A 72,089-nucleotide genomic window follows, 5' to 3' on the forward strand; every position below is an offset into this window, starting at 1 on the left:
AAGGGGAAAGTGGGTGCTGGGTATACAGAAACTGTAACTTTGCAATTTCTCTGTAAACTGAAAACTATTTTAAAATAAAAGGTTTGGGGCATCAAAAAAAAAAGTGACTTAAATGAATCAGACTCTAAATGCAGAGACATTTTAAGAATAGTTTAATTAATTAATTTTTGCCTTATTCTTAAAGAGCTCCTTCAGTAGGAACAAAGTAAGGATTTTATATTAGAAGGTAAGAAAGAAGCTTCTGAACAACAATAATACCTCCTCAACCTAAAAAGCAGGAAAGGATAATAAATTGAAAAAAATCAGATAAAAGTACGTCCTTTATATTAGACACCATATTGTAAGTGCATTTAAAATTAGCTATGCATAACATTTATTCCCTTGACATTTGTCTTCCAAAGAGTTCACCGTGTTTGAGTGTCAATTAAAAAATGATTCATGTGAAATTTTTATTAAACCAAATTTACTGTGAAATTACTGCCCAGATAATACTTTATTCCAATTTTATTGAGTTCCTTCTTAATCACTGAGCCTTTTAGTTAGAGCTCTCAAGTATAGCAAATGCCTTAGAAAGCTGATTTTTAAGTTGCGATTACAATCCCCTAATGGAATCTCAGATCATTTTCCTTCGCTCAGATATGGCGCACAGTAGGCACCTGGTGAAAGACTGAATGGACAAAATTGCTTTCATCATTTCATTTGGCAATTTCATTCTTCTCTTTGTCCATTTCATGCACTGATGTTTATCAACATCAACCCAAGGAAGTTGGGGATGGATTAATTTATTAAATATTTGGTGCAGACCAAGTGTGTACAAGGTGCTAGGAATGCCATTCCAGCCAGACATAGAGGCAGCCCCTGTCCTTTCTGGTGGGAGAGATAGAAACTTTGTGTCAAATAGCGACATAAAGACACCTGAACAAGATTATGGTCACCACGACAAAGGTTAACACACAGCTTATTTCAAGTCTATATACAAGAAAGCTCAGCCTACAGGGACCTCAGGGAAGATGACCAGAAGAAGCAACACTGATATTGAGACTTAGAGAAAGGAGAAGGTAAGTAGTAGAAGGAGAATATTATGAGGGGAAGGAACATTTCTCCCTGGGAATAGTAGGGCTTTGGGTAATTCCGTTGGGCTTAAGCTCTGTATCTACTTCCTTCTCTGCCCAGTGGGGACAGTAGTAGTGCCTGTGTCATAGACTTCGAATGAGCAATGAGCACTTTATTTATAAAGTGCTTAGCCCAGTACCTAGGACATTAGTAAGTGCTTAATAAATATTTTCTGGTGACCGTAACAGCCCAGAGCCACACTTCCCAAGTTTGAATCCTGGCTTGGCCACTTAACTAGCTGTGTGACCTTGTACAGGACCTTCCCTTCCTGTCCTTCTGTTTGTTTATCATGATACTACTATGTACCTGCCTGTAGGGTTGTTGGAGGATCCCATGAGTTCTTATGTGAAGCATGACACAATTCTTGGTACAGAATATGGTACATGTACTAAGCTACATGAATGTTAGCTTCTATTAGGAATAAAGAAATCTCACAGCAGTCCAATGAGGCATTTAAGAAATTATTTTATGGCTTTTAGAGAGATTGAGACTCAAAAAAAGGTAAGTACAGGCCAAGGTTTACTTAGCTAACCAATTTCATGAACAAACTCAAGCACACAATTTTTTATTTTAACCTCACTCCATGAGGCCTCCCCAAGCCTGAGCAAAAAATCGCCTTTTTGGAATCTCAAGGAAGAACCCTTGACATAATAATATGACTATTGGTAATAATGTCCTTTGGTTCTTTCCAAATCCACAAAGATGCATTTCCTGACAAGTGTCTGAGCCGTGAAGAAACAGATGGGAATTCTCGTCCCTCTGAATGACTTGTGTCAGGATATTTTAACGATAGCACTAATGAAAGTATCCTTATTAACAGAAAATACAGTCTCAGATTTGAATCCGAGCAGTAAGATGCGCGGAGGAAAAACACTTTGACCCCCTCTTCACCTCATAAAGACAGACAAGAGCTTTTCTAGTCAAAAAATTAGTTGTCACAATCGCCCTATGGAATATGAATCTCCAGGGTCGAAATGCTGCTGGGAAAACACCAGCGCCCAGAGGGGACGCGCACACCCCAGGTCTGTCTGATTCCAAATCCCCTGGCCTGTTGGTCACGCCACTCCCGCCAAAACGTGCAGCCACCAGAGGTCATTTGCCATCGCTCTTTGATGAGAAAGGGGGCAAAGAGGTATAGGAGTGACTGGTGGAAGACGCTAAAATCTCAGGAACTTATTAGGGATGCCTTTAGTATTCATTTAGTCTATCTCGGAAAGGGACCTGTGTGGTTTATGTTTTCATAGATCGAACAATTTCAGATCTGGGGGAGAAAAAGTCACTGAGGCCAAACAAATCCTTAATATTCAGCCTCATCTTTCTATTCTCTTTTGGCTCGGTTTCCATGACAACTCATATTTATTGGGCAATTCTGTGTGTATTCGCTGAAGGCAGGTGATTGCTTTTGCTCAGCCCAGGGGTTGGGGAAGGCAATCTAGAGAGAGGTCTTTTAGGAGAATGTATCTTGTTTTATTTTGTGGGAACTCTCAGGCTAAATTCTTTAAAAATGACTTGAATAAATTTCTTAAAACTTTGTGGTAGATTATCTGAAAGATGAATTAAACTAAAACCAAATCAATTATAAGTGGAGGAGGAGGAGGAGGAGAGAGATGAGAGGGGTGGGGAAGGGAAGGAGGAAGGGAATAAACACAAGCATGGTGCGTGGACTTCCTCTGATAACACCGGCTCAATTATTTCTTCTTCTTATTATTTTATTTATGTATTTGAGAGAGAGAGAGAAAGCACGAGCAGGGGGAGAAACGGGAAGTGGCAAGGGGAGAGGCAGGCTCCCTGCTGCGTGGAAAGTTCCATGTGGGACTCGAACCCGGGATCCTGAGATCATGACCTGAGCTGAAGGCAAACACTTAACCTGACTGAGCCACCCAGGTGCCCCAACACCAGGTCCATTCTGGCCAGTTTCATGCTTGCCTTCATACTCCCTGGGCATTTTGCCAACATCCACACCTCTTTCATCTTTCTGCATTTGGATTTCTGCTCCTGTCGCTGCAGCAAAGCAGAAGAGAGAGGCTGGATGACTTAATAGGGAAGCCAGGTGCTGACACGGCCACGGCCACTGGACAGCAGGGCCACGGATTTAGAAACACTACCTTCCCCTTCCTTGGAGCTTCCAAATCTCTGCTTCTTGGCCCGAGGGCTTTCTCTATCCTAAGCGAGGGTTTCTCTACTTCTCTGCCCAAAAGTACAGAGGATGTAATGCCATTTCCAGAGGGGACCTTCTGTCAGTGGAGGACCACTGACTGTGGATAAGAGATTCTATCTTGACCCAAATCCTGGTGGAACCCTTCTGAGGGGCATTCTATGGCGTTCTTCAAATGGACACAAGTAGGGTTAAGCTCAGCTGTCTACAGCAATAATTCCCTCACTGACATGCCCTTCTGGAGCTTCTCTCAATTCCTGCCTCAGCTGCCTCACTTCTGCACTTGTGTATCCTGAAGCTAGTTCCCAAGTAGACAGGTGCTCCCAAGCTCTCCTGTGAAAGTCTGCTTTTAGGTGAGTTGGACCTAAGGTGCTCAGGTATCCCCTTCTTGGAATCAATGTATCTGGGAAGTAATAGCACTAATTTAAATTATTATTAGTATTCATAATTAAAGCAAAAGGAAGTTGAAGCTCTTTCTTTGGTTCCATCAGAGAAATAGAACCTCCCCCGGGGTTTCACACAGAGAGTTTCACTGTAGGGAATTAGAGGCCTACACAGCCATCGAAGAGCTGGGGAGTCAGAGGCCAGGAAAGCTATGACTAGAAGCATGTGATTCCCAAGAATACACCTGAAAAACTATGCAAAGCGTATATCTGTCATCTAGCCAGACATTGGCTTACAACCGCCACCAGAGAAAGGCAGCTTTTCTTTTCTTGCACCTTGCAAATCTTGTGCGGGTCGGAAGAGTCTCATCTGGGACTGTAAGAAGAGAGGGCTCCTGGAAAACAGGATCCCAGGTCTCTGGCCTGCAATGCAGAGCGGAGTGTAGAAAAGGAGGTGGGAAAGCTGAGATTACAGCAGAAAAATCCAGCACACACAGGTAGAACACCCCGCAAGCCCCACCTCGGGCAGGGCCAGATAAACACTGACCAATTCTTGCTCTTCATTTTTTCTTTCCCGGACTCCACGAGGATCACCCCATCTCATATCATTTGATATCATCTAATCATGCAGAGAGGTGCCATGTCAACCAGTTACCTCAGAGGCTTCTGTAACAAGAAGCCTGTACTAAACCTACATACCCCATTGCCTTGACTTATCTGATGCCCCAAGCTGGGCTTGCAGCCAAGTATTGATAAAGCATCTTAGCCTTTACAAAGCCTCTTCTGGAATCAGCAATCATGTTCACCACCTTACCCCACAATGGCCTCCATGACCACTAATACCTGAACCCAGCTCATGTTCCCAGATTCTTTATTTGAGTCCGATCACTGTGTTGAGTATACAGTTGGGTGAAGACCCTCAGTCATCTACTAAGAGCTGACTCTTCCAAACGTTACTCTGAATGGGTTCCCTGCATGTGGGTTGGAAAGGCAACTTCCTATATCGTGTAGGGTAGAGATTATTGCTCTGACTGCTTGAAACATGACTTTTTCTTAGCTTTATTTGCCACTGGTCACCCACTCCTGATTATGCCCTCTCTCTTTCCCCTTGGGTTTCTTTACAATGCACTTTCTTTGTTCTCCTCCAATCTCTGGTCACCTGCCTCAGAGTTCAGCCTCTGAGACCAGCAGAACACACAGGACAGGAGGATGCCCCCCAGACAACATGGGCAACCTTCCAAAACAATCCAAGGACCCACATGAGGCTGAAGTCCTGTTCCTCACCACCTGCCCACCATCTAAGTGAGAGAAACAGGAGGAGATAGAGGGCCTCTGAGAGCCTGATCTTTGTATTCTGAGGGGCCCAGGAAATTTCTGGATGGAGCTCCTTACCTTACTCATCTGGGCTAAATTTAAGCCAGATTGGACATTTAATTAGTTTGTTTTCTCACTTACTAGCATATAAGCATTCAGGAGAGAAAAACTAATTAGTAATGAACCAAATTAATTTATTGGATTTTTTTTTTCCTACACAACCAATCTGGAGCGTGAGTAGCATTTTTTTCTACTAAAACACTCAAATTTGCATTTCTTTTCAAGGATTTCATAGCACCTTGGAGAGCTAAGACTGTCACTCCACATTCATAGCTTCAGAAATACCAATCACTTGTGATTTTACATCTTGGCAAAATCTGTAAGTTCAATCCTTGTGTATAATTTATATATTGCACCCACTAGCAAGACACTTTAGCTGAGATGTCCGGTAAACAATCTGAAACTCAGTGAATGCACGGCAGAGCCTGTCTTCTCTCCCTAACCTCAGCACTGGTCTCACTTTGCCCTTGCAATCGTGAGCGGGGCATTTCCACAGCCCAATCTCCCTTGCTCTCCCTTGCTCACAGAATCAAAGGCACCTCTGTCTCCTCTCTCTCTCTCATTGGTCCCCAACTGCTTCTAAGGCCAGATCTAATGCCAAGTAGATCTCTCTATCCCCTTGTTGACATTATTACAGCACCCCAAGCTACTGGACATCAACATGCAGGATTCTCTTCATGACCCCAGCATCTTCAGTCCGTCTCCAACATTCTTGGATGATACCTCCTGAACCTATTATTTCATGATGGTTTTCTCCTGCTTCAGGCTCGTCTTTTTCTTGACATGGACTTGCTTTGAACTTCGGGTCTACTTTATTTGCTAGCTCCTCTACAAAGATGTTCCCAGAATCCTCAATCTATTTTTTTTTAAACGGAAGCTGCCATCTCAACTGCTTTTTCCCCCAAGCCTCCACCCCTGCCCGCTCCTTCTCCTTGATCCAGATTTCAACTAATCACATCAAGAGCCACCCCATCATTGTTGTGGAGCTCTCAGTCCTCTGCCTCTTCCTACGCTCACATCCCCCAATTCAAAGATCACGAGATCATGTTGATTCTCTTACCAAAATGCCCTCAGTATATCACAGCCTTAATATTTATACCTCCCCAATCCAGCGCCTGTCATTTCTCCTGTCCTTCTGTTCTCAGCTTTCCAGTGTACCCTTGACGATGCCTGCAGAATCATCTTCCTAAATGACATATCTTACCTTGTCACTTGCTTGCCCAGAATGTGTTATCCTTCCTGTCCAGCAAAGTTCACAAATTCTTAGCATGTCATGGAAGGTGCAGTATTATCTTGTACCGTCCCTACCCAACAGCCTCCTCTTTACGTGTACTCCCCTCAACACCCCATGCTCCACTCTCCCATGCTAGGGTTGTCAGACTTAGCAAGTAAATACAAAATGCCCACATTGATAGCATGTTCGGAAATCCTTACACAAAAATGTTATTTTTTTTGGTTACCTGAAATTCAGATTTGTCTTTCGCTTATACCTCAACATTGTCCCATACAGCCTTCTCCAAATGCGCCCCCACTCACAAACCTGTGGGATCTTGTCATAACGGTTGTTCTCCTCAAGTGGAATTCTCTGCTCAACTCTCTCACTTACTAATTTCCATCCAATCTAGAGCTCTCTAACCCATAGAGGACATCCAGCTCTTCTCCTTCCTGGGGCATAGACCTCATCTGCAGTGAGTTAAACGCAAGACCTCCCTCTCCTTTCCCCTAAAGTGCTATTTTTTTTTTAAAGATTTATTTATTTATTTGAGAGAAAGAGAGAGTGTGTGTGCATATGCATGCAGAGTAGAGGGGATGGGCAGAGGGAGAGAGAATCTTAAGCAGACCCCTTGCTGAGCACAGATTCTGATTCTGGGCTCGATCTCACCACCCTGAGATCACCATAAAGTGCTCTCTTTATTAAAGAGAGAAAGCTTTGTGATGTAACTCGAGTAATACATGTGGAAGACAGAAGGGCTTGTCTAGCATAACAATGCCAAGTTGTTCATTTTCAAAAATAGTGTAAAAATTTCATATTAAAAGGAACTCATTTCTTTGGGAGGGGCATGATAGAGAACAAATTCTCTTAGTGGCAAGGTTTGTTTATTTAGATACTTAATAAGGAAATATTGGAAATCCTCCCTCTCTCTCCACCTTACCTAAGGAGAGGGTAGGAAAGAGCCAGCCAACCCTGGGACAAAGCCCATCCTTTCTTATGAAAAAACACAGACATTTTATGGCTAAGCTTCTAAGCTTGTGAGACCCCAGAAGGACCTGAGGAGACTGAGATCTGATCAAGGAGGAACAGAATCCAGGGGAAGTAGAAAAGAAGCCCTTAAGTACTGGAAAACCTCTGAAGTCCTGGGATGGCCCTGAATGAGGCCAACTTCCTCCCTACCAGTTCTTAGCTTGAACAGTCTGAGGACAACTGCCAAAATCTCTTCAGCGATGGAATGGGTCTGCAATATAGTACACATTTGCTTTCAGGCAAAGTAGGCAAGTGTCCCACTCTCCTGGTCACAGGCTGGCCAGCCATCTCTTCAAGGTGGGCTGCTGAGCTTACTCGGAGCATCTCCATACAGGCAGTGACCCAGCCAGAAAAGGGTTAGTTTGGTCTCAGCTTGAACTTTCCTTTAGAAATGTCTTCTTGCCTACACTTGCTACCACATCCCACTCAACCTTGCAGGCCGAGATAAAGGTCATCTTTCCTGAGTCTTCCCTAACCACTATAATCCCTAGTACAAACTACAAAGATATTCTTTGTACATGTAAAATTCTTATCCTCTCTACTAGAGAACAAAATTCATGGGAAAATGGACTAAGTCTAGTCCAGTCACCCTTTACCCTGAGCACTTGTCACTATGCTATGCATATAGTCAATGTTGACTATTCCGAATGAATGAATTTATTCTGATTTTTCTTATAGCTACTTGTGTGTAAGTCTTTTCTCCTACTTGAAAAATATGCTCTCTTTTGTTCTGTGTGTGTGCCCATCGTCAGCTTTTGGTAATATTTAATTAATTGAATTAGGATCTGAAGGTTAGTTTACAAAAATGATGAGTTTGATTTTAAACACATAACTGATGTCACAGGAGGTGATGATATTACCATGAAAAAAAAAAATACAAGATGCTGGGGTGCCTGGGTGGCTCAGTGGTTAAAGCCTCTGCCTTCAGCTCAGGTCATGATCTCAGGGTCCTGGGATCGAGTCCCGCTGAGCAGAGAGCCTGTCTTCTCCTCCTCTCTCTCTCTCTCTACCTGCCTCTCTGCCTACTTGTGATCTGTCAAATAAATTAAAGAAAAAAATCTTTAAAAAAAAAATCTTTAAAAAAAATATAAGATGCTGCTGTATAAGTATAATGTTCAATGTACTGGAAAAGCTTATAACACTGAAACCTCCTCTACGGTTTCTACAAAATGCTATTTCTTACTTCTCATGAAGGTAAACATCTGCCTAGCCCATGCCTGAATTGTCCCAAATTTTGGATTGGTGAGGTTTAAACTGATGAAGTTCCATTGAATTCAAGAGACTTAGGCAATGTGGAATTAATTTTAGTTATCAAAAAGAAATCTTAAATTTACATCAGTTTTTACAAACTTTACTAATTATAAAAGCTTTAGAAACAGCCATATACTTCCCAGGCTGTTTATCTCTTCATATCGTTCATATCTTTTGTGGTTTGAAAGATTATTTTGGCCCCACCAAATTAAATACTCTCCACTAAGATCACGATATGCCTATGTTAAGTTTGTGTGCATACCATATCGCTCAATCTTCATGTGTTTACTCAAAGTCCTTTTCTCCATTTTCAGATATTTTAACTTAAGGAAAAATAACTAAGGCTGGTAAACTTGGCTGAAGTCTGAGTTTTAAAAACAAACAAATAAACAAATCAGCTAGTTGCTACAGAATCTTCTCATTTGTCTTCTGGTTCGGTTGTTTACTTTTTAAAATGTTTCAAAGATTTGTCAACCATAGTCTTAATAATCATTTATTTAGCCAGTGGGTAGAGTCTAGAACAACATGTTTCTGTCTCTTTCCGTTTGAAATAGGCAATTTCATTGTACTTTTCTTTCAAGATCTGAGATGCCAAGGTTAAGAGGCAGGTGACAAGGATTTACCGGTAGTATGATTTGGCAGGAAACTCTAGCTTCCTGAGCCTTAGGTTTATCATCAAGGAAATGGGTATAATAATTATTACTGTGCAAACACACTGTGAACAGCAGTCCTGAGAGGCTACACCCAGTCCCCGACCCAAGTTATTTTTACAACTTCCAGTGATGGCAGTATGTGAGGAATGAAGTCCAACTCCCTCTCCAAAAATAACGGACTTATCTCAGCACCATTTAAAAGTATTAGACCTTGAAGTATTTTCACCAGCATTGTAATAATTCTTCTTTAATTTTTCTCATTGGGTACTTTCAAGGAGGGAGAGAGAAAGAATCTAGGGAGAGAAACAAGGCAGTTTCATAGGGCCAGTCCCTGAGTTGGAATTCTTCACCCTAACGACTCATGGCTCATTCAGACAAGAGTAGAAAGATACACCTTTCCAGAGGGATTGTGAATCCTGAAAAATATAGAAGACTTCAGTGTATCAAGGCAGTGACTTAACTTCAGAAAAAGTCTTCCTTGTCTTCCGTAACAGTATTTTGAGAACATCATCACCATAGTCACTACTATTATTGATCATAGGAATAATAACTAAAATTAAGTGGGCCCAGACCCAGAGAGTGTTTAAAATATTTTAGGTGCTGAGCTAAGTATTTTGCATGTGTTGCCTCATCGAATCCTTACAGTCCACTCTATTTATTGTTTATTTTTTTGTACTGATGAGAACGTTCATAGGGTGAAGCAACTGGCAAGGGCCTCACTATATGTGAGATACCAAAGAGTGAGGCCCAGATTTGTCTGAACGAAGACCTTGTGTTTGAAACCTGTGCATTTTAACAGTTCGAAAGCAAGTTTCCCACATCTCTGTGCTGTTGAGAGAATGATCAGGAGCATTGGTTTGGTTAAGAGTTCAGATATTTTGAAGTTCAGAGTTAGGAAGCAGAAGGGTAGAGATCCAATACCCAAGACTAGATTCTCTTTAAGAATAAAATAAACAAAACATGGGCACCTGGGTGGCTCAGTGGGTTAAAGCCTCTGCCTTCCGCTCAGGTCATGATCTCAGGGTCCTGGGATCGAGCCCCGCATCAGGCTCTCTGCTCAGCAGGGAGCCTGCTTTCCCCCTACACCCCTGTCTGCCTCTCTGCCAACTTGTAATCTCTGTCTGTCAAATAAATAAAATCTTTAAAAAAAAAAAGAGTAAAATAAACAAAACCAACCAACCAACAAAAAAACACTGTGTACATGATTTTTTTTTTTAAGAATTGATAGTTCTGTTTCATTAAGTAAACAAATGTTTTTAGGTGTTAAAAAAGAATAATGCTAGAAACAGGTTTATCAAAATTAGTTTACACATTTCAGTATTTCAAAAATCATTTTACAGGGTAAGTCAAAGAAAGGTTCTTTCTCACTTATTACTAAAACCCAGCACATGAAAAATCGTCAGCCCCAGCTTGGCTCATAGAGTTTTGGAATATTTTATTATTCTGCACACATCTTACAAAAATAATTATACTTGCTGCAGTGAGTGATATTAAGGAGATCTGTGTTTGTGAAGAATTTTGTTTGTTTGACTTCTTTTAAATAGACCAAAAGAGAAGAAAAAAGGAGACTGCTCTTGAGGTACCTCTGTTGCACATTTACTTTTGTGTAACTTAAGCTTGAGAAAGCGAAGTAAAACACGGAGAAAGTCTTTAAAAAATGTCTGGTTACCATTGTTTTTATAATACAAGTTCTGACAGGAACTGTTGACTAAACATACCTGGAGATCCACGCTGAAATTTCCAATAGCAGAAACATTCCTTCTAATTTAGCTCCCCAAAATAATTGCTGACATAGTTTTTGAAGTTGTACAGTTTATTTAGTTTCCTAATACAGAATTTCAGACGACTTCAAACACCAATAGCTAAAAGGCCCTGGGGGAGAATTGGTTTACAGAAGTGCCAACTAGATGTTATTATAAGATACACATTCCCAGGACTTAGTAACGTTAGCAAACAGGCAAGAATAAAGTACTTGCACGTTATGTTCGGCATTAACGTTCAGCTTGCCAAAGATGATCACATGGGAACAGGTTCTTTTTCAGGAAGATTATTTGAAGCATAGATGATTCTTTGAAGAAGAACAGATGCCCAGATGTAGCACCTTATTCATTAACCATGACAAAAAAAAAAAAAGCATAAACCAAGATTTTCATACCAAAGAAACATGGTTATACTTTTTTGCTCTTAATAGTCACTACTAAAATAGGTAAATTATTTGGAGATCAAGGGAAATCTGCTAATCCTTTCAAATAATGAGTTCTTCTGTGAGTCCTCCTCTTGCATTTTATGCTCCAAGCCTGTGGCATAGATTACAATTCTAATTAATGGTAACACCCTCTGGATATCATAACTTCTTGGGTATGCCTTGTTTTAAACTCCATGCTGTGAAAGATTATACTCACTGGAATATAAGCTTCATGAGGTCACAGATTGTTTTTAACCATATTCTTCACTGATAAAAGCCCAACACTAAGACACTTGGTACTTAGTAGGCACTTACTAAATATTTTTGAATGAATGACAAATAAGTGAAACCATATGATAATTGACTCTCTCTGCTTGATTTATTTCACTTAGCATAATCTCTTCCAGTCCTGTCCATGTTGCTACAAAAGTTGGGTATTCATCCTTTCTGATGGAGGCATCGTACTCCATAGTGTATATGGACCACATCTTCCTTATCCATTTGTCTGTTGAAGGGCATCTTGGTTCTTTCCACAGTTTGGCGGACCGTGGTCATTGCTGCTATAAACATTGGGGTATATATGGCCCTTCTTTTCACTACATCTGTATTTTGGGGGTAAGTACCCAGTAGTGCAATTGCAGGGTCATAGGGAAGCTCTATTTTTAATTTCTTGAGGAATCTCCACACTGTTTTCCAAAGTGGCTGCACCAACTTGCATTCCCACCAACAGTGTAGGAGAGTTCCCCTTTCTCCCCATTCTCTCCAACACATGTTGTTTCCTGTCTTGCCAATTTTGGCCATTCTAACTGGTGTAAGGTGGTATCTCAGTGTGGTTTTAATTTGAATATCCCTGATGGCTAGTGATAATGAACATTTTTTCATGTGCCTGATAGCCATTTGTATGTCTTCATTGGAGAAGTGTCTGTTCATATCTTCTGCCCATTTTTTAATCTGATTGAATGAATGACAGCAATGCCCCAATGTGTTTAGGCTCTCATAACAAAATATATACAGAATATACTCAAATGAAGGTCTCATTGAGGCATCAGCTTGGTTTTAAATCCATGACACTGAAATGTGTCCTGGACTTCCTTCACAAAATTTTGCACTAACCAGAGCCTTGTCCAAATAGCAAGATAATGTGACCCAGAGCATTTTACCCCATTCTCTGTGTAGCTCGCCTACTCCATAGGCAATGATATGAAGTGGGAAATGTGAGAGACCCACATAATCCTCTTCAGGAAGGAGATCCCATTCACTTAATAATATAATATCATTGGAACCAGGAACATCTCACCTGCCAACTCATATGTTCATGTACTTGATCGTATCATGCCCAGAGCATTCTGGAATGAAGCAGAGAGCATTGATTTGTTCTTTTCTCTTAGTCTCTGCTCCTCCACTGCTAGAGCTTCCCAAGAAATTCTATAGAATTTAACAAAGATCCAAGAACTATCCAGCCTGCCCCAGGGGTAGAGACCTTTATTTCTCAAGAACAGTCATCAGTTCAGATGTAATATCCTTCAGGAGCATTCTGCAATGCCTTCTAAGCTGGTTTAGTCATCCTCTTCTCGTATCTTATTTACCTGCAACCTCTCCCAGAGCAAGAAATTGAACTGAAATGATCAGTGAGTAGTTGCTTTTCCCACCAAACTGCAAGCTTCCTTGGGTCCATGTCTCATTCCTGACTAGCATTTGTCATGGTGGGTGGCACAGTGCCTAGAACAGTAGGTATGCAGACAATGCTTGCTGAATTCCATGTTCCCTGCAACCATCCTTTAGAATGGCCATATGGTGAAGATAGAATACAGTTGATAGAAGTGTTCCTCTCCTACAATGGTAGACACTATTTGAAAAACATAACTTGACATTCTGTTTCATAGAAGATGTCATTTCTGATTTTAAAAACTCCAAGGATACCTGGATGGCTCAGTCTGTTGAGCATCTGCCAGGGTCCTGGGATCGAGCCCCACATCAGGCTCCCTCCTTAGTGGGGAGCCTGCCTCCGCCTATTCCTCTGCCCCTCCGCCTTCCTGTTCCCTGCTTATGCTCTCTCTCTCTCAAATAAATAAAATCTTAAAAGAGAGAGAGAGAGAGAAGAAACTTCTCCACAATCTCATGATGCACCAGAGTTGGTCAGGACCTTTGTTCCAGGTTCCAGAAAATCCAAATAGAACTAGCTTAAGCCAGATGAAGTATTTAATGTAATGATAATATGTCTCATAGAGCCCACAGACAGGAATAGAATGAAGCTAGTACTAGAATTACACGTAACAGGGACTCAGACTGTCAGAAAACTTGAGTCTTGTCTCTGTTCTCCTCTGACCAGCTTCTTTTGCTTTTCTGGGACACGTGAAGCAAAACATGGCCACAATAGCTTCAAAATCCACATTTTTATGTCCTAAGAACCCAGAAAGATTAACTTCTGTTCAGGTTCACAGTCCCCTTGGGAATGATTCCAATTAACCCGACTTCATGAAGTACTCCCCTTAGACGAACCAAATGCTATAGGTGGGGGTCCAAAAATAGGGCCATGCTGTTGGGCAGTCTTTTTTTTCTTAATTTTTTTATTAAATAAAATATATTATTTGCTGCAGGGGAACAGGTATGTGAGTTGTCAGGCTTACACACTTCACAGCACTCACCATAGCACATACCCTCCCCAGCTGTGCAGACAATCCTACAGGTGTCCACCACACTTCCAAATTCATTAGTTTCTAAGAAAAACCTATAACCAAAATAGATTATTTCAAATGCATGAATTGTAATCTCTATAAAATATAAAAGTGTTTTAAACAATAATCTGAAAATTTATTTCTCTTAATAATTCATGGTACTGGGGCGCCTGGCTAATAATTCATGATCTCAGGTACTGGGATCGAGCCCCGCATCGGGCTCTTTGCTCAAAAAATCTCTCTCTCTGTCAAATAAGTAAATAAAATCTTTAAAAAAAAAAAAAAAAATAATTCATGGTACTGATAAAAAAACTTCCAAATAAATATGCTCACTTTGTTTTAAAAATAAATTTACTTTATTATATGATAATGTTGACAGTTTACATAAACAGCATCATTTAGAATATACAAAACAATTATAAAATACATTTTTTAAAAAATATGAAAATCTTTGAAGTTCTTTGTTGATATCAGACCTACCAAATTTTAAGAAACGCCATTTACATTTTAGGATCAAAACAAAATTCCCAAGCCTGACTTGGTTTGAGAGATTCCACTGGTCAACCAACATCAGTTCCGGGAAGGAGAAACATTTTCAGGATTTTGTTTTGTTTTAAAATGCTGTTACAACCATTTGTTTCAAGCACTTTGGTATCAAAGTACACCGAGAAAAAGCAAGGGCATAGATTAGCCCAGAAGACGACTTTTGGAAACAAAGCATATGCAGCAGGAATCCGATGGATATAGTCCTGTTTCAAGGATGGTTATTAAGTCAGAAGGAAAAACAGATTTAGAAGATAACTAGTTGTTTGGCTTAGCGCTTTATATATTTGAGCTATTTCTGTGAAGATAACCTCATTCTCACTCAAAACAGGATATGTGCTAGAAAGTGACATCCAACTTCATCTTCAGTCTGAATTCCCCTCTTCACTTTGTGTATGAAGTCTATGCTGCAGAGTAAAATCTGTTAGGATTCTGGAATAAAACCTGCTTAGCTAGCTTCACAACAGCGTAAGTACAGCAAGTGGGGGACACCTTCCATCGGTTTTCATAAATCACCCACCCAGTCAGTGTAGACATTTTCATATTCTGTGGAATACTGGCTAAATATAGATTTAGCTTTTTTATTTTTAAGAGTCTTTATTAAATATATTATGGAGTTGAAGGAACATTTGGCAAGATGGTCCCAAGTAACAGATGCTCACGGTCATGATTTCATTGCATCAACAGTCACTTGAGAGCAATCAAAGGTACTGTTTTTTGGAAGAACAAAAATGAGGCTATGGTCACAGACAGTGTGTGCCTGGGCTCTGCTGTGGTGTCACTGACCATTGCCCAGGAATAAACAACCTCTTCTTCCAGTGCTATAATTTATCCCTTAGTTAGCGTGAACACTTACCTGGGCTTAAAGATGCTCAGGCATTTACTTTCCATCTTTATTCATTACCCTAGCTATGGGGGCAATATCTGTTTGCTTTACTAATGTAAGAATTTATTCATGCCGCAGAGAATTTATAAAGGAGCAAAGGAATATAAAAGAAGTCAGTGCTGCAGAAAACATGATGGTAATATTAACATATACAGCCAGGACTCTCCAACCTGAGTTTCTCCAGGAAAATATCCCCAGCATTTCAGTATCATGGCAAAACATAATGTAGTATAAAGTCTTGGATTATATCAGTGAGTTGGGTTGTACCCACTCTGATCTACAAAAATCATAGTTAAGAACCCAAACTGAAGTTGGGTAACTCTTGGTACCAATTTCAGCTCTACCAATTCCTACCTCTGTAAATCTGGGTTGCGTTATTTAACTTCTTTGTGTCTTTTCCCATATATGGGAAATGAGGTTCATAGGAGATATTCATAGGTTCTTAAAAGGATTAAAGGAAATGATATACTTTAAACTCTTGGTCCACAGTATATGCTGGATAAATGGCAGCTTTATTTTTAATGCAGTTCCTAAAATCTAAACTCCTTCTCACTCTCCTTTTTTGTTTGACTGGTAATACTGGTAACAAAACTTTAAGTGGACGTTTATTAACATTTCTTAACTGAGTGCTTTTCCCAATTACGAACAATAATAAAATTACTTATTATTATAAAAATAGTAAAAAACACAGATTAACATTACAGACAAAAAGTAAATACATCATTTAAAATTCATTTCTCCTGGCTCTTTTCCTGAGACACATTCTGTCCATTTTCTAATGAGCAAGGCATCTTGAAGCTTGCCACCAGCCTGGAGGTAACTTCATAGCCTGCAGGAATAAGGGAAAAGACAGCAAGCTGGTTAAGAGAAATGTACTATAGAAATTAAAAAAGAAAAATCTAGAGCCAGCATTTTTGTCTTCAGTTCATTAATGATTACTGTCATCCTGTAATAAGCTAAGAGAACATTATGATTTCTCGACAAGCAGTTGCTGTACCCCATGCATCTGCTGGGGTTTCTGGGAAAAGAGATTCTTTCTACTGCTACCTGAGCTATGGAGAGTCACTGCTCTCTCTTGCTGGAGGTGATCAAGGAAGCACGTGGCTCAGTGCTACCACTATGACTTAAGAGGAACTAGCCAAGGATGAAGCCAACTCTTTGATATGTGAGCAGAAAAAGAGAAATAATGGTTCCTGGTGTGAGGGCCTCTTGTTCATCCAAGTGTGCAGACTATCTTCCCTCTGGACTGCCAGTTCATGTGAGCCAAAACATGTCCTTCATTTTAAATCAGTCAGATTGGATTTGCCTCTATCACAGCCAAACTATCCCAGCTCACCAATGTTATTAGCCCTCTACCTTTTGTACCCTAGGAGCCTTTCTCTGCCCACCTCCCTCCCCAACTCTGCACTCCAAGGGGAGGGGCCTGACACATCCCAAGGGCTCCCATGCCTCCACCTGGGTGCTGCTTGGGTTTGGCTAATGGGAGGTACTTTACGGAGACCTGAAGGCAGGAGGTGAGAAAGTTCTGCCTTTCCTCCTCTTCCTTGTTTTGGTTCCAGCAGTGGCTACTTCCATCCTCAGATGTAGCTCCTACAGAGCATAGGCCCTCTGGTGGCCAGCCTCTGAGTGCCAAAGTAACCTTCCCCAGCCCTTCCAGGCATGGGAGGGAGCAGCCTCCTGCCAGTGTTAAAATTCCAGGAGCCTTGAAGTTCCTGTGGTTTCCCCAACCCTGCCCTCCCAGTCCCTCACCAAAATCTCCTTCTTGGATCCAGGTGGGATCCTAATTGATGTAACATTTAAAGAGCTTAGAACAGTGTCCGGCATAGCATAAATGCTCAGTAAATGTGGTTATTATTAAAACACAGTTATTAATTTTTAATGTGAGATTATTAAACCAAAATACCTCTTCCTCGCACCCAAAAACGAGGAAGAAAAAGTATAAACTAAGTACCACAACCATGCAGAATTAGAAAAGAGGATGATCTCAGAACACCAGAAAAAGTGTAGGAAAGTCCTCATACCACATGCCCCTCAGTGCGGTAACATGCAAAAGAGAGACATGAGAAGGTCTTTTATTCAGCTTCGGAGTCTATGAGAAAAATCAATTTAATTTTAGCTGTTTCTAAGCACAATCAAATTCCAATGATTGATTTATTAAACAAATTAAGCCCCGTTTCACCAGGTAACAGTTACCTGAAGAGCACCCCATCTACAAAACTCATCACACTTACCATTAAGCAATACTAGTCTCTTGAGTATCTTCATTTATTGGAGTTATATCTTTACCCAGAGTTTCCATTTCTTCTTCCTTCTTCCTTCTTTTACGACGCTTCCGAAGAGGACTTGGAAAACAAAGTGTCAGACATTAGCACAAGCCTGTTAGTTCATGGGAACATATAATCAACCATCAAGAGGGCCTTTGATCTTATTTCTAGATGGCTAAAAATTTGTAGGTTCATTTTTTCTTAAATATGTTAAGTTCTCTCTCAACCTATCTCTCTCCAGGCCCAAATGATAGCCACAGTTGGCCAACATGTGAATAGAGTAGAGTTACCTAAATAGAAATACTATGGTACCTAGTTGTTGATGAAGCTTGGTTAGCACAAGCAAAATTTCCGGGACCAGTTATTTTACTAATAAGCACTATTTAGTGCATGAGTAAGAAATAGTACAAATTGTAAAGAGACATAAGAAAACCAAGAGAGTGAGAGTGGCCTCTGGATATGTTAATTACACTTACCGATACATTAAGGAAAAAAAAGTGTGAGATACTCTGGTCTGCAGTCCAGTTTCTTAAAGCATAATTCCACATCGATGTGCTAAAATAGGTCATTTCTCAGCTCTGCCCCAAAACTGGTGTTATAAAAATTCCTTTTTGCCATCAGGCAAGTAAAAGAAATTTTTTAAATAACTTTCCATTTTATAGCTAAAAGGAATCATACAGATTATCTGGTTTAATCATCCTGTTTTACAGAAAATAAAATGCCAGATTAAATATGTTCAGAAGGGGTTCCTGGGTAGCTCAGTCTGTTGAATGTCTGCCTTACATACACAATGGAGTATTGTTAATGACAGCTGCTATACCATACTGACATCCCAGGGACTTCTTTATCTTACAACCGGAAGTATATACCTTTGATCACCTTCACACTTTTGGTCCACCTTTTTTTATTTTTTCAATCAAGAAATTTAAACACACTTTATTTATAATTAAAATACTTATGCTCAGTAACATGACAAAAACTATGCATTGTGTGTTTTATCATAAGTAGATACTTCAACAAAAATAATGGCAAACCTCAAAATGTGATTTATTTAAATCATAGAAAAATGGAAAGAAGAAAGAAGAAGGAAGGAAAGAACACAGAGCAACATACAATTTCTCAGATTTACTTAAAAGTAAATTTAAAAAATACTTACTGACAGCATGCGCAGACACCGACCACCAAAATGATAAAAATGACCATAACTGCTATCAAACAAATCACCAAAATCTGCCCTCTATCTCCTCTGAGGTAAAACAAGTCAACTCTCTCACATCTCGCCCCAGTGTAGCCTTCATCGCAGCTGGAAAAACCACACAACAAGGTAAACAGTGCAAGACTTTGAAGAATCTCTACCATTTCTTATTTGAAGAAACTAATACTGTTGTCATTAACTGGAATTAAAAGGCGCAGTTCCTTTAATTTTTTTTTTTTTCAAATTAAGCTGTATCCCGCTGTGTTCACAAGTAATTTCACTTTCTTTGCTTGGCTGAAAACCTGTCATCACTTGAATATTAACAATATGGCTAATATAAATAAACAGAGATGACAGCAATTACCAAAACTTAGTTTAAAGATTTAGATTCCGAGCTTGAAAGAGGGGCTGGTAAAATGCCCTTTGTAGCCTTCCCAAGCACTTAAATAATACTATGACAAGGAATTCAAAATCCCCAGGACTTCCCATTCCATTGTAGGGCCCTCAACATGTCCCAGTTCTCTTGCAAATTATTTAAAAATTACACTATTTAATATGATCCAACATGGTAATGGGTGTGAAATTTCATAGACCAATGCCTAACACGTAGAAGCTCGATAAATGTGATTCAACAGGATTCCTCTCTCTCTCTCTCTAACGTCCATCCACCAGTTGTGATTCTGCTACTCAACGTGGCCACAGATGAGGTGAGGCTACACATCACCTCTCCAACCACATCCTTCCAAAACACAGTGAGTCTTATCCTCTCCAGCTCCTTTATCTGATGCTCGAGGGATGCCAAGTCCTCCACTGTCCTGTAAGTGGCCCCTTTCTCTGTGGTTGTCATAAAGTGCAGTGACCAGACAGCAACAAATCTCCTAGGGGGATGTTCACTTTCCTCAGTCTGTCAACTCTTTATCAACATAGACTTAGGATATACCCCAATAGAGCAGTTTCCCTTTGACCAACCCAAGACTTGTCTGAGCAACGCTCAAGAAGCTAAAGGCTCAGTGATTTGGGGACTGTCTAAAGTATTCTCTGAATCACATTAGATGCTTCAAATGTGCATAAGAAGTTTGTTGGAAGACTATTCCCAACTGAAAATATATGTTGTGAAATTTAGTCCCTTAGCATTAACAATGCAAATTCAACCTTTCAGACTCATTCAAAACAAAAGAGATGGTGGTGGCATATACAATCATATAAACCTCAAAAAGATGAAATTCTGCTTCTTAAACAGATTTCTCTGTAACCTAGGTTGGTTTTCTTGGCTTTGTTTATTTTGTTCTGTTTTTATCCTTTAAACAAAGGATCTATTTGCCAGGCCATTCTATAGGTTATGTTTGATAGGAGCAAGGTAGTTAATTCCCACAAAGCCTATCTTGCACAAGTTAGGAGATCCTTTAACGCCAACATTATAACTGATATAATGCTTGAAACAACTACAACAAAAACTAGCTCAGCCACGGCCATCAATTGAAAGGTGAGGCTCAATGCAAGCAAAAGAGAAAAGATATCTAATGGCATCTATTGCAAAAGGACCCCAAGGATGTATGAGGGAAAATTGCTTCCTGCAAGATAGCCAGGCATCTTTGTCACAAGGTCAAAATCACAGGAAGAGAGCTTAGAAATATCTGAAATATCAAAAGTCTCTTACACATAGGAAAGGCACTGGAGGGGAAAATCACATTTAATTACATGTGTGAGAGGGATATTTTTTAAAGAGGTTTTTTTTTTTTTAAGGTCATAATTAAGATCTTACAAATATAGTCTCTTCCAATTAGCTTGTTTCTCTAACAAATTTACTGAATATGGCATTTTTAAACAATAACTTGCCCATAAAATACACAGCAATTACTTGCTGCTCTTTCAGAATGTTTTTCTAATGATAAGTTCTGGGTTCAGTGGCTTAACCAAGCTTTAATTGAATTTCTCAGTAAGCAGTACTACCTGCAAGCTATAACCTGATAAGGTCATGCAAGAAGGTCAAACATGTCCATAGCCAAGTTATATAGTGGCTCTTATGCTAGTCCCTTCTCAGCAAACCAGTAACATATCAGCTAATGGTGATTTTAGTGGAAGAGAATCAAGAGGGCCAGATCCTAGTAGATGTTTATTAAATGCTGAATAACTGAATACATGAGTTTGTATTTAATAAGCATCTTACAAAATGTAAAATAATTTTTAAAGATTCCCATGACCCTTCAGGATTCTGGCAAACCAGATTTAAGATCACTGTTGTGAAATAATCACAGACACTATTGTAAGAGACTTGTTAACTATTACATCAGTTGATCCTTATAACATCTTTTGAGATAGCTGCCATTTATTAATAACAGAGATATAGAGAAATTACATGAGTGGGACTGGGATTCAAACTCAGGAAGTTTGACTCGAGTTTTTGCCCCAAGCACATGCAACCCTGCTTAAATGAACTGTGCTGCATAAATAAATAAAAGGTATGTGTCTGGAAACAAATCATCCCCATTCTAAGAAAATACTGAGAAGACTCAAGGGATTTGAGTTATTGGAAACACACCATTTTTTTTTTTTAATGTAAAAACAGGAGTCCACAATTCCTGTAATTCCAAGCAAAAGGAGGTACCTCTGGTTTTTCAGGATAGCAGAGTCCCCTATGGCAAGAGGGTTTTGTCTAAACCTATACTATGTCAAGTCACTCAAAAGGTCAAGTCACATCAAATATGTTCCACTCATCTCAGTGGTACAATTTATGGAACGTCTACTCTGTGCTGGGTACTATAATAAGGATTTTTTTTTTAACAGATTGCTTTATTTTCAACACCTGAGAGGGCAATATTACTACATCCTTTTGTAGTAGATAAACTGAGGCCCAGGAAAGGTAACAGACCCACTATTAACAGTGCTTATAATTGGTGCAGACAAAAATCTTAACTTAGGTCTACCTGAATCAAAAATCCGTGTCCTGACTCCTATGTTCTTCAGCTTCCCATTGATTCTATAGCTTTTTACCACTAAGAAGCTGTTCTTGGCCCAGAGGAAGTTGTTCTTAGTTTTGACAGCATAACTTTAGACGGACCATGCTAGAGGGACTTATTTACTTATTCACTGGTCATTTCCTGAACACCTATTAAATTCTGGCGCTGTGCTTGGCCCTGGAACACAAAAAATGAATAAGCCACAAGACCCACCTTTAGGTGCTCACAGACTCAGAAGGGACTCTCAAAGAAACCAACAGCCATGCTCCAGAGGAAAAGAGTTTTCATAGGAGGGTGACTGGATCTCAGGGAAAGGACATCTAACAGACCTGAGTATGTGTCTGAGAAAGGAAACTCAATGCCAAAGCTGGGGTCCGGGAGGAGCTGATGTCCGAGTTACACCTAAAACATCAGTAATGATAAGCTCTCAGGACTGTGGGAGCTTGTGTGATAAAGCATGAAAAGGAATGTAGGATTTCAGAGGAACATTTGGGCATACAGTGAGAGATATGGCTAGGAAGGTAAGCCAGGATCAGAAGAGCTTGCAGAGGCCATGGAAATGAGTTTTAACCTCACACTGAAGGATATGATCTGTGTTTTGATCTTGGGCAGGTAGATTACACGTTTTGGTTTTCATTTTGGAACGTAGGAATATTAAAGAACAATAAATTTGCAGACCTAGGGATAAGTTGGAAAAATGTACTGGGTTAAAGACCATTAATATTTTTAAAACTTGGGACACCTGGATGGCTCAGTCGTTTAAGTGTCCAACTCTTGATTATGGCTTAGGTAGCGATCTCAGGGTTTTGAGATTGAGCCCCGGGTAGGGTTCTGCACTGGGCGTGGAGCCTGCTTAAGATTCTCAACTCTACCCCCCATCAAGAGCCATGCTTGTGTGAGCATGCATACCCTCTCTCTCTAAAAGAAATAAAATAAAAAATAAAAATAAATATTTTTTAAAACTCAATATAGTCTCTTAAGCCAGTGAGCAATTAGAGGAAATTAAAAAAATAAAATAAATAAAAGGAAAGAAAGAAAGCAGCTCTATTCTTTCCCAACACACACACAAACACACACATTTTTTTAAATTTCCTTACATTAGCAATTCTTACTCCCTTGTCAGTATCAACCAGTGTATTTATTTTTTAATTAAATTTAATTTTAATTAAATTTTGATGGCATCCATGACCCTTACATGTTTCACTAAATTAGGGTTTGGAATCTCTGTTCTGAGACACTTATGGGGAAATAAAAAAAACGTATACTGTAGGAAATCCACGTAAAAACATACACATTCTATGAACTTCCGTCAATATTATACTTAAACAATCACGTTGCTCATCCATCAGGAGAGGTCTCAAAAGACACTGAGAGGGACATCTCTTTAGAAGAAAATAATTTTTTTTTTTTTTTTCAAAAAAGTGGTTTGTGCCTGAATAAAATCAAACTCGGCCTCAGTGTCCCACGAGGTGGAGGGAGCAGTGTCCTCCCCGCCGCTTCCTAAGGATCAGCCTTGCCAACCTGCGCTTCCCAACAGGCTCAGGGCCCGGCCCCCAGTGGACGCCTACGAGAGTAGCTTTTCATCGGCAGAAAATCCTCCGTATTGACGCTGACTACGAACTGCCTCGCACGGGCCAGAATTCGCTTCCAGAGGGACGGAGGCTAAAGCGCTCAGGCTGGGCAGAGGCTCTGCTTGGACGCGGACCGGAGCCCACCCGGGCTCGGTTCAGGAGGAAAGTGTCCCCAGTTTCTCCCCGAGGAGCCGCCCAAAGGGGCCCGAGGCACGTGGCAGGGGTTGGGGTTGGGGTTGGGGGCGGGGGCGGGGGCGGCCAGGACCGGGGAAAGGGGACCCGACCTAGGCTCGGGGGCTCGGCCTCCCTGTCCCCGCACGCCCCGGCCCGCACCTGCCCCTGCGGCGGCTGCGCCCCACTTACGCGCACGACGGCGTCTGCTCGGCCACCACGAAGCGACATCGCCCTTGGATGCAGTAGTGCTTGTACTGCTTGGGGCAGCGCGCGAAGTGGCCCCTCCGCTTCGACCGCGCGGTGGTAGCTGCCAAGTGAGAAAAGGCGCCGTCAGTGCACTGGCCTCGCGGACACCCGTGGGTCGAGAACCCGTTCCCCTCTGCGCGGAGGTTTCCTGCTGAAACCGACTCCAGCTTCTCGGTTCTCCTTCTCTGCGCGCTGGGATACAAGCCAGACTTGCGTGGTCCCCAGATAGCTCTAGAGATAGGGTCTTGGGGATCTTGGTGGGAATGTTGCATATTTTAATTAAGATTTATGTCCAGCCTGGCTCTCAGAAACCTTGGCTTTGCTTAAAGGGGAAAGCATAGTCGCGATGAGAGAAGGCTACTCTTTCTGTGAAGGCTACAGAGACTTTTTTTTTTCCATTAAAAAAAAAAGACCTTCCCTTTCCTTTCCTTTTTTTCCTTAAACATGCACATAACACTTACCAAGCTGGATGCTGGTTATATATATAACCAGCTATATATATTAATATATTATATATTTTAATTAATTATATATTTATATTTTTATTTATATTTTTATTTATTTATATATTATATATTGATATATTTATATATATTAATTAATTAATATATATATATAACCAGTATCCAGCTCGGTAAGTATAATATAATAATATATATATGTTAACAATGCATATAACAATATAAATTATATAATAATATATATATATGTTAATTTAATGCTTATAACAGCCTTGTGAGGTAAGCATCATCCTAATCTCACATTAACAAATGAACAAAGAACAACACATGAAGGCTAAGTCACCTTCCAAGATCACATGCGAGTTAAAGGGCAGAAGCGAGACCCAGATGCAGTGGGCCTTGCCCCAGAGTCCTTGACTGCCGGACTCTGGCACTCAGCCAAGCCAGCTGTTCAGCAGGTAGCTGTCTGTCAGAAGTCAGCACCCAGAAGTCACGCTTGCCTGAATGAGAGATTCTCCCTCATTTAACCCCTGAATGATTTCTCTTGCTCTGAAGAAAGAGGAAAACACTGGAAGCTTCATTTGCAGGATTTGATCCTGCTCCGTATTCCTTGTCTTACCTTTTAGAGTTTTCCTTGCCTAAATTTTTAAACTGGGACAGTAATATGTAAAAGTTTCTCCCCTGCTTGCATGTAGAAGGTTTTAATAGATAAGGATTGACAAAAGAAACAGTACAGAGATAGTGACTTGTGGCCCATGAGCTGATCCACACCAGACGCGTGCCCACACCCAGAACTACAGCCAACAAGCGAGCTCTGACCCAGGGTTGGACTTTTCCACAGTCATGGTGTGACCAGCAGCACACAGGACTCGGACACCTGTGGAGCCAGAAAGACCACAATGTTCACTTCAGAAGGTCATTTCACACAAGCTTTGGTGTGGCACCTGCCATCCCGATGACATTCATAGTAACGACTCCTAAAACTTCTTAATTAATATGATAAAAATGAGTACATATAATTGCCCAGGGCCACCAGGAAGAGGAATTGCCAAGAACTTGGAATGATCTATAACCAGCGAATTCCTGTGATGCCAGGTCACAAAGTTTCAGGGGGTGGCAGAACGTCGCTGAGGAACCGGCTGACCTGGTTTTGGTTGGTGACTTGGTTACCAGCTATGCTGACAGCTTGTGCATGCCAGACATTTGCTCCCACGCATGCCAGTCAATGGGATTCTTACTGAAATTTCTTCCAGAAATAACTGCAAAGTGTCTCAAAAACAAAGATCTGTATGTTTTGGCAAATAAACTTATCAGTCAACTTCCATTCGTACTTTCTATTTCCAGAGCCCTGTAGTAAGCAAGCCCTGGAAAACATCAAAAGAGTAAAGCCTATCTCGTCTCTGGGTAAGGTTACGAAGCTGTTTGAGCCTCAATTTCCCCACCTGGACACTGAAGATGATACCATCTACAGTGGAGGGCTGTTGTGGATCTCAAATAAGAACTCATGCAGAACTTCCTAGCAGAGGACCCCAGACCATCAAGTTCTCTGTAACTGAGTTGATTCTAGAATCTTAAAAATCTTGGCAATTCTAAGAGAACTTGTATCATTACAAAGAGTGTTTATCTAATAAAAGAGAAAGTTCTGGAAAATATGGATTGCTTTTTTAGGAGGAGGTAAGCAAGCTGTGCACTTGTGGAGAATGTTGGAAACAAAAGCTCAGAGTCAGGAATACACAAGCCTGATCCAGCGGCAGGAAGGAGGCAGATTTAATGGAGATGTAGGGGACCTGGTGGGGAACAGCTGAGGGCAGCTGTAAATGGAAGTTAGAGACCTCACATCAGTAGGCTGAGGTGTTTACACTTCAAATACAAGACAGGAGAGAGCTGAAGAAGGTTCTTATAGATTAAATTAAATGGTATATGTACGAACTCTGCTCTTTGAGTTTAGCATTGTATCAGTGCATTCGTAGGAAGCTGAAGATTGGATTCGAGTAGGAAGAGGCTGGGAGCAAGAAGAAAACCACTGCCTGAGCCATGTAAACACGTGACGTGGGCCTGCAGCAGAGGCACGGAGGTCTAGGAGATGGATTTAAGAAGCTGTAAGACTTAGTGATAGATCTGCTATGGTCCAGAAAGGTCCTTCCTTCTTTGCAACGCAAACCTGACATTAAGCTAAGCTATGTGGCTTTGTTTCCTGAGCTTTCCTACTTCCTCTAGTTGTTGTGCTCCTTTAAATGTAGCCAGCCTTTTAATAAAGCCCCTACACAGCAAGATACCAAAAAGTGCCTTGACCAGCAGCTGCTGGGTGCAGTGACCTGACCGGCCTCGGCCCATCCAAGCAGCACAGACCCAGGCCAGGGAAATGGTTGCCAGGCCCTGTCTGAATTATTCACAGAGCTCTCTCCTTTGCCAAATAAACACGATCTTAAATATCCCAGCATTATTCGGGTTTAAAAGCCCTTCCATGCCACCAAGCAGAAAACGTCCAGTGATTTCTCTATGGAACTTTAAAAACTGGAGAAAACTACATCGCACATACGGCGCGGCCCTCCGCCCACCTCCCCAAACTGATGGGATCATCGTTTCTCTCTGATGGAAATGGGAAGGCTTATCAGCATAACCCTTTCCAAAGGGCCCCCTCAAATCCAGGTGCCTTCATCTGTTACTCATCAAGGTCACATTATCTGAAAATTGAACAACTGTGAAATCTAACATTTTCTGCCTATCTTGAGACCTGATGACATTGAGCAAGGGATGGCAAGGCCTACCCTTCCACTGCAGAGATGTTTATCAAGAAGTTAATCCTATGACAAAAGAATAATTCGTCCCATGTATTGTGTTTCTTTGTTGAGAAGCAAATGACCTGGTCTTGAAAACCTAATGTGAAAACTCCCCTCACACTGGAGGTGGTGGAAACTAATTGATCTTTTTTCCCTCCCACCTTACTCTTTTCCAATCCACATTTTCAAAACCAAAACATTCTATGGGAGTAAGTCGGTCCGTCCCACATACTGAAAAATGTCAGCACAAACTCTCAAGCGGCTGGGCGCCGCAGGTAACATACCTCGGTCTCTTCTTGGGATGCCAAGTTCCAAAGATTCTAAAGACAATTAAGTAAGAAACTATGAGGGTTCCTGCAGGTAGGTGTATGACAATATCTAATTCTACGTAAGAACATCTTTGTTTCCATCATATGGGCAGACAGACAAGAAGTGGTTGCCTTCCTTGGGTCCTATGAACATTTAGATGAGATGTGATAGATTCATCTTGGGTCAGACTTCAGTGGAGGAAGAGCACACACAATCAAATGATGTAGTTTAGGGATGGAATTTTTCTCATTTTGATGGATGCTTTGATTAAACAACACAGTTCCCTGATCCTTCTTAGAGATAATTCTTATTCTCAAACCCAATCAGGCCTTGGGATGTTTTATGTTTAAAACTCCTCAGAATTGATACATTAGCTTTACTTTTCAAAAAACGTTCACTTAGTTCTTCCAGGTGTGCTCATTATAAATCTATTTAATGATTTTATAAATTATATCAATATCATCAGCTTTTCTAAAATCAGCTTCAAGGGTAATATATTTTATGTAATTCTCATTACAGTGTGGTAACCGCATAGTATCTCTAACCCCCTAGGTAAATACGCAGTTAAATCTCTGTGCAAGAGATTTAAAAGGCAGGCCTAAATTTTGAGATGAAATTCCCATCCGTGTTAACAATGAGAGAGAGGGAGTAAAATAAACCTATAAATTTTTCTTCCCCACCCCAATAGATATTCGACCTTAAAAAAGGAGCAGCTAGTGGACAGAGAAGTTTAAGTTTGCAGAGACATATCTTCCTAGTCTATGAAGTAGAGGCTAAGCCTTTAATCTTCTAGTCCTTGACTTCCTGGCAACTTCCCAATAGGGGTTTCCTCCCTTTACAACCTTCTTAAGTCGGGAGGTGAGGAAGAAAGTTTTATATTTTCTAAGTTAATTTTCCTTCTTATCTTGCCAACTATCTCCTGGAGACAGGGGAATATAAATTCATACTGCCCTTGAAGAAGTGCAAAATTTGAAAATCTCTCTTATCTGAGGACTCCTATTTGTGTTACATCCAATGCCGTTTTCCACAGAAATGCAAGAGTTGGTGACTCCAGATAAAGAAAAAAAAGGTCTCACAGATGTATTTGTTAACCTTCCAGTGTTACTAGAATGTGCTTTTGAAGGGGGTTAATCAGAACAGATCGGCATGTGTTTTAACCCGGAGGGTTAGTCCAAGGATTTCTTAGCTTACAGGGGAGGGCCTTCACTTAGAGCTCCCTTTCTCATTCTATCCCTTTAAAGGAAGAAAAAAATAACTTAGTGTTGGTGTGTGAGTGTATTTGTACATTTAAAATTATTCAGCAGGGGGGCACATAAAGAAAACTGGACAAGAAGAAAACTTGTATTTCTTTTGTTTTTTGAGAGTGCGTGTTATGGGATTCCAGTGTATATAACGCCTCCTTTGCTTGGTCTCCTTTGCTGGTTCTTTCCTGTATCCCCCAGAATCTAAATTTTACAATGCTTTGGGACTCAGTGCTTTCTCATCTCTTCTCTTTACACTCCCTTTCCGGGCATTTCCTGGCTTTGAATGCCTTTATGGTAACAATCCCAAATTTATGTTTCCATTCCAGATGTCTTCCTTCAGTGTCCCACAGCACAATGAACATCTCCACCTGGTTGTCTAACTGGCATTTGAAATTGACACTCCCCAAATGGAACACCTGATTCCCCCCCTCATATCTGGTCTTTCCTCATCTTAGTAAACGAAACCTACTTTCTTTCTATGATTCAGGCCACATATCTTAGAGTCACTTCGATGTCTATCTCTTTTACTCTACATTCAATTCGTCAGAAAATTCCATTGGTTGTACTTAAAATATATTCACTTTTCCTTCCATCTCTACTCCTTTGGTCTAAGCGTGACATTTATCTCTAGACCAGAAGTAGTCTCCATGGCAACAATTTCTAACTAGTCTCCCTGCTTCTTTCTGTCCCCGCTCATCTGCACACAGACACTGAATGATGTTATTAAAACTCAGAGCTGAAGGTTTTATAATCCCCAGCAAGGCTCTCCATGACGCTACACTTTACCTCTCTTTCCCCATTACCTCTACAACCTCATCCTTGGTCATGTTGTTCCTTTTTGCATCCAGGGTACCTTGAAAAGGGTCTGCTGCATTGCTGGTACACAGAAGCATTGGTAGGAATGAATATTTTCCTTCCTCAAGACAGAAAAGGACAAAATAAAAATGAAATGCTTAGAGATTGGGGCTATTTGAAAATAAAATTATAAAATCATTTAGAAACGAGAACAACTCCTAAAGATCATCTGATTTATTTCTTAATTTTCCAGGTTGCAAACGAGTGTCTCAAAGCTTAAGTGACTTGCCCAAGGTCACACAGACAATATAGACACTATGCTCCTGCTCCACATTAATTCCTTTTCAAGAACAGTTTTTCCCTTTTGGGCTTTACTTTCAAGGATTATTTTCCAGAATTTTCTTTGCATATTCAGCATTGAGATCTTCCCACGTGATTCCAGCAGTTTAGCAAGGTGAATAACAATTATACATTCTAGACCCGATCGCTCCACATTTGTGGTAGGCTACCCCACTTACTGTGTGACTTTAAACAAGCCAACAATCTTCTGCACGGTAAAGAAACAATTAATAGACCGAAAAGACAACCTATAGCTGCTATGGGAAATACTACAGAGAAAAAAAAATACTGATAAACAGAACTACCATATGATCCAGCATTCCAACCTCTGAGTATTTAACCAAAAATACTGAAATAAGAATCCAAAGACATACTCATACTCCCATGCTTATTGCGGCACTATACACAACAGCCAAGATGTGGAAATAACCTAAATATCCATCAAAATAAGAATGAATGTGGTTTATGCAAACAGTGGAATATTATTCAGCCTTAAAAAAGCAGAAATTCTTGCCATCTGCAACAACACAGATGGACCTTGGGAGCATTATGCTAAGGTAAGTAAGCCAGTTATAGAAAAACAAACACATGATTCTACTTATAAAGGGTATTTAAATAGCCAAATCCACAGAAGCTGAGAGCAGAATGGTAGTTTCCAGGGGCTGGGGGTTGCGGGGTGGGGGGGGGGAATGAGAAGTCGCTGTTTAATGGGTACAAAGTTTGGGTTATGCAAGATGAATAATTTTAAGAGATATACTGTACAACATCCTGCCTATAGTTAACAATCTTATACTCTACACTTCAAATTTTGTTAAAAGTGTAGATCTCATATTTAAATATTCTTACTAAAGTTTAAAAAAAAATAGGCAACACATTTAAGATAATGATGAGGCAGGTTTTTTAATACTCTCAATCACTGGATGACAGAATAATCTCCCAAAAGAAATGTGAAAATGCCATCGCTGAAGCTATTTAAAACTCAACTGAAGATAAAATTTGCCTTATTCTTCTCTCTACATGAGTGACAAGACCCACACAAGCATGACCTAAGACACCAATGGATTCCACATTATGTGGGCACTTTCCAGACCACCTACTAGTATGGAGAAAGAAAGAGGAAGATTGGTCTGGAACTGATGACTCACAACAGGACAACTTGCTCAGTATGTTCCTGGCTCAGTTATGACTTCTGCAGGGTGCTAGGAAAGGAGCACTTAACAACAAGTCACTACCCTCCCAGCTCCAAAAAGTTTCCAGGGAATACAGGAGGCTCTCTCCAACCTACTTTTAGAATTGGCCTTTGTTTTATTTTAAAACAGAAACAACCCCAGAAGACCAGACCATTCAGTCTATAAAAAGGACAGACTAGGGGTCATCAAACTATGGTCCAATGGCCAAATCTGGCCCACAGCTTATTTCTCTAAATAAAGTTTTATTAAAATAGATCTAAAGTTGCTCATTTGCAATGTGTCTATGGCTGCTTTCACAATACAATGGCCAAGCTGAGTAGCTGTAAAAAGGCTGCATGGCCCACAAGACCTAAAATATTTATTATTTGATCTCTTATCAAGACTCATTCTTTCTTTGGACTAATGGCTTTGAGAATACTGAATCAAGCATCTCTAAGGTAAAAAATATGTAAAAGTCATTGCCTTTCCCCCTTCTTTTAAGTTGTGGAATAGAAAAAAAATAATCTGAATAGAATATGCCAACTTTTTATGAATCTATTCCAAGATATTCCATGCTAGAGTCTGGAGGACACATATGTGACACCTAAAATAGTATAATTATTAAAAATGGAAACCCTGGAATCAGAAAGACCTGAGTGTGAATCCCAGATTTGCAATTTACCGGCTCTGTGACTTTTGGCAAGTTACTTAATCTTTTTGGGCTTCACTTTGAAATAAAGTCAAAAATACTATCCAGCTCAGTGGACCCTTGTGAGGAACAAAGGCATTACTATACATACAGCACTTGGCAGAGAGCCTGGGACATTCGTATGTGCTCAAAAAACTACCTAGTTTTATGATTACATGAGTATTAAAAATTAAAATTAAGGAAATCAGCTTTCCAAGATTGCACATGAGGCTGATAAAATACAAATGTATCACTTGTTAAGCATTACCTGCGCAGTTTTCCCCAGGATCTTGACAGAGAAGGCCATCGTTTTCAGGACTCCTGGTTGAATTCCCATCTGCCACAACACAGTGGAGGATCACTAGACCTTCAAGTTCAAAACAGAACCAAAACAAGCATGAAAAGTTGAAAATCTCCTTAATGCAAAGTACTCTACCAAAGTCGTGACCTGTTTATGAAAATAACAAGCCTGTGACTTTCATTTCCAAGGCATTCTGCCACAGCAAGGGGCCTGGCGTGGGAGTGGGTACACAGACCAGCAAGTCTAAATTTTTCACCCTCAAGAACAAGGACAGAATTTTCAAGCCAACATCCCTTACATGTAACTATGCATCTTGAGTGAAGAGACTTGGCCATAGTTTATGATGGAGACATCACAGAAGCAGAGGAATAGAAAGGGTTCTCAGCTGCTGCACAGATAAACGGATAAATCTCCAGGGAGAATGGAGAACACGTACCCTCTCCATTCCATACCGATTCGACGTTTCTCAGGTACTAACTATTGTTCGTACTTCCTTCTTGAGATATGTGAACTAGATATTCAATTTGTGGAAACTATTTGAAAATTGCACCTTCCCTCAGCTGGGTACTCCTGTTGCTGAGAAGGACAAACCTCATGGAAAGGATGGTGGAGAGCGGAATACTGTGTGTTGGTTAGAACAGTTTAAAATACAATGGGTAGTTCTTGTGTGGACCTGATTCAAGAAAATCAACTGTAAAAAGTCACTAATGAGCTAATCTGAGAAATTTGACCCTGACTAGACATTGGATAATATTAAGGAATTACTACAGATAATTTTAAGGGTGATAATCATATTGTGGTTCAGGATAAAAAAACAGAACCCAATATGTCTTAAAGATATAAATTTAAATACTTATTAATGAAATTAATGTTTCCAAGATTTACTTTAAAATAATCCAACAAGGGGCGAAGAGTACAAGATGCTGAGAGACACTTACAGATGTGACAAGATTGGCCACATAATAAGAAGATGGAGAGGGCAAAAGGTAAGGGAGGGCAGATGTGGAGAGATGAGTGGCTTGGGAGTTAGCTAGACCTGAGTTCATGACCTGGTTTTGCCACTTTAGAGTCATGTACCTTATGCCAATTTCATAACCTCTCAATTTCCTCATTGGCAAAATGGAGATAATTATTATTTCCTCTTCAGAGCATTACTGTGAGGATTCAATCAGGTAAGTATACAAAACAACACATTGTTGGCATGTAATCAATGCTCACTTAAATTACTCATTATTATGTACCTGGCAGGAATCGGATAACTTGCCCACTGGGTATATTGACATTTATCCACCTAGCCAATGGTTTCTAAACTGTGCATGTTCTATAATTCAGCTCAGTTCAGCAAACATCCATGAGCATGCAGAAAAACACAGGTGGACAGGACAGACTCTACCCTCAAAGGGCTCCGAAGCTAGTAAGACAGGCAATCAGCTAACCAATTAGCCGTAACACGAAGTGAGACTGTTGCGCCTGAACACAATAGTATCTGGCAAGTTCAAAGGCCAAAGAGTTTTCAAAAAGAATCTTTCAATATGGAGACTCTTTGCTAGGTATCTAATTAGAAAAGTTTCAAAAAAATTTAAAAAGGTGGTAATTAACATTGGAAATAGTGAATAGAAATAGAAACTCAAATCCACTGATATTGGGTAAATTAGCACTTCTTTACTGGAGGACAAATTAGTACTGTATGTGCTAAAAGCAAAAATACCAAAAAAATGCAATTATTTCATTTCTAGTAATTATTCAGAAGGAAATAATCCAAGATACATAAAAAGATGTAACTGAAAAATTCTCTACATAACACGGGTTCTAAAAACTTGGAAATTCCCTAAGTATTTATAAAGATAGAGTTGACTAAATACACGGAACTATTTTCATGCAATAAAATGCCATTCAAGCATAATTCAAACAGTAATAGAACATTTTGATATATTCCTGAGAGAGAGAGACTATAGAATAATAATGTAGTGGGATTTTGTGTGTCTGCATCAGTGTGTGATAATAGTATAAAATAGGCCCATATAGATAGATAATCAAAAAGTTGGGTAAGTAAGTAGATAGAGAGTTGTTCACATTGGTTAGGAGACTTTTATCTTAATTTTCCTTATTTACACTTTCTAATTTTCTAGTAGCACATTTTATTTGTTGCAACAGTAAAAAAGGGAATGTCTTCCCAATTGAAATTTACCCCAAAGATAGAGAGGTAGTGAAATGAAGAGCCATCTGTATCTCAGTGTTCAGAGCAGCAATAGCCACAGTTGCCAAACTGGAAAGAACCAAGATGCTTGGTTCTTGGTTCTTCAACAGAGGAATGAATAAAGAAGATATGGTCCATATATACTATGGAGTATGATGCCTCCATCAGAAAGGACGAATCCCCAACTTTTGTAGCAACATGGATGGGACTGGAAGAGATTATGCTGAGTGAAATAAGTCAAGCAGAGAAAGTCAATTATCATATGGTTTCACTTATTTCTGGAACATAAGGAGTAACACGGAGGACATGGGGAGACAGAGAGGAGAAGGGAGTTGGGGGAAATTGGAGGGGGAGATGAACCATGAGAGAATATGGACTCTGAAAAACACTCTGAGGGTTTTCGGGGGGTGGTGAATCTGATGGTGGGTGTTAAGGAGGGCACGTATTGCATGGAGCATTGGGTGTGGTGCATAAACAATGGATTCTGGAACACTGGAAAGAAATTTAAAGAATAAATAAAAAATAAAAAAAAAAAAAAAACAAGTATCAGGGGCACCTGGGTGGTTCAGTGGGTTAAGCCTCTGCCTTCGGCTTTGGTCACGATCTCAGGATCCTGGGATCGAGCCCCACATCGGGATCTCTGTTCAGCAGGAGCCTGCTTCCTCCTCTCACTTTGCCTGCCTCTCTGCCTATTTGTGATCTCTGTCAAATAAATAAATAAAAATTTTAAATATATATATATCAGTATTTTGGTTCAAAAAAAATACACACACACAATATGGACACCAAATTTCTAGATTTTTCGTATCTTTTATCCAAACACTGCCACTCTCCTTTCACACTTATAATAAACCAGAAACATAAAATCATTTTGGGCTTTCCAAGCATGTTGATTATATATTTACTCTTCTTTGTAATCCTGGTAACTAACACAGAACACAAATGTTGAAAAAATGAACAGATCAGTCTATAAAAGAACAAAACAACTTTCAGATTAAAAAAATCTTAGTATCTCTTTCTAGTGGAAAATATCAATCAATTTCTTTATTATTATAAAATAGGTTTAATTCATTTTTAAATTCCCATACATGAGCTTTCTCCATGGGCAGAGTCAGGAGGACTTAATTCTGGAGTTACTCTAACATTGGGAATTTTACAAAACACTCTAAATCTTACAGAGATTCCATATCCACAAACTGGGGATGACAATATATTTTTCAAGAGGATATTGTGGAAATAAAATTAGGTAACACAAAAAGGCATGTGGCTTGACATCTAGTATACAATTTTAAGTCCACTCACACTCCTTTCTATCACTTATCATCTAACCCACCATTCTCCACTTCCACCTAACAGAGGGAGTTCTGATTGCCCTGAACCCCTGCGCAGGGCCTTCAAGCACGCTGGCTGGCTGGTGCCTGCGCCCAGACTCTGTTCCGCTATGAATCACTCCACATGCCAGCATTAGCTGGTGAACGGACGCCACTGGGAGCACCCCAGACGGGAACCCTAGGGAGGAGGCTCTCTCAGGCAAACCAAGGCACTGGGGTAGCCCGTGCTCTTCTCCCCACCCACAAACGTCAGGTTATAGTCACAACCTGGTGGCCGTGAACCAAATCCAGCCTGAAGAACCATTTTCTTGATCTGCATGGCTTTAAACAATTGAATCATGACAGCTCATATTAAACCTGGATTTTTCTGCTTCCACTGAAAAAGCAGAAATTCTGGCAACACGGTGTGAAATAGCTTCCTGGCAACAACTGGGTGCAACTAAGCAGCAGGTGACTCCTTTAATGCCCCAGACCATCAGGCTTGCTGTGCTCATTTACTTGACCTGCCTAGACCCTGACAGGAATTTCAAGTTGTGATCTGTACGGAGCAACTCAGGAATCGCAGAAATGCTTACAAAACCATTTACTCAATACTGAAGACTGCTTCACAGAGGAAAGGCATTCCTGTTCCATCCATAATTCAACAAATATTATTGAGTACCATGATACAAGACACCGAAGGCTCAAAGATAACAGATACTATCACTGACCTTAAGGAGCTCACATTCTGGTAAGGAAGGTAGACACACAGATCTTTAAGGTGTAGTGTAGTAAAGACAACAGCAGAGGTGACACAGGATAGAGAGTCAACTCTACTTAACTGCAAAGACTTGAAAGAGAAGATGAGAATTGTGGGGAGTTTTTAATGAGGAAGAAATGATTTTTTAACACATCAGTTAGTGACTTCTAGAAGATAAAAATTGTGTAGGCAAGGTAACATAATCATTGATGTTATTTGTTTCTGCAGTAGATAATATTTATATGATGATAATAATGCAAATACTGATCATTGAAATTATTATATCAAAAATGATAAAAAAAAAAATCAGGGCCAGTAATTAGTTCCACATACACCATGTGGGGAAACAGCGGTGATGAATCAGTATCTATGCTGTGCCAGTTCTTAAATGTTTAGACTATCACCCCTATAGCAATATACTGAAATTATGAGAGTAGAGGAACTCAGTAGGTAAAATCTAAACTTGACAAGTCAATAAATAGCATTACAAGCAAGGTATTTAGCAAGATGGAGATAAATACATAAATACAGAAGAAACACTTAAAATATTCAGAAGTGGTTGCTTCTAAGAGGTGGAGAGGAGGGAAATCATGGTGCCAAGATCTGCTATTTGTTGTTATAAACCTTTTAGCACTATTGGATTTTTTAAAAATCTATGTCTATTTATTACTTTATCAAAAATAAAATTAATTTTTAAGAAAATGGTAAATAAAGTTGTAATTAGCCAAGGCATTCTAAACAAAAGGGGCAGCTTGTAAAAGGACACAGTGGAAGTAATACAACTTGTCTAGCTTGTCTGGAGGGTGAGTAGGGATTGTGATGGAGAGGAGGCTGGGGCAAAAATAAATATGACCATCTTAATTACTCTGGATTCTGTTAGGCACCCAGTTTGGGGTCATTGAAATGCTTTAAGTGAGAAACAACATAATCTTTTCATTTGGTTTGTTCTGCGTGTGTGTGTTTGTTTTTTTGAAAAGGTTACTTGAATACCAGCATAGATTATTCAGACACATGTAAACCAAGCGGGTGGCACTGGGTATGGGGAAGAAGAAATGAACACGAGAGATATTCACAAAGTAAAATTTATAAGACTTGGTGGCTAGTGGGACAGAGTGGGAAGTGAGAAAAAAGAAGTCTAGAATGACTCCAGAGTTTGGAGCTTGAATGGCTGAGTGGATTGTGGTTCCAATCACAGACATATGGGACACCAAAAGATAAACATTAGGGAGAAATATTAGTGGCATGGGAAGTATGCAAATGATCTCAGATTACTTTTCAAAGATGTCCAACTGCAAAGGGAAGGGAAAGACTAGTGAACAGATTTAAAAAAAAAAAAAAAAGGAGGGGACTTGTTTTTGTTTTTAATATAGAGAAAATTGATAGAAAGAAGCCAAAGGTATAGGAAAGAGGCAAAAGATGGGCTACCAGTAGAGGCAGAAAAGGTTACAAATCATAGTCTGAAAGGCAGGGCCTCTTCTGCAGTTTTTGATCCTTTGTAGTCAAAGTTAGTAACTTTGCAAATATCACTTCATTTTCAGTGAATGAAAGGTCATTAGAAAATAAGGGCTTAAAGGTATTTTACATTCTATACATCTCATGTCATTGTTCAAAGGAATCTGGCTCAAACTGAATGCAAAACACCCAAAGGTTTCTCAACTTTTACACTATTGACATTTGGGCTGGATAATTCCATGTTAAGGGAAGCTGTGCATCATAGAATAATGATTATCCCTGGCTTTTACCCTCCAAATGCTGGTAACATCCTGCCCCCACCTCTCCCTCTGGTCCTGAGTTGTCACAATCGAACATATCTCCCACCATTGCCAAATATCCCTGAGAGGAAAACTGACCTGGTTGAGAACCACTGCAATTCTCTCCAAACTGTTTTAATATTTTTTGTCCAAAATATACCTTTCATTTTGAATGTGTTGCTTTATTATAAATCAATTAAACAGCCTCAAAGCCTTAAATTTTCACTTCTTAAAGAATTTCTATGGGAAAGGTTCATTATCTTGTGGAAAGATCACCAAACTCAGTCATTAATTCACTGTGTGACCTTGAATTAATTAACAATCTATCCTGAACTTTTTCCTTAAGAAAACTTAGAATCACAAGTTTCCTGCCCATTCCATAATCTGGTTCATGAAAATCAAATGAAATAATATAGTAAAATAATTTATTCAAAAAGATGTTATTAAAATGATCATTATCTTCATCAGAGAACGTATGGATTATACTTTAGAGAAAATGAAAGAAAATATGGTACCTAGATGTGGAAAACAATAAGATTTTCATTCAGAAGAGTCACAATTTTATTAAATTTCAGAATTAGTAAAAACCTTCGAGGAATTAAAATATCCTACCAACCAATTCTCAACTTCCTGAAATCATCCTCTGGAAAAGTTCCTCAACCCTGCCTTCTAATTTCAGCACAGAGTCTTCTCTCTCCTCCAAGCCGTTCCATTTCCGTGAGACCTTCCATCCATTCTTTCAATTGCAGCCATTTCATTCAAAAAGATTATGGAGCTTTTATTTCTAAGGCTCTATAAGTGATGCTTTACATTAAGCTAGTTTTTTGCCTTCCCATAACTTTACTCCACTCACTGGGATCATCTGGAATAAGTCTAATCTCTCTTTCCCATGACAGATTTTCATTATTTGAAGCCAGATACCAAGACTTTCTGAAAGGATTCCTCTTCTTCGGGCTGAGCATCCTGGTTCCTTCAACCACATTTTACCTGTCATCATCAAGACCCTCATAATCCTTGCCATGGTCCCCTAAATGTAAGGTCAAACCAACGTGCCTTTTCACATGGTTCTGGCAAAGACGGAATAGACTGGGGCTCTCCTCCCCCACACTGTAGGCGCTGTATTTCTGGTAATGCAGCCCCGTAGCACATCAGCCATTTTTGGCTGTCTGATTAAATACTGAGGGTTTTTAATAAAAGGAAACTCTTACATCTCTTGTGCTACTGGAAAGCAGTGTAATGATGGGATTATTTGTTCTTTTTCATTGTAGCTCTGTTTTGCTTCACTTTTGTTTTTTACTTAAAAAAATGATTTTAGACTTTTTAGAGTTCCCTTTACAATGTGTATTCGGTTTCACCTATCAGTAAAATATTTCATAATCTTTTTGTTTTCTTATTCTTTCATTCAACCTATTTCATGTGACCTGCATAATTTCTGAGAGATGATTAAAGCAATAAAAAAAAAAACAAAACAAAAAATGTTAGATTCGTTGTGTCTGCTAAGTGATGAGAAATTGAGTCTGTATTTCTGGTGCTAGTTAATAAATATCAACCGTACTCATAAAACTGAAGACAAAAAGGAAAAGAAATCCAATTCTACTTTCATGAGTCAAAGTTCCATTTATGAGATGTTCACATTAAAAATTACAGAATGTATTAAAAGCATTATCCCTGTCAGTCAGCATGGAGAATGAAGTCATTGGGAACAATATGAGCATTGAAAGAGACCCAGTCTGACAAGGAGCATGACCCACTGTCTCATAGTTAACTGCTAAATGCTGAGGTAAGTTGTACACCAGCTGGGTCAACTATTTAAAAGATCAAATGTGACCAACATCAACAGTTATGTAGGTTGTATTTGCCTCATCTCTGAGCTGAATTTTCCATTTTTACAGCCAAGGGCATTTTTTATTTAAAAATAAAAATAAATATAACATTATCAAAAAAATAGCCATTCATCTGTATTCTGATGACTTAGGAATCTTCAATATCTTAGCTTCTATTTGTATCTACCAAATCCAGGGATTTCTTATGATATTGTACCCATCTCATTTTAGGATTTAAACCACACCCCACACCCCGTTAGAAAATCCAACTGTAAATCAAAGGAGAATTTATTAATCTATGAATATAAGCAGAAATTGGGAGAACATCTCATAGTCAAATCCCTAAAATTCTGTTTATATAGAAGAAAGCAGTGTCTATTAATGGGAAAAAGATAAAGTGGGAGTCAGATGGCACCAGATTTGAATCCTGGTTGTACATTCTAATCACCAGTTTTGCGATTATGATTAAGTGACTCAACATTGAACTTAAGGGTCCCCATATGTAAACTGAGGCCCATACTGAGTAAACAACATGGTAGATCTAGCTATATGCTTAAAAAAGAGAAAAAATAAGGTATGAATTATTAACCTTGGTAATGCCTGGCACAGGGTAGGTCCTCAACCCAATAGCAGCTATGAAAGAGCTGAAGCAAAAAAAAAAAGACTCTAATTCCTCTGGTAAAACAGTAGATTATCATTCCCCTAAATGGATATTGACAAATTTCTACATATATGCTGTGATTTGATCCATATGTAAAATATGGCTATGAAACAAAATATGAAAGCTAAATATGTATACATATACATATACATATACATATACATGTACACACCACATTCCTATAGTGTGCTTATATGTATGTACTTAGTGAGGCAAAACAACATGTTGGCCTTTCTATAGGCTGCTTCTCTCCAGAGTTTTTAAAAGACATTGGAAGTGAATGCGCCTCAGCTGATGAACAGAAATATGGCATCTTGTATGGTTCTTTGTATTCTCAGGACAGTTCTGCCAGTGACTCAGCATACTGAGTATGTCTGCCAGGGCTACTGATTCAGTGGGTTGGTTAAATGATTCAGTGATACAAACACAGTAGACCAAGTCAGATCTTGGATGGTGCTGTCTGACAACCAAGGGGATTGTAAATCATAGCTCCAATTTTAGAAAAATAAAGTTAAAAAAGGTTTAAAAATTTTAATCAACATTTGGAATATAAAAACTATAAGGATCTGGGGGATTTTTTTCATTGTATCTCCATTGTCAAGAAGAGAAACAGAACCCTGAGTATACATACTATACAGAGAGCATTTTCTAAGTCTGAAAAGAGATTACATCTAACATGCAGTTGGAGGGGCTCATGGGTGGCTCGGTCAGTTAAGCATCTGGCTCTTAATTTCAGCTCAGGTCGTCATCTCAGGGTAATGAGATCAAGCCTCCAGTCAGCTGAGAGGGTGCTTAAAATTCTCTTGGGTGCCTTCTGACCCTCCCCCACTGCTCATGTTCACTCTCTCTCTCCCTCATACTCTCTCTCAAAAAAAAAAAAAAAAGAAAAGAAAAGAAAAAAGAAGAAAAAACATGCAGTTGAAAAAAATATTGGGGATTGGAATGATGTTTATCATTGTGGGCTTGTGATTGACTGAGACAAAAACTAAAAGAGGTGAAGTTTGACATTAGCATTCTCTTCCATCTATTCTTGTTAACTTTTTTTCCATCTTTTTTTCATTGCTGTTTTGCCTTCCTATAAACCAGTATCTTTGTACTTCCTTGACATTCCCCCAAATAGAAGATAACTTTTAAACATAATTTCCTTTCCAAATGCGTTTGCTTTCAAAGCAGATGTGCAAGGAGAGAAATTAAGTAACTCAAATATTCTAAACTCAAGTGCTTCAACCTGGGTCTTCTAGAAAGCAGAACCTGAGATATATATGAAGGGATTATCACTTTATTTAGGAGGCCCAAGCTCTGGAGTCACAAGAATGAAGAGAAAAAAAAAAAAAAAAAAAGAAAAGAAATGAAGCAAAGAAGGCAAAGCAATGCAATGTATGTACCCATCTCACAGATGCAGCTCCAGAGTACGCCACAAAGAGACACCAAACTTTGCTCGGACCACATGTCCACTCATACAGAAGCTATATAAAGCATTTTAAACAAACAAACAAACAAAAAAACTCTTCATCTTAAAGTAGTTCGTGGCAGAAAGAATGAAGGAGAAATACGTCTGCCGCAATCACTTTCATCACCCATTTCCTAGACAAAATTCCAAGTAAGGGGTGATAATTGCCTCAACCTCTGGCCCTTTGCTGAATGAGAGGCTAGAACTTGTGCCCTGGACATGGCGTTTTCCATGTCCAAAACAAGGGACAACTCACTATAGGTAGGGAGCTGGGCAAAGAAAAAGGAAATAGTCAAAGGGCTCTTCAGAGGGGTATATTGTTTGTGGCCTGGCCCAAGGAACATTTGAGGCATCAGGACATCTCATGGACAACCATGTTCTAAGAGAAGGAGGGACCCTTCAAAGGTCTCTCAAATCATATCATCTGAAAAACTGCCCATACTGTCAAACTTAAGATAGGCTTCTGGATTTTCAGGACTAGGAAAGGAAGTTCTAAGGGGTTCTTCATAGTTTATGTTCATTCAAAATCAGGAAAGTAACATATGAACTCTTTCCTCTCCACATGTAAAATTTTATCCCAAAAGGTAGAAACAGTATCTTGGTGTTTAAGAAAAGCTAAGAAGGATGGATAACACTTTTTTAACTTATAAAAGTACTCCAGGGGGGCGCCTGGGTGGCTCAATGGGTTAAAACCTTAGACTTCAGCTTGGGTCATGATCTCAGGGTCCTGGGATCAAGCCCCTGCATCAGGCTCTTGCTCCAGCGGGGAGCCTGCTTCCTCCTCTCTCTCTCTCTCTCTCTCTCTCTCTCTCTGCCTGCCTCTCTGCCTACTTGTGATCTCTGTCTGTCAAATGAATAAATAAAATCTTAAAAAAAAAAAAAAGTATTCCAGGGACACCTGGGTAGCTCAGTCGATTAAGCCTCTGCCTTTGGCTCAGGTCATGATCCCAGGGTCCTGGGATCCTCCTGCATGGGGCTCCTTGCTCAGAGGGGAGCCTGCTTCTCTCTCTGCCTCTGCCTGACACTCTGCCTGCCTGTACCCTCTGTCTCTCTCTTTCTCTGACAAATAAAAAAAAAAAAATCTTAAAAAAAAAAAAAAGTACTCCACAATCTTAAATTTTTAAAGCCCAGAGAGGTAAGTATTTTAGCCACCTGTGATACATAAACTACTTCATATATCTGAAAATTGTCAACACTGCAATAATGTCTTTGCCAGTAAATCAACCTCTTTTTTTTTTCTCACCATGACCATTATTAAATCTGTAACAACAATGACTAAATTGAATGGGAATTCCATAATAACCTAGAGCTAGTTTCTTAGAAATCATCAGTTGTCAATTGACTTTCTGATTCCCATTCCTTTATGATAAGACCATTCCAGACAGTCAGACATTACAATACTTTAAATGAAAAGCTCTGGGCTCACTGAATTTCCATAATAGTTCATAGACAGGAGGAGAAAGGAACCAACCAAAAGAACAATTTGTTATCAGGGAGGATTATCCGATTGCAAAATGAGGAGAGACTGTGGAGTTGGCCTCTGGATTTAGTGATAACACAGTCTCTGACCCATGAGGTAACAGTCATCGAACTTTAATAATGGTAAGGGAAAGAACATAGAACTTAAGAGTAGATGCTTACCCAACCTGAAAAAGCCCCAGAATTTAGGCTCTTAAAATGAGCTAGGGAAAGCCAATCCAACTTAACATTAATCCATTATTATCTTTATCAACAAAATGATTTGCAGAGAGTAGAAGTAGAAAGAAAGGGGGGGAAAGAAAGAAAGAAAGAAAGAAAGAAAGAAAGAAAGATAGACAAGGTAGTATATTTTAAATGTCAGGTATATATAAAATGGAGACTATTGGAATCCCAAAAAGAAGCAATGTGTTGAGCTGGAAAAACCATAGGGAAAAGTTTCACAGAGGTTGGGAACAAAACTGGGTCAAAGGCGTTGACACAGAAATGAGCCTAATGTGTTTTGAAGATACTGAGTCAAGCTGCCCAGCTGCAGTGAAGAATTCTGGAGGGTATTAAGAACAAGGGCCTTCTTGAAGTGTCTGGTGTGACTGTGAAATGATTCAATTGATTTTCCTGTGTGACCTATGAAAGTAAGACACATGGAGACATGGTCACACCACGTATTTCCAGCTGAAGCTCTGAAGTGTCATTTGCCACATCCAAAAGACAGATTCCCAGTAAAGAATCTGACTAGTCTAGAAAACCACTTAAGAAGTATTTAACAGTGGTGAATACTGTTGGGTAGAAATCACTGAGAGAGAAGGGGATGCATTTCCTTTGGCAGGCTCCTGCAAACGCAAACAGAACTGTAGCTTATTTTGGGGGTGTAGTTTCATCTCGCATCTAAATCACATATTCAGTCACTCTTCTTGCCCTCCATTTCAGGACAATTGTCATGTATCTAAAAGTGATCAGAGAATTTTCTCATAGAAGCTTTCTATCAAAGGATGGCAATGTTGAAAATATGTCTCCTGAAATAACCAAAAATCACATTTGACGCCTTTGTCAGTATCATTTATCAATTATAGTTATGCCAGGGTTTTTTTCCAATTCATAATTGAATCCTCACTGATAAGTTATTATCCTAATAAATGGTAAAATAAAAGGTCAAACCTGAGCTTGGGGCATGGGATTAGTACTAAATCCCAAGATATCCTCTTATCACATCATGTGAGGAATATGTTATATCCACATGACATCACTGGTGATGTTAACCTTGATGTCTCATTCATGAGAAGACCAGGTCACTGTATACAGTAACCTCAAATTACTTTTCAAAATTTTTTACCATTGGTTGACAAGTTCTCAAGGGTCCTGCCTATTTTCTTTCCAGAGAAGTCAGTTGACAGTGGCTTACTTTGAAACCCTGTTCTTCCAAACTCCAAAGCCTTCCCAAATGGCAATGACATCATGCTGTGTTTGTAGAGACGCAAGAACCCTCAATGGTCATTTGGCACACCTCCTATCTAACTCAAGAATCACCTTACACAACTTCCATAAGTGCCACCAGACCATAAACTTGTCTAGGCATGGAAAGCTCACCACATCCCAAGCCACTGATCCCATTTTTTTCAAAGTTCCACCTGGGAGAAAATTAAGGTGAGAGTGGCCTTCCTGGAATTTTAGTTCATCAATCCAAGTTGTGCCCTCTGAACTATACAGAGGAAACCTATTTTTTTTTTTTTCAGTCTTGATCGTATTTTTTTTTTAATTTTTTTTTATTTTTTATAAACATATATTTTTTATATACATATATTTTTATCCCCAGGTCTGTGAATCACCAGGTTTACACACTTCACAGAGGAAACCTATTTTGAGACAAAGAGGGTTTTCAATGACTTGAAGTTGACTCTTATAAACCAAAATTTTCTCTTTTCTACACACCACTCCAACTTCTATCCTCTCAGTCGTGTGTGTGTGTGTGTGTCTTCTTCAGTTACCACCAATGTCTTATCACTGGCTTTTTAAGAACACCATTGATTTCCTGTAATTCACCCACCAGTGGCCTCTTCCTGAGCCTCAGCCCCCTCCTTCAGCAGTATTTGATATGGTTGCCCTTCCCAAATCTTCCACCTAAAATCCACCCCTATTCTCAGCTTCCTGACTCGTCCTTCCCTCTTTACTCAACTCTTCCAGCTCTTTTTCCAACTCCCACACCACATATTTGGGTGCCACCAATACTCTACTCTCAGATTTCTATTTTTTTTCAAATGTTTTCATTGTGGTAAAACACTCATGACACAAAATTTCCTATCTTCACTATCTTTAAATGCTCCGTTCAGTAGTATTAAGCACATTCATACCATTGTACAATCATCACACCATCCAGCTCTAGAACTTTTCATCTTGAAAAACTGAAACACTATACCCACTAAACAGTAACTCCTCATTCCCTCCTCTCCCACCTCCTGGCAACCACCGTCCTACTTTCTATCCCTATGATTTTGCCTTTGTATTCTTTTCCATAATGCCATTTTATGTCACAAAACACCCATGGTCTGAGCATTTAAATAAATATTTACTTAGAATTTATCACTAGGCACTGTGGTAGATTCTGAAATTACAATCAGCTAAATGACTACTTTCTATTTTCAGCCCTATTTTCTAACCAGGTGATTGTCCAAACAGACTAGCCATTAGGACCTCCTGTAGGGCTTTTTTTGGGCCAAACTTTTTATTTTGTGATAATTTTAGATTTATAGAACAGCTGCAAAATACAAAGCATTCCTGTACCCTCCTCACCCTCTTTTTTTTCCTCTAATGCCTCCATGGTACATTACCGTGGCACGATCAAAACAAAGAACCAATATTGGCACATTACTGTTGACTTAAATTCAAGACTTTATTCTAACTCCACAAATTCCCATTAAAGTGCTTTCCCTGGGTCAGGATTTCTAGTCTCCTCTGGTCTGTGATGGGTTCTCAGTCTTTCTGTATTGGCATTTTTTGTTTTGGTTGTTGTTGTTTGTTTTTTTAATGATATCATTGACAAATTTGAAGTGTCTGGTCAGGTGTCTTATAGAATGTCCTTCAATTTTGGGTTTGTCTGATATTTTTATAATGTTTGGACTGGGTTTATGGGTTTTAGGAGCAAACTCTACAGAAGGGAAGTGTTCCCCTCATCACACTACGGGGGGGGGTGCATGACATCATTGGTGACTTTGACCTTGGCCACTTCGTTAAGGTAGTGTGTGCCAGATTTTTAAACTGTAAAGTTACCATTTCTTTTCCCTTTGGAAACCAGCCTACACCCAAAAGGACCTTCTATATGGGGGAATATCAATATATATTATTTGCAATTACTCTGAAAGGAAAATTGGCTTTTTCTCTTGGAAGGCCTTTAAAAATTTAGATTGATGGGGACATCTCAACCAGACTTCAGTAGGTCTGGGGAGAGGCCTGATAATTTTTACTTTTTACATTTCTTGGGATAGCAATCAGATTTGGGGTCTACTGTGCGAGTTGAAGCCAACCACCATATTTCCAAATGCTCAAAAGACATTTGGATATCTCAAAAGCATTTTATATTACAGCCAAAATAAAAAAAAAAAGCAGCTTTCTTTTACATACAGCAGCATAAATTCTTTTTCTCTCTCAGGTTAAGAGTCTTGGAGACAGTTTTAATTCCTCTTTCCCCTTTCTTACCTACACATGACTTGTTTTCAGACCCCCAAAAAATCTCACTTAGAAGCATTTATTGGATTTATTCTTTTCTTTTTATGGCCTGGTCCAAACCTTTTAGGCTACTTCCTAGCCTAGAACAGCAGCTTTCTTTTTACTTGCTCTCATTTGTCTGTCTTCATCTGCACGTGAAAACCTATCTTAAAAACCAGTGCTTTCCTTGGGGCACCAGGATGTCTCAGTCAGTTAAGTGTTGGACTCTTGATTTTGGCTCAGGTCATGATCTCAGGGTTGTGAGATGGAGCCCCTGTCAGGTTCTGTGCTGGGTATGGAGCCTGCTTATAATTTTCTCTCCTTCCTCTATGCGTCCACTCTCTCACCCCTGCTCTCTCTAAAGAAAACAAAACAAAACAAAACAAGCCACTGCGTCCCCTGTATTCATTCCCTATTGAAAATGCGACAATAGCTGCCCATTATTCATTATGATTACACTCCCGAGAAGGAGGCCTTCTGACATGAGTTAGGGATAAAATGACATCTTCGAGGTTAACGAATGGAGCTGTCATTGGAAGGGGCTGGTGGAGGAGAAGGGGGAGTCACTGAAAATAAAGCTCATTAAATTTGTTCCCATCTGTTTTTCTCTGTGGCCAGGAGCTAATTCTCTTGAATTAGTCCTCTTGGATTAGTCTCTTTCTCCAAATGCAATTGGTGCTCTAAACGGGCCTGGAGCTACCTCGTGATCATGAGCCACCCCCAGCCTTGGGAAGCCTAGCAGCACATGGTTAGAAGCCATGAAGCAAACCACTGGGGTCAGCTTCTAGCAAGATCACCCCTAAGCAAAGGTGAGGCCAGCTCTTCACCAAGCTACAGGGCACACAGTAAAATGGAATCTGGATATTTCCCCAGTAATCGAACAACTCCACAGGTAGACCATATAACTTTTTAAAGTAAAGTCTTTACCTATAACTAAATGCATGGATTTATCTAAATTAGAAAATGTCCTGGCTCTAATTCCTAGGAAATCCTGAGAAGATGACATTGCATCAAGAATTCAGGGTCCTGACTAATGTTCTCATTCTGGAAACCAGGTCCTGACCCAGTCAGTATTCCCCTCGATACCACACAAAATTAACTCTTTGTTCTAGGCATGTGGGTCTGCTCACTCTCTGACACACACACAAAGGAAAGGTCCACCTTCTAATCTTTCTCCCATTGTTTTCTCCATTGTTAGTTAGAAAAACTAACTCAAGTCCTTATTTCCCTGATTTTTTTTTCCCTAATCACTCCAGCCCATAACTTCTCCTTCTGAGGTCATATTTAGTTTTCACTATGAAATTTAAACTGTTAGGTATTCAACTACTATACAATGTTTCATTTCTGATAAACATTTTGCCCAATATAATGCAAATTCTTTTTGGAAAGACGATGACATACTTAGACAATTCTCCTTAATGCTAAACACAGTATTAGACACACTTTTATAATAGTATTAGACAAACTGTAAAATAGCAAACAATTTTAGATATGTCTTCCTTATTGTTATTTGTTTTAGAAATAAAGACTATTTACCAACAGCCCACCCTCAACACTATGCCATGGGAGAAGGAGTCTTGTGTTTGGATAAGTTCATGTTTTGCTGGTGGTGGCAGTCAATACCAAAATTTCATGAACAAATCTCATTCTCTCAAGTCAACCTACTCAGTAAAACCAGGCATAGCTACCATCTAAGTGAAGAACTGCCTAAAATAAGTCATTTTTTTTACAAATTCAGACATTAAAGATGGAATATAAAGAGTTATTGGGAAATATGAGGGTTCTTTGATTTGGCTATGGAAGCTGGTGTGTGTGTGTGTGTGTGTGTGCCTGTATGCAAAGTTTACATCATGATCTTTGTGACTGACCATGAGAAGCTACTGGTCTAGGAGGACGCCTATGCTACATGCACTGAGATTCATTTATTGGACAAATATTTAGTGAGCATTTATCATGTAGGAGCACTGTTCTAGGCCCTGGGAATACAGCTGTAAATAAACCAGGCAAAAATTTCTGCCGTCATGGTACTTATATTCTAACGAAGCAGTTAAAGGCATTATTGAAAGCATGGTTATGAGGGAGCAAATTCCTGCCTTTTTCCGTTTGCTTCCAGTGGTGAATATTACAGCAATTTCCTTTGCTCAAAGCACAAAAACACCAACACTCCAACTGGTGTAAGGAATGCAATCATTCTGTTTCACCTTTTTAGTCAATACCTATGAAATAATTTTAATTATCTACATAGTTATGAAAGTGAGAATATTAATAACACATTGAACATTTATTAGCCAATTATTCTGCTAAAATCTTTTCCTGAATTATCTCATTTCATCCTCAAAACAATCCCGTGTCACCAAAGATAGGCATTATTATCATTGATGCCATTCTCTAGATGAGACGACACAGCACGAGGAGATTAAATAACTTTCTCGATGCTACAGTATTCAATGATTAAATAACTTTCTCGATGCTACAATATTGTGAAACAACAACCTTTATGCATGGCTGTCTACTCTTTATAATCTGAAAAAAAATCATTTTGTCATAAGAAACAATTTGTTTATTTTTCCATTTTTCTGATTTTTAGAAACAAATTTTGACAGTGTGTTATCATTCATTTTTCCACAGTGACAGACTTATTTCTTTTTAATTAGATAATTATTTATTTAACTCAAATAAATGAGATAACCCCATTTTGATAAGATTACCTAAAACATTAGAATTATAACCTAAATATTTTATTTTTCTCTGCTAGTGCAAGGTGACTTTTGTGTCTGGTCCAACCTTAAGATGTTGGTCTTGGGTGTCAATGCCAGGCAAATGCTATAGAGCTTTTCACTGCATAAAACTAGGATCAAAATTGGCAGATGAGGAAGAATCTATAGAGACATTTTTAGAAAGCAGATATGCATTTTGCTTTTGCAGAATTATTTTTTACATTTGTTCCTTTCTAACAAAACCAGTCAAATAGAACTCTTTTGAGAATTTGTATCTATTTCCTCTTTCACAACTAGTGGGAGCAGGAATTTGAGAAATAAAGGCAAGAGAAAGTTTTTCTATCAATTAATAGACCCTGGTTATAATAAGAAAGTACCCAGAAACAAAATATCCACAGTCTAAAAAATATGCTGATTATAATTAGTGATTTCTTCTGTACTTTCCTGTTATCTATTATAATAGCTCATGTTTATCCAGAACTTACCATGTTCCAGGAACATTTTAAGTGCTTTGTGCTATAACTAAGCTAGTCCATACAATAGCCTTGGTTCTATTTCTATGGGCTTTTATAGATGAAGAGACTGAGGCCAAAGGGGTTTAAGAGATTTGCCCACCATCAAGGAGTTACTAAGTCACAGCACCAAGAGGTCATGAATAGACATAGCCTAGCTCAGAGTCTACACTCTTGACCGCAGCATCATACCACTTCAGGATATGCTGTTTAGCCATCATCAGTCAAGAACATCATCTCACCAACTGTTCACTATTGGTTGGGATAGCCTGTGCCTAGGATATAAGAAAGCAGGTTTCCTGGCTGGGATGAAGAACCAGGAATCCAAGAACCTACAGCATATCCAGAGCTGGGGATGCCACAGATATATAGGTCAGCATCGGGGAAAGCAAAGCTGGTAAGAATAGCTAGGATGAACTTCAGTGCTTTTTTCAATAAGTCAGAAGAAGTGGGTCACTCTTCAGTGCCATGATATGTCATTGCACTGCACGTCAGTGACCCGACTCCTCTTGTCTACCTCATTCAACAACAAGTATTTATCTACTATGTTCCAGGCTTTATGGCCTCATCTTCAGAGCTCATGCTCACAAAGCGAGAACCTTAGACAAGTTATTGAATGCCTTTGTGTTTCCTATCCTCCTAATAAGTGGGAATGATAATAATGTGTAACCTGAGTGTTCTATGGATAGTGTTATATGGATACAATGAGTTATCAGGCTCTTAGAACAGTGCCTACGACAGAACTGCTCTCTTATGATTTGGGGTGTAAAGATCAATGAGAAGATGATATTAAAATGCTTTTTTCAACTGTAAAGGTCCCCCAAATGTAAAGGTTATGTTGAGATTCCATAGGAAAGGTCAATCAGGCATCTGCTTGTGTCATCAGCAATATCTTGTGTCAGTCACCCTAGGAGATGGGACCAATCAAGTTTCAGAAACTCAGAATGACATCCCGGTGGGGAGGTGGTCATGAAAAAGTCAAGTCTCCATCTCCTACAACTGCCTCATTCAGCCCTGAAGAATGATGACAATTTTTTGGTAGTTGTACTAGGCTTTCTGGAGTAAGAAGCAGAAGGAAGCTGTCTTCTCCTGCTCTGGAAAGACCTGGACCATGTGACTCACCACAGGGCAGGGGACCACCAAGAAATCCAGACCATCGATGACTATGAAATATTTACATATAATGTTAGATTAGTTAGGGATTTCTCAACATTAACATGTCAGACTGCAGTCAGCCACGACAGCCAACCTGTCTCAACTTCTATAGCATCCACCATAGGTTTGATTCCATTTAATACTGAATAGAAACCATGAACAAAGCAACTTGGTTACTCCCAGCTAATGAAACGTGTGTAATAGAAAAAGTTATAATCATCATTAAGGAGGGCATGTGATGTAAGGAGCACTGAGTATTATATAAGATGGATGAATCACTGGCCTCTATCTCTGAAACTAATAATATATTTATATTTTAGTTAATTACATTTAAATTTTAAAAAAAGAAAGAAGAATGGCTAAAAAAACAAAGAGAAAGAAAAACTTATAGCCAAACAAGTCAGAGGGAAATTACCTCACACTTTACAGAATTCAAAGGTCATTTTTTAACGACCTGTTGGAGAATGCCCTTTCTGCACCCATTAAGCATTTATTTTAAAGCCCCTATTCTGACTGAGGAGATGTGCCCTTGAAGCAAACACTGAGAGACAAGGAGCACTCCAAATCTCCCATACAGAACATAAGAAACAGAAGTAAACTTACTACTTGCAAAACGAAAGTCCTTTGATGAAAGGATCTCTAGCATTACTGGAAGCAAGTCCCAAGTGAAAAAAGATGAAGAAGCAGATCTCTCTACATCCCTGAATTGTGTGCATGTTTTGCCAGCAAGAAACAGAACTGTTTTCTTTATCCAATCTGCTGTTTTTTTAATGACTGGATACTGTCAAAAATTTACATTCAGTCAGTCAACTAACAGCTTTTGAGGTCCTACTATGTGCCAGGCACTCTTTGTGCATCCCCCAGCCAAAAAACTAAATAAGGCTAAATGAATGAATAAATCAAGCCTTTGCAGTGAGGGAAATACTAAATTAATAACCCATCCTGTTATACTATCAACTCAGGCACTTTTAAACTAAAAAAAAGGCTGAACACAAACATTGCTATAGCTCAGTTACACTTTTCATCACCATTTTGGAATCCATGCCTTTACTCTCCCAGTCAAGTAAAGTAACACATTACATATCCTCAAAAAAAAGTAAAGAATGAAGAAAAGTACTCCGTGGCTATTGGAATTTACCTCACTGATAATTAAAGTAGGTTATTGCCTAAGTGAACTGAATTAAGATTAAATACACTCTCTCCAACCATTAAAAAAAAAAAAACTCTCATTTCTTTAAATTTAACAATTAGAGATTCATTTAAGCTACCAAATTTCCTCCCTTAAGATAAAAATATGTCTGGGAAGACTAGCTAATAATAGCATTACAAAGCATACCCATTTTAATCAGATCGCTTTCTTCTTAGATTTTACTTCGGTGCTCTCCTGACCCCGACTGCTCCCCCCACCCACTCACAGATTCTTTGGGGATCCAGGGATCCGTCATGGTCATTTTGGAAGGGTTTCAAGATAATGGCTTAGGCTTAACTGCATGCAGCCTGGACCCTGGCTTGTCTGGACCCTCCTGGAAGTTGCTAATCCTAATGGAGAGTTTACAAGTATGGTCCATTGTTCATAGAGTTGATTAAAAGTAGAGCGTGTTGCCTGTCCCCTCTGACTGTCCCCCCAACTGTCCTCCTCATGACATTCATGTCTGTGTCCCAGCATGAGCCGACTACAATAAAAGGGTGAAAAAAAACCAAGATGAGGTTCTTGCACTGGGCTCTCTGAGGACTCACGGGCACCCAGGCACTGGGGTGAGCAGTGTCTGCAGAGACCCTGAGACAGACATGGGGACTGTCTGTCCTCAGGGCCTTTGACTTCAGCACATACATGGGCAGCCCAAAGCATCCACAGGGGCACCTTGAGCTGGGTGTAACAAGGCATGCTTGCAAGTGGTGAGATCTTCCAGGATTATTTGGGAATTTCCACACAATGACTGAGAATGGAGAAAAAGCAAAAATCAATTTGTAACAGCTGCGTAAGTGCAAAACCTGGGATTTTGAAAAAGGAAAAAACACTCCTAATGTTCTTCTAAGCCAGAAGTATAACTGGAGAGGCAAAGCCTAAAATCGTTCAGCTTTTGGGGTTTCAGTGACTTCATTTGTACAATGGGAATTTTACCTGCTGTCACCCACCTGCTTGGTGACTTGGAAGCTGGATCCATAGTATGATCACACTCATATTCTCAGGCAGAACTTAAACCGACCCACAAATATTAATGTTTTCAATTTTAATGAGGAGGGGAATATATTTTTAGTCTTAAAACTAAGGAGAATTTTTTTAAAAGATTTTATTTATTTATTTGACAGAGAGAAATCACAAGTAGACGGAGAGGCAGGCAGAGAGAGAGGAGGAAGCAGGCTCTCTGCTGAGCAGAGAGCCCGATGCGGGACTCGATCCCAGGACCCTGAGATCATGTCCTGAGCCGAAGGCAATGGTTTAACCCACTGAGCCACCCAGGCGCCCTTAAAACTAAGGAGAAATTTAATACAGAATCAAAAAAGATACTCTGATTTCTTTGAGATAGAAAAAAAAGATACTTTAAGCAAAGTTATTGCCTTTTTTAGAGATTTATTTGCTTATTTTATTTGTTTAAGATTTTATTTATTCATTAGAGAGAGCAGGAGCAGAGGGTAGAAGCAGAGACAGAGGGAGAAGCAGACTCCCTGCTGAGCAGAGAACCTGATGCTGGGCTGGATCCAGGACGCCAGGATCATGACCTGAGTGGAAGGCAGATGCTTAGCTGACCGAGCCTCCCAGGTGCCCCTAAAGAGAAAGAGAGAGAGAGAGAGAACAGGCAAGTGTGCAGGACCTGGGAGAGGGGCAGACAGGCAAGGGAGAGAAAATCTCAAGCAGATTCCCTGCTGAGCCCAGAACAGGAAGCTGGGCTAGATCTCACAACAATGAGATCATGACCTGAGCTGAAATCCAGAGTTGGATGCCTAACCAGCTGAGCCACCCAGGGGCCCCAAAGTTATTGCGTCGTAAAGTTATTGCGTCGTTACCATATTTCTCAAAGAAATAAGCATCCATGGTTCTCTCTATTATGATAAATTCTGCATGAAACAAAGATCCCATTACAAAGTAAATGAAAGTTACAAAGTGCTCAAAAATTTCTGTTGAACTTCCCAGTGGAAATGTTAGTTAAAGATGAGTACAATGTCAAGTTGCTGAGGGCCTTGGGCCATCTAAAGCAGCTCCCTCATTTTACAAATGAGAGAAACACTGTTCAGAAATTGGACATCTCAGTCACAGATCGGCAGAGCTGGAACCAGACCTCATGTCTGCTCCATGCCTGATCTCAAGGCACTCCCTTCTCCCACTGAACCCCTCCCCTGCCACACACACAAACACACACACACACGCACACATTAGTGCATCATACAGTACATTGCTCACATTTTCTTCAAAAAGTAACTAACATTTAACATGTGATTTAACTCAGGAATGAGACTGAAAAGTCAAGCGCGTGTGAGAGAAATAGAACCACTTTATGGGACCACTGATGCCAACAGATTACAACCTTCGGGATTTTGCCTGCAGTGGGGCTCTTAGGGGATCTGGAGACTGAATTCAGTTCCCTAAGCCAAACATTCAACAGGGCAGTTGCCCAATCAGGTTACCGTGAGTGTGCCACTGAACTGGGTTGGAATTTTGTTTTGTCTTTTCCTTTCTGCCTTGTGACAAGGTTTGAGAAAAACATAAAGCATTACGTGATAGTAAAAGGGAGAGGATATCTATCAACCTGGAATCATCACTTCTACCACGACATTTCTGCTGCCACAGTGCCCTTATCTAGGCCTTAATTATTCTTAGTCCATGGATTATATCTGAGACAACCAGGTCCTCTGGCCCCCAGCTCCGTCCCTCGCCCCCACTGCACCCTGTATCTTTGGCCTCTCCTGCCTATTTCAAATCCTACCCAAGTGTCAAGGCACCCACTCATGTCCTTCACGCAACGTCTCCCGCTGCTCCATTCTCCCCGGTGAGCTAGTCCTTCTCTGTCTGCTTTTATGAATGTTGCTCTTACTGTTTCATATTGGTTAGTCTTGCATTCCCACATTCAGAATAACATCTTTTTCCTTTTTTTTTAAAGATATTATTCATTTGGGCTAGAGAGATAGAGCAGGAGTGGAGGGGAGAGGCAGAAGCAGACTCCCCGCTGAGCAGGGGTCCTGACACAGGGATCCTGACACAGGGATCCTGACCTCAGGACCCGCGAGATCATGACCTGAACCAAAGCAGGGGCTTAACCAACTGAGCCACCCAGGGGGGACCTCAGCATAATATCCTTCAGGCAGGCCTCATGTCTAGGAATCTCTTGAGCCCTCTTCCCAGCCCTATCCCCATATGCGCTAACATCTTGCTGACTAGAGCAGATTTTCAATCAATACTCTGTTGGAAAATCCAGACCAGGTGGAGGAAGAAAACAGCTGCTTCCTCCCAGTAATGCAGCCCAGAGCATCAGCACTGTCTCTGGACCCAACGCTCTCTACCTATGGCTCTTTGTCGGACTCCACGTGATGCCCCTACCTACTAGTTGTCACTCCCTTCTTTCTCCGCTGGGTTCCTTCAATCAGTCCCTTCCCCGTAATCATGGCGCGAAGTCAGATCCACTTCCAGCCAAGGTCATGACACATTTTAGCCACCTCTCCTACTGCAAGGCCCAAAGCCAGATGAAAGTGTCCGCAAAGTTTTCACCTCTTTCCCCACCACGGGAGAAATCCAGTCGTTCCCAGGCTTGAAGGTAGAGGTGATATCTTGGAGACACTTAAAGCTGCGGAGACCCCCCCCCCTCCCCGCTCCCACATCAACCCCTCAAGCCCAGGTGCCCCTACCCTCAGCTCACCTAAAACTACAAAATATTGCTTCTCCCTTCCCCTACCTGCCTCAAAATGATCATGGTGTAGAAGGGATGTCTTGATGTAGTAGGATGTGCCCACCTGCGTGCCTTCCTTGGTCCCTTCCCACATCCAGCGGCAAGAACTGTCCCCGCACCTGCGGTCCCGCGCGCTCTGCCAACACACCGCCTCCGAGGAAGCGCGGCGAGCCTCGAGCGGGTCCAGGGGTCCTGCTCCTCCAGCCCCCCACTCCGCCCTCGGGCCGGGCCGCACCCAGAGCTCCCGAACCGAACAGCCCAAGTGTACTTTTTCTCAGTGAAGGAAAGTTTTCTCTCCCCCATGTCATCCTAAAATAGGAAAGAAGAAGTTCCAAGTGGAACATCTCCGCACGGCTTAGCCAGCGCGCTCCGTGAAACAGGCCATGTCCCTTTCCCTCTCAGCAGCCCGGGACTGAGGTCGCAGGAGCTGTCTTCCACTCTCCTCCGGCTCCTCCCCACTGTCCTGACAAGGGCCGGGGGTCTTAATCCATTCCTGCCCCTCTAAGAGTCGCCCCCCTATCTCTCGCACACCCAAGGCCCACACACGCCCGCCGATTGCTCGCCACCGTCCTCGGCAGTCGCGGGCCCCATCTTCAGCCACCTGTTCCCTCTCTTCTGCCTCCCCCAGCGGTCCTTCTCCGTCCAGGCTCCCCTGCCACCCCGTCACTCGCGGGCACCTGCGCCCGCAGCCGAGCCGCGGGATCCCGCCCGCCCTCGGGCAGCCCCAACAGGTGCAGCCCTGGGTGCCAAGAGCCGAAACCTGCACCTCGCGCCCGCCCAGGGGTCAGAGAGCTCCGCCTGGGCTCCGACAGCGCCCAGCGCGCCCTGGGGGCCCAGACGTGCGCGCGGTGCAGGCTCCCGCTCCCCGCCGCTCCCTGCCACTCCGCCGCCGACTTTCCTGCGGGGGCTGCGGCGTCCGGCGCTCCACTTACCCAGGGCGAGGGCCAGGAGCAGTGGCAGGGAGCCGGCGCCGCTGCCCGGGGCGGCCCGGTCCATCAACCCCACGCTGCGGGGCCGGGCAGCCCCTGGACGAGTCCCCCTCGTCCTGCGCCCCTTGCCCGGCCGCGGGCGCCCGAGGGCGGGCCTGGAAACTACTGTCTCCGGCCGGCCGGAAACGAAACTACTTCTCGGCCGGGCACCCGGGCCTGGGCAGGCAACACCCGGGGCGCGGGCGGCTCCGGGAGTGCAGCCCGGGCGGAGGGAGCCTCCTATTTATCCTCGCTCTGCCTGCACACACCCCAGCCTCGAGGCGCGGGACTCGGTCGGGGTAGCCTCCACGCTGCTCCCACCCAAGTTGCCCCACACCCACACCCACACTCAGGGACGTGCTCGAGCTGCCCTCGGGCCAGCTCACCCGCTCCCCCTGCTGGGTCGCACCTGACTCTCCGCTTCCCTCCCCTTTGGGGACCGAGCCAGGTACTTCGGTAGCGGAGGGAATACCCCCGAGGGCGGTTAGGGGCCGGGCCTGCGGGCGGTGCTTCGGGCTCTAAGCTCCTCTAAGCTCCTGCAGGGCGCTGGGGGAGCCTCAAGCCCCACGCGTGCTCTGAATTCTAGCTTCCCTCATTTCAACCAGCTGTTGGTGTCTCCGAGGGACCGGAGCCAACACTCAGTGTGATTAACCTTAGGGCTTTGACAACTTACGAGCCTTTCCTTTACCTACATCATTTGTTGCATATCTGGGAGTTTAGCTCCCCAAGAGCTACATTAACAATTTCATTTGTTTTCTTATGTATCCATTTACTCCTTGATTCACTGCATTCTCCTTTATTTCAAAAATTCACGTACTGCATTGGTTCTATAAAAATAGGGAGAATGCGTTTTGCCTGTGGCTTGCCAAGCACTCTCCCTCCTTCTTCTCACCCCCTCGTCATGGAGAGGGGCATCCAAGGGCTCTGCACCAAGCATTTTCTGGAACACAAGGGCACCCTCACAGCTTTCAAAGATGGGAAGCAACATCCAATGTTACCTTATGTAATTAATATATATGCCTCTAAAATAACTAAAGGTTATTTAGTTGTTTAGAATATGGACCACCTGTTTTCATGCTGGTCCATATCCCTCTTGCAAGATCACTGTGGGATCACGCCCCCCCCCCAGTCCAGACTTGTGTTTATATAGTATCCAAAAGTCCAATAAACATTCATTAACATATGAAATGCAGTTCAAATGTCTGTCCCTTCCTCTCCATTGTTTAAACTAAACAAATTATGATGCCCTTTTCTTCCACAAGTGACATTTCATTTCAAAACCAATTCATATTATTTTAGTGCCCCAGGCAACTGATACATCCAGGAGAATAAAAATCAGCTGTTAATTTCCCGAATCCCGTTCTAGCCCTCACATGACAGCTCATAAAACATTGATATGGTAGGCACGGGGTTCAGAGAAATCTAAGGCTGTGGGATAGAAGGTCACTACAGTCCAAATAAAAACGGCAGGGGCAGAGAAGGCAAGGGGTCTGACATCATCTCCCCTCCTCTCCCTTTTCTGATATTCTCTCCTCCCTCCAGTGCCCCATGCTAAAGCATCTTTCTCTCTGCGATGGTACCCTATCAAGGAGCTGTCCTGCTCTCCGCAGCAGAACATCACTGTCTTCTTTTTCCATAGATACTAATAAAAAATAAAGCACACTTAGACAATAAATAAATAAATGAGTCTAAATGTTTGTTGGGTATCGTAAAGTGCCCGGATGTGATGTAAGTGTTCATCGTTTATGCCATTCAAATGGTAAATTAACTTTTTCAGGCCACTAGAGTATGAACCAGTGTAATTTAATATAGAGATTAAATTAATAGCCTTTCCTAAGGGCTTTATTTAATGCCAGAAATAAAATATGTATTCTGGAGAATATGGCTTCCCAATTTCCTGGCACTGGAATCTCAAGGTCAAGCCACTTCCTTTATCCTTCCTTCCTTCCTTCCTACCCCTTTCCTCTTCCTCCTCCTCTTCCTCATCTCCCTCACTCTCTCTCAATTCATTCACTCATGGAGGAAGGTAAATCTTTGATCCAATTACAAACTTTGGGAGAATCTGACCTTTCTGTGGCCTCATTCAGGGAACTGGGGTGTGTCTCAAGGCTTTAGATTTTAAGCTGAGCTGTTACTAAGGAAAGAGTGGGTCAAAACTGCACCAAAGTCACAAGGGAGGACTGGCATCCCCACTCTCCCCAGACAAGGGATTTCTTGAGGGCGTGTTCTGTGTGCCAGCTTTAGGCAGGTAAAACCAGCCCTCCCTAATCTGGTATGAAGCTTGAGTGGATTCCTTTGGAAGGTCTTTGTAACATGCATCTCCTCCCACAGAAAGCGGCCTCCAGCTGGAACACACCTCCCCGCCTCTGGACAGGACAATGTAAGCTTGTGGTTATTTCTGGGACACAACACATAAGCAGACACGCATGTGGCAGAAAAGAAAATTTCAGAATGTATTCATTCTAGGTCAGCTTGCATTCTCCAACCTGTTGCTTTAAGGCACTCAGTAGCACAAGAAGACTTCCTAGTGGTCATTAACATTCTCTAATTCCCTAAGAGTGAGTGAATGAAAAGAGACAGGAAGGGTGAAAAGCTCTTTAAAACATAATATTTTGGGGCACTGGAGTGGCTCAGTGGGTTAAAGCCTCTCCCTTCGGCTCAGGTCATGGTCTCCGGGTCCTGGGATCAAGCCCCGCATCAGGCTCTCTGTTCCATGGAGAGCCTGCTTCCTCCTCTCTCTCTGCCTGCCTCTCTGCCTACTTGTGATCCCTGTCTGATAAATAAAAAATCTTTTTTAAAAAGTTTTAAAAATAATATTTTGGAATAATGATAATATTTTGCATTGTAGATTATTAAAAATTAAAAGCACGATGTATGTAGAGAGCTTTCAAATATTCCACTTGAAGTCCCTGAGCTCATCTCTAAGGAAAACCAGTGAAAAATCACTTCCTGAAAGCTGTATTCGGGTGATTTCATTTTACACTAGTTTTTCTGGGAGGAGAGGATTATTGTTTTTGGTTTTGGTTCCCCCCCCCCTTGTCTGTTTTATTATACCTTCTTCTTCAGTCTCTCAGGGATCCTTTTTTAAATTAAGTTTGTTATTTTTATTGCAGTGTCGAGAACAGACAGGCTTCTATTAGTCTCAGGCGTACGGCAGAGTGATGAGACACTTCCATACACCACCCTGGGCCCATCGTGACGAGCGTACCCTCAAACCCTATCACTTAATTCATCCACCCCCCACCCACCTTTCCGAAGGATCCTTTTTGTGTTTAATATATATGCCTCAATCTGTTTGACTTGCCATATTTTTTCAGTGGCAGCTGAATACAAATCCAATGATCTAAGCTATAATCTTCTCTGCGATATTATACCTAGAGTTTTAGTTCATCATAGTGATTGTTTCCTTTACCCATATTTACATCTACGCCAAAAAGATAACTTCTGATTTTTTTAAAAAAATCTGGGCTTTTGTGTTGGCTTCGTGTAAGGCTAAGTAGGCAAACACCTATGTGGCATAATTTTAATGCTCTAATATGGCAAGGGCCTGGATATCCCAACCACATAAACCTGCCATCATGGCTTCACCCCTTCCTCCGTGGTCCCAGCCACTCCTCCAGGTAAGACAACAGAGGTGGAATATTATGTACAACTGGCTTGGGACTCTGTTTATTCTGTTCAGATTGGGGCTGGGTCACCAGACGCGTGGTCACAAATGACTCATCTGTCTGAGCCCAGTGTCCTCATCGATAAAATGTGATGGTACTGATTTGCAGTGTTTATGGTTCGCAAAGATATATCTCTGTAAGGCAAAAATCTCACATATTAGAAATTATTCAGTGCAAATAGCTGTCATATTACTATTAAACCTATTTATAGGTACATAGAAAGTAGGAACTGGTTTCCTTCACTATCACTCTCGCACTAAGAGTTGTAGTGGACGGAAGGACACAGCACCCAGAAAAGCCCTGCTGGGAGAGAAACACTGAACCTAAAGTTGAGGGGCTCTGGGCACTCTCTGCCTCTCCATACTCCCTTAGACTCTTCTGACCTGCTTCTCCCTCCTTTTCATCCCTCCTCTCTCTTTCAACTCTACGGAGAGACCAAGATGACATATAACCCAGGGTGTGATATTTATTATCCGGTAAACAGAAAGTACTGTTTTGAAGGTTTACATAAATGAACTCTCTAGTTTTCCAAAGTCCAGAAAAATAAATTAATCTTTTAAGTCGAACAAATTAATCTTCAATGAGCTTATAAAAAAGTCAGTAGAATACGAATCTTCCAGGCTTTAGATGCTCAGTCTCTCTCCTCCCTCCAACCCCTTAGGAAAGTAACAGGAGAGAGTAAGGAGTCAGAAGCAGCGAAACGGGGAAGGAGAGGGGACTTACGTCTGAAATAATTCTTTAAAAAGATCTTTCATGGAAGCAGAATGGTATTTTCAAGGGGTGGTTTAGTACAGAAGGTGATATTTATCCTTATACCAAGAATGTTTCTCACTTTTCCTTCATTTTAAGGTGAAACATCAGGATATTTGTTATTAACCTCAATATAATTTAGTGACTCTTCTGATTCCTACAAACAACTCAGTTATGTCCTAACTTCCTAATCCTTGGAGTTTAAGTTTTTTCAGAGATAACCGTGTGTGTTCTTTTAATGATGGCTTTGAATTGCTTTTATATTTCTCATAGTCCCAGGATGGAGTCCCAACCCTTTTAAAGGCAGAAAGGAAAATAATGTGTGGAAAGACAAAAATACCAATGATTTCAAAGTTGAGAGTGATTAGGAACAGTAGGACTTGGAATTGAGAAAGTCTCAGGGGGCACTTGGGTGGCTCAGTGGGTTAAAGCCTCTGCCTTCAGCTCGGGTCATGATCTCAGGATTCTGGGATGGAGTCCCACATCAGGCTCTCTGCTCATCAGGGAGCCTGATTCCTCCTCTCTCTTCTCTCTCAGCCTGCCTCTCTGCCTACTTGTGATCTCTGTCAAATAAATAAATATAATCTTCAAAAAAAGTCTCAGAAATATATTAACCAATTTATTTCACTTATTACTTGTTCCTTTTTATGTATACATAATCTAACATATACATAGTAACAATTATGTATAAATATAATACGTATACTAAGAATCCATGTCTAAATAAAACTAATATATCTCTTTAAACTAGGGTAAAATTAAAATTCTAAGTAATAAGAAAGCATTGGTCATAGTTTAATTTTTTTTAATTTTTTATTTTTTATAAACATATATTTTTATCCCCAGGGGTACAGGTCTGTGAATCACCAGGTTTACACACTTCACAGCACTCACCAAAGCACATACCCTCCCCAATGTCCATAATCCCACCCCCTTCTCCCAACCCCCCTCCCCCCAGCAACCCTCAGTTTGTTTTGTGAGATTAAGAGTCACTTATGGTTTGTCTCCCTCCCAATCCCATCTTGTTTCATTGATTCTTCTCCTACCCACTTAAGGCCCCATGTTGCATCACCACTTCCTCATATCAGGGAGATCATATGATAGTTGTCTTTCTCTGCTTGACTTATTTTGCTAAGCATGATACGCTCTAGTTCCATCCATGTTAAATGAATTCTCCTTAATTGTCCTAAAATAATGGTGCATTTTATCAATGACAATATATTTTAGATAAAACATGGCATTTTGGACTCAAAATTATTTTTAAGGAAGATTTTATTTTATTTTATTTCATTTTATTTTACTTAGAGATTTATTTATGTACTTGAGAGAGAGAGAGCAGAGGGAGAGAGAGAATCTGAAGCAGACTCCCCCCTGAGCGTAGAGCCTGATGCGGGGCTTGATCTCTGTACCCTGAGATCACAGGAAACCAAGAGTTGGACGGAGGGTGCCACCCAGGCACCCCGGACTCAAAATCATGAACTCCTCAGTACCCTCTCGTCTGGGCAGCACTCCTCCAAGAGATACTCTAGTGACTCAGATTTGTGATTTCAGGGCTCCCCAACTGAGCACTCAAATGGTTTGCTAAAATTCTCCTTCACTAAAATTACGTTCTCCAGTGAATAAAATTGCTGGAGAGGCTGATAAAAGGTTCAAAGTTGTTCCCTGAGAAAGCTAACGCCTTGAGGCATTAATACCATTTATCACCACTTAGTTTCAATGAACTAATTTCGTACAAAAGGTGAGATGGGACAAGTAATTCCTGATTGCTACATAAAGCATCATTAAAGAGTACTGGTTGGGATGTTAGTCTCAAACATTAGGTCAGCTGGCTGTGACAAAGGAATGCGAGAAGGGAGAAAGATCCCAGTAAAAGCTCCAGGGAGGGAGGGCCGAGACAAACTTTACTGACTCTTCTTCATTTTGCTTATGGTCCTCTTTGGCCTGCAGGGTACAGTTTCTTCCAGTCCTCCATTAGCAGAAAGATCTACAGAATTTCACTGAAAATGCAAACCCACATTCTAGCTGGGGTAGAGATGACCCTGGGGAGAACAGGCCTTTCTCCTCTGCCCGCTCTTTACTCAGGTAAAACCTGATTAAGATGAGCCTTGTAACGGTGTGAGTATCTGTGGCTGATGTTATAAAGCCTTCTCTGTGTGGATAATATGCAAAGAATCTATTGCTGTATTTTCTCATTTAATTTTCATCATAACCCTACAAGGTGTTTCTTCTCCCACCTTAAAGATTTAAAAAAAAAAAAAAATACACACACACACACACACACACACACACACACACAAACAACTACTAAGTCTAAAGTAAGTTAAATGACTTGCTTATGGACATGGAGATGGCTTGTGACATAAATAGGCCTCTCAGGGGCTATGGTTTAGAACTCCAGACTTTTTAAAACATAATATCAGGCCTCCCTTTCCGTTTGCAGCTGTGGAGGTAAAATAAAGTCATAGGGGACATAATACGGGTAACTACATACTTGCATTCTATGGATAGTGCCCTACATCCCAACAATGGAATGTTGTAGGCCCTTGATCAACTTTCCTTCCTGAGCCTGGATGTGGGAGGTCTGTGATGAAGGTAGAACATCCTACCACTACAGCCCCAGTAGAAAAGTATTTAACCTTCTTAGTAATCTTAGACCAACTTTATAGACTACAGCAAAAAACATAGGACTCTATAAAGCTTGACGAATCTGTATTTGAGATTTTCCAAATCCAGATAACTAAAATTCAGAGGACCTTCCAGGAATAATCTCAATGACTAATTCTTCCTTTGTGGGGAAGCAAAGTTTCTGAAAAACCTGTAAAAAAAAGTCTAGAAAATGTATTACACCTTCCAACTTCTAGATTAGTGCTCAAGAAAAAGACAGGTACTATAAAAATTTAAATGTGGAAACAAAGGAAAATATATCAAATGTCAGCAAATTCCTGGTCAACTGAAATGGTACCATAATTGACTCATCATTTCGTTACTCTGTTAGCAGATTGTCCTGGGGAACTTACTGAGAACCGAGCATAGTGAATCTAAAGAATGATAGACGTAATTTTCTCTTTTGTACCTTTTTTCTAGGTCACACCCTGATACTGTCCTTTGAATTTTATCAGAGAGTTTTTAAGAGGAAGTAAGGAGACCAAGCCATTTCCCCCTAGAAAGAAAGCCATTTCCCCCAGACATAGGGCAAAGTTGGCCTTACCTCTCCACCTCCTTTACTCTGTGCCGTATCTTGGTCTTATGATAAGTCCAAGTCTTCTCCAAACTAGTACATAGTACCACGATGGAAATAACACCACTGACCCCTTGCTCCTCAAATCTTCATCTCTTAGCGTGATGGCTCACTTGTGAAGGTTGGGGGGACCCCATATCTTTGGCTCACCTCAACATTCCTTCTTTAGAATATAGTACAGATGGAGTACAGAGCAGCCCCTAGAGATGAATGTAAGTGACCAACACTTAATCCACCACTATAAATTCCATGAGGAAAATAATTTAGAAGAGTTTTTAGACCACAATGTGTTATATGTGCTAATGTTATTAGCCAAAAAAAAATTGATTAAAAAGTTAAAGTGAGGAATACTGCAGTCTTGACATTTAAATCTTAAGAAAGGATACAACTTTAGTTCAAATCTTAGCACAATGCCTTATCAACCATGTGACTTTGGGCTAATAATTTAACTTTTCCAAACCCAAAGTTTTCCATCTTTAAGTTGAAAATTATAGCAGAACCTATTTATAAGGTTCATATGAGGCTTAGATGGGAGATTACTATAAGGCATTGGGCATGGTGGCTGTCACATAGTTAAATACTTAATATTTACTAAGATGATGATACTCCAGATTGCTTCCACGTTATCCCAAGATTTGGTACAATTACAGCAATCACTCGTATGGGATATTAAAAGGAAGTCTTTTTTTTAGAAGAAGAGATCAAGATTTATGTCTCGGTGGGAATCTCAGGTCCTAAAAGCTGAGCTTCTGAAACATGGTGGAAAGCATTAACAGTAAGGAAAGGGGAGATAGAGGAATACAGGTCAACGTTACTGTGAGAATATCTTGCAAACAATTGGATAGATAGAGAAAATTTTCCTAATCCATATGATGGCAAAATTGTCTCCAAATAACTTTTCACTCCTCTCATCCCTATGTTCCAGTTCGTCAAATAGAGACTGAAAGCTGACCTGGTACCCGGCGTGCTGTGAGGAAGTGCTGGGGTTACCCAGATAGACACATCCGACATGAGGGTGTTCTGCCGCACGGAGCGTCTATTTCGCCCAGCTATGGGCACACTCATTCTGGACAAGACAAATGTTCCTGTCCTCCCTGGTTATTCCATAGGTCCCCTTCACACGTAGGGGAGAAATAAAAATTTTTTTTTCAGTTAAAGGTACAGGAGTGCCTTATCCCTCGGCTGGAAGAATAGTAACCGTGAACACTCAGCAATGCGGACTGTGCCCCAGGCACTATTCTAAGCATTTTAGGGGCACTCACTTTCTACATGTTCACCAAATATACTGTTATGCATGATTTTCATTCTCATTTCTCATTTTCATTCTCATTTCTGATAAGGAAATGAAAACACAGAAGTAAGTTGCCTCAAGTCACCTAGCTGATGTGTGGCGGAGCAATGTTAGGATATGTTCAGATTTTCAACCCTGAGCACACTCATCAGCTCCAATGACCCAGAATAGTAAATCACGGACTATGACCTTAACAGCTCAGATAGTAGTGATGGGTGAAGTTGGTCCTCCAGCCACCTGCCGGAGGTCTCATGTGGAAACAAGAGCGTATCTAATGAGTTCTTCACTTGACTTCCCGAAAAAATTGTATCTTTTCAAAATATAGAGGAAGAGACGGGGGGATTGCTGCTTTGTATGTAATTCTAACTCACAAGGTGAAATTGGTTGTAAAGTTAAAACAAAATAAAACATAGGAGAAAAACAACTATGCAACCCTAACATTAGCTATGGCCACATGGAGAAAAACTAGCATCATCTATGTAGCCCCAATTGAAAGAAGGCAGGCTTTCAAAGGCATATCACGGACAAACAGCCACATTTATAAGGCTTGAGAAGTTAAAAGAGTGAATGCTTTAAAAGAGTTAAAAGCTCTCAAAAAACATGACACCAATTACGTAATTATTAACAATTTCAGTTAAGAAGTCTGTAAAAGCTGGAAGGGAAGTCACATAGTCAAGTCCAGTTAAGACCTGTGACAACAGAATCTGAAAGGCTGAAATATATGAAAATGACTTAGGGGGCACCTGGTTTGCTCAGTTGGTTGAGCATCCCAGGACCCTGGGATCGAGTCCCACATCGGGATCCATGCTCAGCAGGGTGTCTGCTGCTCCCTCTCCCTCTGTCTGCCTGCTTGTGCTCTCTCGCTCTCTGTCAAATAAATTTTAAAAATCTTAAAAAAAAAAAAAGACAAAAGACTTGGGACCAACCACAGAAAACTTCCCCTAATTATGTTAATAATGAAAATAACAAATGGGAACATGACCAGTTGCTCTGTGCCAATAGTGCACCACACACACACACACATTTTTTAACGCTTTTTAAAAATTGTGTATCAATGCTACATTAGTTCAGGTGTACAAAGTAGTGATTCGGCACATCTACATGTTATGCTATGTTCACCATAAACACATGTGCACTTCTAAAAGTTTGTATTTTCTTTGTGATTGAATTTTTCTGGAGAACATAAGAGGCAGAGAGGGTATTTGAAGTATCAGAATCTGAGATGAGTGCAGAATTTCCTTCTTTTTAAAAATATGTGTATACACCACATTTTCTTTGCCCATTCTTCAGTTGATGGACATCTAGGTTCTTTCCACATCCTGGCTACTGTGAATAGAAACTCAGTGAAAATAGATATGAGTGCTACATCTCTTTGAGGTCCTGATTTCAATTTTTTTGTACCAATACTCAGAAGTGGGATTGCAGGATCATATAGTAGTTTTATTTTTAGTTTTCTGAGGAACTCCCATATCATTTTCCATACTTGCTACACTTTCCATTCCATCAACTGTGTGCAAGGGTTTCAATGTTTCCACATCCTCAGTAACAATAATTGCCTTTTGTTTTTTAGGTACTACCCATCCTGACAGGTGTGAGTTTCTGTACTAGGTAACAACATGTATACACCTTGAGGATATAATGCTAAGGGAACTAAACCAGTCATAGAAAGACAAATACTGGGGCGCCTGGGTGGCTCAGTGGGTTAAGCCGCTGCCTTCGGCTCAGGTCATGATCTCAGGGTCCTGGGATCGAGTCCCGCATCGGGCTCTCTGCTCAGCAGGGAGCCTGCTTCCCTCTCTCTCTCTCTCTCTCTCTCTCTCTCTGGCTGCCTCTCCATCTACTTGTGATTTCTCTCTGTCAAATTAATAAATAAAATCTTTAAAAAAAAAAAAAAAAAAAAAAAAGAAAGACAAATACTGCACGATTCCATTTATGGGAAGTATCTAAAATAGTCAAGTTCACAGAACTGAGTTGGGGGGAGTGGTGATTTTCAGGGGCCATGCTAAGGGGAAAATGAGGAGTTACTAATCAACTTGCATAAAGCTTCAGTTATCGTGATAAATAAGCTCTAGACACCAGTTGTACTACATTGTACCTACAGCCAATGATAAACTGTACGCTTGAAATTTTGTTAAGACGGTAAATCTCATGTTGTGTTCTTACCACGAGAAAATAAAATACAAAGAAACAAACACTATAGCCAATATAGAGATTTTAAAAGAGTTTCCCAACCCTTTGATGAATTCAAGAGTTTTGATTCATAAGAATTATATCCCAAGACACAGGAGTCGGGGAGAAGAGAGGACAAGCTATTAGCCATCTATGTGAAATCAGTTCCATGAGGCCAAAGATAAGGAAACATATTTTAGTGATCCCAAAAGGGAAGAATGTATATCACCTTGATGATAAGTTGCTCAACATAACCAGACTCATGAGGGTTCTCGCCCCTGTTTCATAAATAATAGATTTTTCCGGTTGTTCAGCCGTAAGCAGAGAGGACAGAGGCGGGGAGGGAGCTGGGGAAGGTGGCTGGCATGGTAGACATTGGAGACTTGTCACAACAAGGACCCGAGGGTTACAGTCAGAGGAATTTGGATTCGATGGAAAGAAGATCTGTCGAAAGTCCTAATGAGAGAATAGATTCCTCCGGGAAATAATGAGTTTCTTGGCACTGGAAATGCTCATGCTGTGCAGTGAAAAGGAAATTCAAATAATCTCATCTCACTTCCAACCTGGAGGTGCTGAGATTCCAAGACGAGATGACCTTAAACAGTCTTTTTTAGCCATAAAACGCAAATACAGCATGTCATTTTAAACGCGGCTTAAAATGACCAGATGGTCACTAAGAAACCATTTCTGCTTATATCTTCCATGAAACTAGACATTTAAAAAAATAATTTAAAAAGTGAATTAGCATATAAATGGCTAAGACATCCTCATATTCTAGACTATCTTCAAATTGTGATTTAATTTAAAACGAGTACTTTTGGTTTATGACCCGTAATATTTATATGCTCACTTGCTCCCATGGAAATACCAAAATAAATACTGAGATGTATTTCTTACAAATCATGGTCTATTTGGTCTCAGCAGTGATAACAACCAAACAATTTCTGCTTTCTTAGCCTATCCACAAGCGCAAGGTAATGTCAATTACCCAAGCCTTTCAATGTGAGTTACATAGCTTACATTTCGACACAGCCCAAATCACCATCTTTAAGCTGTCTGGAGTATATTTTTAAGTATGGAGATTTAATGCAGCAGTAGGAACGTGGATTGCACTAAAACACAGTCCACATTCCCATGAGCAAAGAAATCTAAAGGAAGGAGGCTTTGTTACTATAGCCAATGCCAGGAGAAGAAGAAGGGCAAGCCTTGAAATGCAGTCTGGACTGAAGAGCTGTTACTGAGTCTCCAGCTGTGATGACAAATGACGTTTGTAAATCTTAATAACTTCTAACTGCCATATCCCTTCCTTTGGGCAAACTGTCAAGACGGTAAATGCATCACAAAAATCCCTTCGAGTGAGTAAATAACTTTAACTCTCTCCCTTCAAAAAGTTCCTAGTAGGAGATTTTTGTTTTTCATTATGTACCTTTCATTTATTTAGCATCTTTTTCACCCTAAAAAAGCCTTGGAAGCATCCATTCCTACTGTTGTCCCTTGTGGTCTTTGTTTTATAAATAAGGCATAAGGAAGTTTTATAAAGCAAACCTCAGCATTAGAGCTAGAATCAAGGTCTTTTTCTACTGAATCCAACACATAATCTGGCACGCTATCTCCTTCTGCCATCTTCATGCTGACAGCTTCATTAATAAGACCCATTTTGAGTCAATCCAGGCTTGCAAATTGTCATTGCCTATCATCGCAGGCACAAGAAAGAAATTAGACCCCTTCTTTAGAAATTCACTTAGCAGAAAACATCATGGGAAAGAAATTAAAACACTACAAAAACCTTCCCTCAATCTCCTCAATTTTTACATTTCTATCATCTCTCCCGGTGTAAAGATATACTTTCCACTGTCTGCTTTATTATCATCGAAAATACTTTCCCCATGAATCAGTGTGATAGTTCTGCAAACAATAAGCGTCTCTCACGGCTTTACAGAGAAAATGTTTCCAAAAGTCTTTTGTCCAGAGAAGAGATTCAAGCTGTCTGTACCATCTTAATGGTCACTTACGTGATGTCCTGCTCAGGAAGAAAGAAATAAAATAAAAAGATGGAAAATAGTATCTTCTCTCCCCCACCACTTCACAGCCTGATTTCCTGCTTCATTTCCAACTCTATAGCATTAACTCTGACCCTTATCTTGTGCCTGGAATAATCTGATTTTCTCAACCCCACTATTATTTCTCAACTTTGGTTCCCTCATATGGAAAGTGGAGAATAATAATGACTCCTCTTTCATTGGGTGGCTGTGGAAAATAAATGAGTCAATACATGGGAAGTGTTCAGACTGGTATCTGGCACATAATAAGCATTCAAAACATGTTAAGCCCATGTAAAATTTTATCCTCTACACTATAAAACTGATAATTCTATGATAAAAATCTGGATCTATCCAGAATCCAGCACTTGTCATCTCTTTCTCTGTTACCCTTCTGGTCCAACCCACTGCCATTGCTTGTCTAGATTGTTCCAACAACCTCTTTACTGTTCTTCCTGCTTCTCTATGGACCCTACACCACAGTCTGTGCTTAGCTCAGGAGCTGAATGATCCCTTTGAATGTTAAGTTGCCACCTTCTGCTGCTCTTGCTCATGCTTGTGTGAGCCCACTCTCCTTCCCGCTCTCGCTCTCCTCCAACCCTCTCTCTCATTCTCTCCCTAATGGCTACTCATCTCACGACAACAGAAACCTAAGTCCTTAGAGTGGTTGAAAGGTCCTGCAGAGCCCATGACCTTTTCTCCACCTATTCTACTCCTAGTTTACTTAACTCCAGCCCCTCGGGCCTCTCAGATTCTTTACACATGCCTGGCCTGCTCCCAACTTGAGTGGGGCCAGTGAAGTAGAGTTCCTTCTCCCCTTGACACCTTCTCCCCATCTCCCCCCAACCCCCCCCCTCTAATCTGCATCATTTCCTCCAGTTCCTGCAAATCTTGGACCACTCAGTTTATTGATGTGCCGCAAATGCCTGGAAAAGTGCCTGGCATGTGACACACTCAAAACACATGCATCTTATGAAACTGACTAAAGAATGAGTAGGCACATTATGACACTGCTGAATACCCTTCAGGATTTCCCTGTTGCCAGAGGTCAGTCCAGACTTCTTAGCCAACACGAAAAGCTCTGACCATCCAGCCCATCCCCATTCCTTCAGCCCCGCTCTCTGACAGATTGCAGCACTTGCACTATCTACAGTGTCCCGGTCACATGGCTGAATACCTGCAGCTGCCCGGCTGAACACCTGTGGCTGCCCGGCTGAACACCTGCGACTGCCCGGCTGAACACCTGCGACTGCCCGGCTGAACACCTGCAGCTGCCTGGCTGAACACCTGCGACTGCCCGGCTGAACACCTGCAGCTGCCTGGCTGAACACCTGTGGCTGCCCCGAATGCCTGTGCTCCCTTATCTCCCAGAAAACATCTCCCATCTTTCATGATGACACCTCAACTGTGAAGCTTCTCTTGACTTTCTAATCCCTGGCCACACGTATCCCTGCCTCCCCTTTGCGCCTCTAGTCCATCCTGAGAGTTTTATCTCAGCAACAGTCACTGTATTGGCTTCATTTGTTTCCATAGCTCTCTACCTTGACCACATTACAGGCCACATGAGGGCAAGGAACCTACTCATTTACCCAATGTTTTGCACAGTGCAAACCAAGTCATATGGA

General features: G+C 40.7%; 1 protein-coding gene across 2 annotated transcripts; it reads right to left on the minus strand.

The window, feature by feature from the left end:
- Positions 1-14,368: 14,368 nt before the first annotated feature.
- Positions 14,369-57,719, minus strand: BTC (betacellulin). 2 transcript variants are annotated; one of them, XM_045079873.1, is made up of 6 exons: positions 57,274-57,717; positions 31,921-32,019; positions 23,811-23,928; positions 18,881-19,027; positions 17,692-17,802; positions 14,369-16,289 (listed from the first exon to the last, which is right to left on the minus strand). In XM_045079873.1, the coding sequence occupies exons 1-5, from the start codon at positions 57,335-57,337 to the stop codon at positions 17,694-17,696; spliced, it is 537 nt and encodes a 178-aa protein (XP_044935808.1). In that variant the 5' UTR covers positions 57,338-57,717; the 3' UTR covers positions 14,369-16,289; positions 17,692-17,693. The 2 variants fall into 2 exon arrangements, with proteins under 2 accessions (XP_044935808.1, XP_044935809.1); XM_045079874.1 differs by lacking the exon at positions 18,881-19,027 and having other exon boundaries at positions 57,274-57,719.
- Between the last annotated feature and the right edge of the window lie 14,370 nt (positions 57,720-72,089).

This window comes from Mustela putorius, unplaced genomic scaffold (assembly GCF_011764305.1).
Source record: "Mustela putorius furo isolate JIRA1106 unplaced genomic scaffold, ASM1176430v1.1 tig00000430_pilon_pilon_pilon, whole genome shotgun sequence".
NCBI lineage: Eukaryota > Metazoa > Chordata > Mammalia > Carnivora > Mustelidae > Mustela > Mustela putorius.

Bases quoted from the DNA above. Each gene is read 5' to 3' on its own strand.
- BTC (XM_045079873.1), bottom strand. From the start codon at position 57,337: ATGGACCGGGCCGCCCCGGGCAGCGGCGCCGGCTCCCTGCCACTGCTC. The intron at 23,929-31,920 runs GTAATGCTTAAC...CTCACTTGGCAG, and splicing joins TCCTGGGGAAAACTGCGCAG to CTACCACCGCGCGGTCGAAG. The intron at 19,028-23,810 runs GTAAGTGGGGCG...TGGTTTTTCCAG, and splicing joins GAGCAGACGCCGTCGTGCGC to CTGCGATGAAGGCTACACTG.